Source organism: Lactuca saligna, chromosome 7 (genome assembly GCF_052625555.1).
Source record: "Lactuca saligna cultivar CGN05327 chromosome 7, ASM5262555v1, whole genome shotgun sequence".
NCBI classification, from domain to species: Eukaryota; Viridiplantae; Streptophyta; class Magnoliopsida; order Asterales; family Asteraceae; genus Lactuca; species Lactuca saligna.
The window spans coordinates 6,233,438-6,305,526 of record NC_136423.1 but is presented as its reverse complement, the minus strand read 5'-3'; the positions used below and the strand labels follow the sequence as shown (position 1 = coordinate 6,305,526).

The window sequence follows — 72,089 nt, the reverse complement described above, 5'->3', positions numbered from 1 at the left end:
CCATTTGTGGTGGAATTAGGACCGAATTCACAAAGGGGGCAAGGTGATTTCGGTCATACCTTGTCCGAAATCACCACCTTGATCCTTTTTAAATGTGATTTTGGTTTAGGGAATAAAAGATAAGGTTAGTTGACTTTAAGAGGTGATGTTTCACCCATTTCCCATGCAATTTTTACCCAACAAACCTCCAAGATTTTATCCAACAGTTAACTAGGCAAGTATCACCTCATCCTATCCTTTTCATACATGGCAGGACACATTCAAAGAATCCCACTTTCATTTCTCTTTACTATAACTCAAAAATTCTCTCAAGAACAAGTCTAAGATTCTCCAAGAAATTACTTCCTTCAAGTTTATTACTAGAATTTGGTAAGCTTTTCTTGTTGACCTAGTGTTCTATACATTTTATGTTAGTTTCATTATATTTACACACTTTATTATGTGTTAAAACTCTTAGGATAAGATCAATTCCAAGAAAATTTATCAACCACACTCAAGTGTTTAGGCTTGAAGATCTTCACACCACCGTCTCAAACAACCCAAAAATCTACTCAAGGTGAGTTCATACCCCCATAGTTTCAAGTTTTCATGTTTTAGGGGGTGGGGGTGGGGGGTGGGGATACAAGTAAAATTTGTTTATCATACAAATACTTACATATTTTCATCTTTATGTTAAATATAAGATATTATTTGCATAAGATATGGTTATCACGAGCTTTTGTATAATTATTTGTGATATATTAGTTTTGAAATGCAAAATTAACCAAACAAACATAATCTATGTTGGATTAGTGTCTAAGTCCATAACTATTTTGGTATGTACTTGACCCGATTGTGAGCATGGTCATTTTTGGTTGCCTTCACCAAAACAACTTGATAGGATGATTTGTGGAGAAAGAGATTAATTATGAGTTATTAATATATTATATGAATAATATATTAAAATAGAAATCATATAGTTTAATTAATATTAGTCAATAATTAATAAGATTTGTTTTTGCTAAAAGACATTAATTAAGTAAAAGGGGGCTAGAACTGTCCATTGTGTGATAGTTTCATATTGAGCTAATGGACTCGATAGAGGTTGGAGTGAACGAAATCTATGGGAAAACCCATGAGATTTCGTCCAATGCCTCTAAGGAGGGAGTCCATGGGATGCTTAGGGACTAAGCAGTCAGATTAGGGTTTCCTAGTTCAAAACCCTAATAGCCTCACTATATAAAGACCTCTAGGGCACCCAAAACGTCGCTAAGCATTCATTGGAGTTTCTTGGACGTTTTAGGTGCCTCCTCCTCTCCTAATTCATCCTCTTTCTCTTGGTGTTTGTGAGCAATTACAGGTGTGACAATTATGACACTAAGCTTTCAGAAGCCAATTACAAGAATGAATAGATTGTTATTGCTACATAACAATCACATGTAAGATCTAAACCCTATATTATGATAATATTAATTATTGTATGCTAGATCTAGGGTTTATGGTTTTGGATGATTATTGCATGTTCATTAGAAAAACTAGATCCAAAGCTCTAGGTTTGTATGTACACCATAGGAATAATGTAGTGCTCAAAAGCCATCAGTGGTATCAGAGACTAGGTCGTTTTCTAGTGAATCGATGTAATAATGAATTGTCAAAGACTAGGAAATTGATTTTTTTGCTGTATGGGGCATGAACTCGATGAGTTCTATATGAACTCAACGAGCTGGGTGAACTCGACGAGTTCAGAGCCCAACTTGACGAGTTGCCTGTTCTGTTGCCAGGATTTTCGATTTTCTGGCCTGTTTTTGATGAGGATAATTACCAAAACTCGTTTTTATTGTCTAAAATCGTTTTTTAAGTTTGGTATGATTATCCTTATCAAAATTGATGAATTTGGTTAGATTTGGATAACATATGATTATTTTGATTCAAATATTTAACCTAGTAATTTAGAAATCTTTAAATTACACCCTTAAGTTTTATAGTTTAAATTTGAACTTAATAGTTTTAGTTTTTGAAATTTAAATAGTTAAACCTAAATGTTTTGAAAAGTTTCAAAACTTTCCCTCTAGTTTTGGAATTTAAATTTTGATTAAAAATTTAATTTTAAAATGTTAAATTCGAAAACCCTAGTTTTTTTGAAAAGTTCAAACAACACCCTTATGGTTTTATTAAATTAATGAAGTGTATAATTAAAGGAGAATTAATAAATCCATAATGACATGGTTTATATTTAATTAAATTAAAAGGTATAATTTATTAAATTTGACCATATAGTATTTTAAAAGTGTAAAATACAACCTTATATTATATATAAAATTAAAAGTCTAATATTATATATGTATAACTAAAATGCCAATCTTACCGTTAGTAGGCCTCATTCACGAAGCTGATCTATAAGGGGTGTTTAAGGAAGCGGCCTGTAAAATGACCGCCATTGGGTGTCCACTCTTACCCACCGTACTCTTGACTAGTGGAGGGTCGTTAACCGAACAGGTAGGATAGGAGACAACCTTCCATTAAAAGTATAATGAATACGAAGTAACTAAATGCCTTTATAAATTCCCAAACCTTAGTTACTTTAGGAAAAATATGGAGTTGATGTTATTCCATGAAATTACACTTTGTACCCTTGCTAAGACGTTAGTGGGGCGTGTGTGGTTAACCGACACACTAATTAGGTTCTAAGCAAAGGTGGCAAAGGGTGACTTGATGTTTGTCACAGATCGATGGAGCGTGCATGGTTAACCGGCACGTCGATTAGGTGACTATAACATTGGGGGCAACATGTATATTTTCATGGTTATCCATAACTTGTTTGTGATCCTCGGCATCCCAATCACAAACAAAGGGCACACTCGAGATTTAAACATGCCATTAAAAAGTTCAATGAATATCAAAAGATCTAGGAGTTTCAATTCATTTAAAACTTAATTTTCAATTTTCGTTTTTCATGGTCGAAATTGGTAAATCGTCATTTACCTACCTTCAAATATTCTGCAATTTGGATTACGACATCCCTCTTCCATATTCTAGAATATTATGTTGGGTCCTAGCCTTAATATCTTATTTGGGTGTTGTATTAAGGACTCGATCAACTAATTTGAATTTTCTCCCGTTTTGTAGATGTCAAAGTCTGACAACTGTGGTCTTCCTGAATTCATTGGAAAAGGTTTTCCACTTGAAGAAGATGTTCCACGATTGGATTGTGGAAATGGAAATCATTCTTCACTTCCTCCACCTACTCCAATAATTCTCCCAGACCCACGAGTTCGAAGACTTGAAAAGTTCAATGTCGCTCAAGCCCTATTGGCGAAAATACACGAAGATGGAAAGTCGGTTTGCACTCATGTCTTGGATATAAAGTTGCATATTGATAGATTGGGAATGTTGGGCGTCAATGTCTCGGAGAAGTTGGGTGTTGACTTGGTTCTTCACTCACTTCCCGATTCATATGGTAAGTTTGTTAGAGAGTACTATATGATGGAACACGGCGTGACCCTCATTGATTTGACTTATTTGCTTATTGTTGCTGAATCAGAAATGATTTGGTGCACTGGTCAAGCAAATTTGTCTGGTAAATCAATATCCCAACCTTCTATAGGCAATGGCAACATTGGTAGTCCAGAAAAGTTTTCTTTACGCAAGAGAAAGGCTGAGTCTGAGATAGTTACGTGTACTATTCTAGAAGAATTCATATGTTTCTACTACCAAAAGAGGATGCATTGGTTATGAAGCTGCCCTGACTACCCGAGAGATCTAAGAGATGGGAGAGTCAAGATGTTTGACTTTGCCTCAGGTAAAATCCACTATCTAACTTCATTAAGTTCCTATTTGGAGATTCTTAATAGATGATGTGATAAGATTGCATTTTGATGTTTTGAAGGATCGAAGAAAAGAAAGGAAGCTTAAAGGAAGGAGTGAGTTGAATCTGATCGCGAAGAAATGGATTATGATCGCATGGATTCGATGATCGGATTTTTGAGCTGCTACTTATAGTTAGGATAAATTGCTTAGGAATATGTAATATCATAGTTTTCATTTGCATTGTAAGGATATATTTTCCGCAATAAAATAAATTTTGATTTTGTCTTGTTTATATTTCCTTGCAATGACAATTATGAAAATTGATGTTTGTGTGTTTCTATTATAAGCAATATTAAATGGATGTGATTCTTAGTTATGTTATTTATGTTAATGTTAAAATTTTCTAAGTAAGGAAAGATTTGTTGGATTAATGTCTAAGTCCATAACTATAATTGGTAAGACTTGACCCGACCCGGTATGGTCCATTTGGGTTGCATGGCATCATGCACTTTGATAGACTATAATGAGAGAAATAAGACACTTATGGTTATTAATATATTATAAGTTCTAATATATTAATAATAAGAATAATGAGATTATTTAATTAGTATTGATTAAGAATTAACCTAGGATTAATTAAGTGATCAAAAGAAGACTAATTAAATATATGGGTTGATTGTGTAAATTATCCATACTTGTATAGTGGGCTAATGCTCCATGGATAATCAAGTTGGGCTAAAACCCATAGGATGGTCCATGGATGCTCCATGGTGTATTTGAACCCATGGATCCAAGGAAATGGAAAGTCATGACAATTAGAGTTTACCCTAATTGTAACACTATATATAGATCTGATTCTTGACCAAAATCGGCCACTAGAGAGACTAAGAAAAAGGGCTAGCCGATTTTCATGAAGTGTAGAATTCTCTCAAGTTATTCCAAGTGTATTTGGTGTTGTGTGAACCATTTGAGGTGTCACACTTGGGGCACTAGGCACTCAAGCTTCATGAAGACATTCTACATCAAAGAGGTATGTATTCTATCTTGTTATATTGATAGTTTTGTATGCTAGATTAGGATAATACCTTGGATGTTCATATTTGCATGTATAATAGAGAAAACATAGATCCAAGGTATTTAGGGTTGCATGTACACTTAGGAGTGTTAGAATGCTCATAACCCAACAGTGGTATCAGAGCCTAGGCTTGTTTTCTTCTTATATTTGCAAAACTGCTTAAAAAATCGAAATTGTTGCTGTCTGATCATCAGACTCGGCGAGTCCATCAAGGGACTCGGCGATTCCATGCCTAAAAAGTGATCAAAACGATCCAACTCGCTGAGTCAGTTCATGCACTCGACGAGTTGGACCCCTAGACAGCATATTTTCGAGGTTTTTGGCTAGAAATGGACTAGGAACATTACCCTAAGTTGTTTTTGAACTTATAAACTTGTTTTTGATGTGGTAATGTTCATGCTAATCCAATTTCAAAGATAATTGTCAATAGATTCATGTTTTGTATTAGTTTAAGGTTTAGACTAATTACATGAAAAAGTTTGATTTGAATTATCTTGTTCTTATGAGTTGCTTAGATTAATAGAAAAGTTGAGTGAAAAAATTGTTTTCAATCAAAATTAATCTAAGAGTTGATTCTAAAATGTGTTTTTGTAACTTGTCCTCAAGTTATATGAAAAGTCACATTTAAGTTTCATAAAACTCATAAAAGTTGGCAAAGGTTACAAAATGAAGAGTCTAGTTCTAATTAATTGGAGTTATGACTCCATAATTTGTCCTCAAGTTATGGAGGACCAAGAGTCTCTTCATTAAATAAAAAAATAAAATAAAAAAAGTGTAACCTTAATTAATTCCATAAGTTATAAAATAAAGAAAAGTTAATTCTTTTATTAGTTTAAAGTCTTCCATAACTTGTCCTCAAGTTATGGAACTTGAAGAGTTTTTGGATTAAAACTACTTTAAACACATAAGTTATGGAATTAATTAGTTTTGAATAGTTTCAAAACTTGCCCTCAAGTTTTGGAATTTGTAAAGTTTTCTCTTATGAATACTTTAATTCCAAGTTAGCCCTTAGAATTTTAAAAGTTAAAATTCAACCCTTATACTTTATAATATTATAAGTTAATAATATATATATATATATATATATATATATATATATATATATATATATATGTATGTATAAGAGTAAAGTTGGTCTTACCGCTAGTACGCCTCATTCACGAAGCCGGTCTATAAGGTGGGTATAAGGTTGTTGCCTATAAAATAGCAACTTAATGGGTGTCCACTCTCACCCACCGCTTGCTTGACTGGTGGAGGGTCGTTAGCCGAACGGGTTTGACAGGACTATAATTCTCCCTTCATTAAAAGTATTAATGATAAATACTAAGTAACTAAACTCTTAATTATTCCCAATCTTAGTTACTTAGGAAAATGTGAATAAGGTGCTAATCCATGAAATTACACTTTACACTTTGTCTAAGTCGTTAGTGGAGCGTGTGTGGTTAACCGGCACACTAACTTGGACTTAACAAGGTAGGTAAAGGGTGACTTAATATTTATCATAGTATCGATGGAGCGTGTGTGGTTAACCGGCACATCGATTGAGGGGTAATTTATTAAGGGTACCAAGTAATTTGCATGGTTACTTCACACCTTGTTTTGTGATCCTCGGCACCCCAATCACAAAACCTGAAGGGCACACTCGAGATTGAAACATGCCATTGAACAGTTCAATGAATCTCAAAAGATCTAGGAGTTTCAAAAACTAATTAAAACCTAATAATACATTTCGTTTATTTTGGTGGAAATTGGTGAATCGTCATTCACCTACCTTTAAATATTTTATAGCTTGGATTACGGCATACCTCTTCTAAGTTATAAAATAGTTTGTTGGGTCCTAGCCTTAATATTTCATATTGGGTGTCATATTAAGGACCTTAAGATCAACTATCTTGAATATCTCCCAAAACATGTCTGGTTTAGACATTTATGATCTTCCCAAATCTCTTGAAACAAGCTTTCCTAATGAAGATGATGTCCCATGGATATCATACTTCTTTCTCCTCCTCCAATTATTCTCCCTAACCCACAAGTTCTTGAAAAATTTAAGGTCACTCAAGCCCTATTGGCAAGGCAAGGTCTAGGTGTGGTCACATCTTGGAGATGTAGTCACATATTGACAAGTCGGGAGAGTTGGGTGTCAAAGTCTTGAGAAAGTTGGTGGTTCAACTACTTTCTAAGTCACATAGTGAGTTCTTTTGGAACACCTATGAGACAGACTATGACAAGACCCTTAATGATCTTATCTATTTGCTAAGATCAACTTCCTAAAACTTTATGGACATTGACAATAGTGACACAGGAAATCCAGAAAAGCATTCTCTTCCCAATGGAAAGGGATTGGCCATAGTCAACTCGGTTGAACAAATGGTAAAGAGAAAAGCTAAGTCTGTGATAGTCCCGTGTACCATTATCAAAGGGTCCATATGTTTATATTGCCAAAGGAAGGGTCATTAGTTGCGAAGCTGCCAAATTTACCTAAGGATGTTAAAGTCAATAAGGTTGACTCTACTTCAGGTAAAGTCCACTAATCTAACTCTGCTAAGTTTCTATTCTGATATTCTTATTACATGATGTGACTGGGTCACATGGTGATGTTGTAAGAATCAAAGAAAAGTGAAGAAACTTAAAGAAAGAATATGCTGAATCTGATCGCATAGATGGATTTCTATCGCGTAGTTTGAAAATTGGATTCTTGAGCTACTTCTTAGGAGTTATGAGATATTGCTTAGGAACAGATAACAACAAGTTTTCATATGGACTGTAAGGATAAGTTTTTCCGCATAGTTTTAAAATAAAAGAAAAAATTTTGATTTTATTTATTTTAAAATATCCTTACAATGGCATTTGAGGAAAAATTGTTGCTTATATGATTCCATTAATAGCAAGAGTGGAAATATGAAATTGATTCCTTCATTTGTGGTAATGTCTAAATTTACCAAATAAGGAAAGATTCTCATCACCCAAGTCTCAATTGGACCGGAACTTGGAATCATGCAAGTTGTATAGCATGATGAATGAGAACTTTCAAGTATTGGAAAATTAAGACTAATTACTTATTCACATGGATGTGTGAGTCAAGTAATGGACTAAGGGATCGAGTACATAGTCATGTGCACTGATTAAGTCCACCACAAAAGATATAAGGCTATTCCTCATAGTTTACTAAAGCTCAGTAAATATGATTATACTTACAAGCTTAAGTGTAACTCTGAGACATTGGAAAAGGTTTCAATGCATGGCAGAGCGGATGAGAAGAATCAAATTAGGCAGAAGGATAAAAGTTTCTCAATTCTGAAAAGATGGGAGAGTACTTTAGTATCAGTTTTGTGATCATCTTAATGATTAAGAAACCATATCAAAATTAGTTCTCTAAGGAAGTCTTAGTGCATTCTTATGACTAAGAATAAGGGAACTTGAATTGTTGAAGTGGTTAAATCAAGAAGATGAGTCATACTTCGTTCCAATACAAGTATTAGAGTCATACTCCAAGATTGTAATTTGAGTGACATGTCTTAAAGAAGGTTTAAAAACACTTATCAAATGTAAGAGTAAAAGTTTCCTACTCTTGTACATTTGACATTGGTAAGTTGTGATGTTTTGGATAAAACAAAGACCAACTAAGGCCAATTGTGTGAAGTGTTTGTCTTGATTAGAATCCGCACTATCTCTTGGATGTTTGACAAGGGAGTCTTATAGGTCAAGAGGACAGTGGGAGTCTTAAAGGTCTTGAAAGTCTCAAGAACTAATCAAGAATGAAACCTGAAGTTCCTCACTAGCACACAACTTGAGGTTTATAACCTATCGTGTTGACATATTCTGTGCTCATTCTAGTTAAAGTTGGCTTTGCATATGAGTTCTTAGAGTTCTCAATGTGTTTCACAACAACTTGGAAGCAATGGCAGGCCCTTGAGCTGCCAGGTGGCAAGAAGTTAAGATTGAGTTCAGTCCATATGAGTTTGGATTTGTCATTATCCTTGTCTTGTGACTATGGTTTTGACAATTCACATGGATAAGAACACATACACCATTAAATCTAAGTTTCATAAGGTTTCTCTCTGATTCATGAAAATGATGGTGAGGAAACACTTTCACTAAGTAGATTTTAGCTAGATAGCAATTGTGATATTTGCATTCTCAAAGTCGTTAGTGGAGCGTGTGTGGTTTACCGGCACACTAACCTGGACTTGTGAGAAGTGGCAAAAAGGTCTAAGCATTATGATTACGGCATCCCTCTTCATAATTGTTTAGACACACAAGTGTGCTATCTAAGGGAAGGTGTATGTTTTTGATAAAGTTTTATCAAAACAATCTAGTATCAGAAATCTGAACTTTGGTAAGAAAGTCAGTTGATTTCTGAGTACATGTTAAAGCTAGTGGGAGCATAAGTGTTATGCTAATAATCATCATGTTAGTGGGAGCATGATAATTATGATAAATATTGCAAGTTAGCAATGTTAATTATAGAAAACAAAAGGTTTCAATTGGGAAAAAGTTGTTTTGCTATAATTAAGGGAGAGGAAATTATACTTCATCTCAAATCTATAAGCTTAGATCGTGAGGTTTTAATCATTTAGTCAAGGAAATATATATGAATTTCATGTTGGAATGGCTCAACATAAGGAAATTCTGTATATGGGTCCATTATTTGCATTCTTAAATTCGATTATGATTACGGCATCCCTTTTCATAATCTAATTATGAGAACTTGGCAAATAGAAATGGAAATGTTATAGCAAAAGACTGGTTTAGTCTTTATGTGAGACATCATGAATCGTGTCCCATATGCTTCGGATATAGGATCGATTACATGTGCTATATTCATCCTTTCTAAAAGTTTCCAAATGCTTGGGGCATTAAGAAGGGAAAAGGTTTAGAACTGGATATGACTAAAAGGATTAAACAATTGTCGAGGACAATATAAGGTTTACCAAAGATTGGTTGCTCAAGGATAATTGGAAGTATAGTGATAATTCTGGAATGACCATATTGACATAATATGTAAGGAGGCAACTCTTGTTCAGAAGTGATAGTCAAAATGAATCTGGAAATGTTTCAAAGTTAGAATTTCAATCTGTGTAAGATTAAGGAAACTTAATGCAAGAAGGATGTTTCCAAGGAGTTGATTTCCTTTGGAATACTCTGTAATGATTGTTACCAAGTCTTTGTGAATTTGTGCATAATCATTATAAGAGGATCAATGCATATAAATTTAGAATCTAACAGATTTCAGTAAATGACATGAATTTGGAATTCTTGCATTTGCAGTAAGGATTTGGGAGTGTGAAAAGAGAATCATTGAAGTTATGTTCAATTGATCTAGTTCACAAAGTAAAGATCATAGACAAACATAGTATGCATACTTGGTGCATGGCATGACTAGTGCTTAGAAAACATAGTGTACATGCTTGGAGCATGGGACAACTATTGTTTTAAATTCAAGAATAAAGTTGATAGCTAAAACAGTATACAATGAATAATGTGTAATCATATGGTGATAAATAAAAGGTGTTTTATTTATGTTCATAGGTTTTGATACCATATTGGATTAAATTATTATTGTGTTTCACTTTGCATGTTTTGACTTCCCGAATAAACTAGGTTATTCTTCCGGAATGACTAAGTTATTCAAACCATCCACAGTCGGTCATATGTTGGAAGTAGATATGAATTAAGACTATCATGGGTTGGCTTGTAGAGGTCTAAGGTGTTGGACAAAGGGCTACAACACTCATGAGTGCTCATAAGTTCTGAGTATTGGATTCAACCCACGCTCATTGGAATCACTTCATGGATTTTATCACGAGTGATCATGAGATGATAATATCTTATATTCTTCAAACCTAGAGATATGAGTTGTCACTATGAGTTGGTTGTACATTGATTGCACAAGAACGCATTTGGTAACTCGGTGCTATAAAACGTGTCTTTGTGTATGATTCAACAAGTAGTAGAACAATCCATATGCGTCGAAGTTTATCCATTCCTTTTACCTTCGGGATAAAAGCGATATCTGTGGGCCCCTCGATGATTTGATGATGACAAATGGAAGTGCTCGGCCGGGCCAGGACTGATTTGATTTGTTCAATTAGTCAGTCGTCATAAATCAGAAATCGGGAAACAACAAATGGACAGAGAGAATGATTATAATCCATGTCTCAGTCCATATGATATCTAGAATGGAGGAATATATGATCCCTTATCTAATGTACAAGTCATTGACAAAGGTCAGAGTTCATCTACAAGGTCAAGAGTTCGACAGAAGCTTTTGAGAGCTACGATTGCTAGTCGGTTCCTGAAGTCATACGAGATATTAGTTTTAGACTTATCCAAGTGGGAGACTGTTGGATTAATGTCTAAGTCCATAACTATAATTGGTAAGACTTGACCTGACCCGACATGGTCCATTTGGGTTGCATGGCATCATACACTTGGATAGACTATAATGAGAGAAATAAGACACTTATGGTTATTAATATATTATAAGTTCTAATATATTAATAATAAGAATAATGAGATTATTTAATTAGTATTGATTAAGAATTAATCTAGGATTAATTAAGTGATCAAAAGAAGACTAATTAAATATATGGGTTGATTGTGTAAATCATCCATACTTGTATAGTGGGCTAATGCTCCATGGATAATCAAGTTGGGCTAAAACCCATAGGATGGTTCATGAATGCTCCATGGTGTATTTGAACCCATGGATCCAAGGAAATGGAAAGTCATGACAATTAGAGTTTACCCTAATTGTAACACTATATATAGATCTTATTCTTGACCAAAATCGGCCACTAGAGAGACTAAGAAAAAGGGCTAGCCGATTTTCATGAAGTGTAGAATTCTCTCAAGTTATTCCAAGTGTATTTGGTGTTGTGTGAACCATTTGAGGTGTCACACTTGGGGCACTAGGCACTCAAGCTTCATGAAGACATTCTACATCAAAGAGGTATGTATTCTATCTTGTTATATTGATAGTTTTGTATGCTAGATTAGGATAATACCTTGGATGTTCATATTTGCATGTATAATAGAGAAAACATAGATCCAAGGTATTTAGGGTTGCATGTACACTTAGGAGTGTTAGAATGCTCATAACCCAACAAGATTACCATCTCCCAAGTTTCAATTGGATAGAAGCTTAGAATAATATGATTTGAATCATGTGATGTATGGAAATATTGGTACTTAGAAATTTTAAGGCTAATTTCTTGACAAAGAGTCAAGTGAAGGACTAGGAGATCTAGTTCACAATGTTGTGCATTGGTCAAGTCTACCACGAATAACAATAACATTATTCTTCATGATTTACTAAAAGTCTAGTAAATGTGGTTATAGTTATAAGATTAAGTGTAATTCTAAATCATTGAAAAGTTTCAATGAATGGCAGAACGAATAAGTAGAATCAATGAAGGCAGAAAGATAAAAATTTCTCCAATCTAAGAAGAAGGAAGAGTACTTTTGTATCGTGTTTTATGATCATCTTGGTAATCGTAGGAACCATATTACAATTCATCCTATAAGGACACCTTAGTGCACTAGTTTGGCTAAGAAGAGGAGTCAAGAATCGTTGTAGTGGTTAAGTCAATAAGATGTATCGTACTTCGTTCCAAAATCAAGTCTTAGAGTCATACTCCAAGACTGCAACTTGAGTGACATAATCTTAAGTAGGAATGTTCTTACACTTGCAAATTTTGGTAAGTTGTGATGTCTTGAATAATACAAAGACCAACTAGTATCAAATTGTGTGTAGGTTTTGTCTTGATATAGACACACACTAACTATTGAATATTTGTTTTGTCAAGAAATGTCTCTTGATAAGAGAATCTAATATGTCAAGAGGTCAGTGGGAGTCTAAAGATCTTGAAAATTTTCAAGAACTAATCGAGAGTAAACATGTTGTTAGTTACTAGCACACGACTTGAGATTTCTAACCTATCGTGATGACATATTCTTGTTTCTGTGTCATTCCAGTTTGGTCGACTATGCATGTGAGTTCTATGAGTTCTCAATAGGTTGCATAGGGCAAGGCACCTTAATCAATGGAAAGTACATTGAAAGGTAGGGGTGAGCTGCTCAATAACTTGGAAGCAATGGTAGGACCCTTGATAGCAAGAAACTAAGAATGGACAAGTTCAATCCATAAGAGTTTGGATTTGTCACAATTATTGTCTTATGATTATGGTTATGAAAAATTCACATGGATAGGAACACATACACCAAAAAATCTGAGTGTCATAAGGTTTCTCTCCTTCATGAAAATGATTGTGAGGAAACACTTTCACCAAGAGAGATTTTGAAGATAACATTATGTAATTTGCATTTCTCAAATTCAATTATGATTACGGCATCCCTCTTCATAGTTCGAATTGTGGGAAATGGAAAATGGGTATGAACATTTTAGACTTATTGTTATAAGTTCTAAAAATTTTTAAACACACATATAGGTTATCTAAAAGGTTTATGAGTTCGAGAAGCTTAGATAAAGGCTTATCGGAGAGTCTCGATTTCAGAAATCTAAACTTTTGTAAATAAAGTCAATAAGTATTGGTTTCTAGAAGTCCAACTAATTTTTGAATACGTGTCAAAGCTAGTGGGAGTAAAAGTGTTATGCTTGGAAAAGATATAATCATCATGTGAGTGGGAGCATGATAATTATGGTGAGTATTGCGAGATAGCAATATTAATTATAGAAAACAAAAGGTTCAATTCACAAAGTTGATTGAAAAGTTGTTTTGCCATAATTAAGGGAGATAATTTTATACTTCATTTCAGTTCTAAAAGCTTGGATTGATTTTTCTCTAATTTAGTCATACAAAATTAAGATGGTGTTCTCAAATTCGATTATGATTACGGCATCCCTCTTTATAATTCAAATTGTGAGAACATGGAAAATAGAGATATTGTAGCAAAAGACTGGTCAAGTATCACGTCTTTATGTAAGACATTATGAATCGTATCCTATATGCTTCGGGCATAGGATCGATTGCATATGCTATAATATTCATGTGTTCTAAAATTTTCTAAATACCTATGGCATTAAAAGGGAAAAAGTATTGGAACCAGATATGACTAAAGGTGGTTAGTCAACTGACAAGAGGACAATCTAAGGTTCGCTAATGATTAGTCGCTTATGAGCAGTTGGAAGTATAGTAATGGAAGGACCATACTGACATTATTATTATTAGATATGATTTTATTAATAATGAGTTTTCATACGGTAAATATAGAATTGTTTCCATATTGGGAGTTGGATTTTAAGAATCTCTATGTAGATTAGAAACTTTTATGCAAAAAGGATGTTTAAGGAAATGTACTTTGAATGTGCGACTTCATGTCTATGGAATTGTCTTGCTACAATCTCCAATATATGACTTTGTAATTTCATTGGCAAAGTCTTTGTGACTTTGGCGCTATGACATTACGAAAGAATAGTTGCATAAAATGTTAAAATCTAACATATTCTATAAGTGGCAAAAATTTTGTATTCTCACACTTGTGGTAAGGATTGAGAATTGTGAAATGAGTGTGATTAAAAATGTTATTAAATTATACTATTTCACAAAGTAAGGACCATAGGTAAACATAGTGTGCATGCTAAGAGCTTGGGATAATTGTTGTTATAATTCAAGTAAAAAGTTAATTACCCGAAACATTATACAATGAATAATGTGTAATCAATATGGTGATTAAATAAAAGGAGTTTTATTTATACTTAAAAGTTTGGGGCCATATTGGGTTCGATTATTCTTGTGTTTAACTTTGCATGTTTTGACTTCCTGAATAATAAGATTATTCGAACGTTCCACAGTCGCTTATACTTTGGGAGTAGGTATGAAAGAAGATTTTCATGAATTGGTTTGTAGATTGCCTAAAGTGTATTAGACATATCAAATGTTTGCTGCAACGTTCATGAGTGCTTATCAATATGATTTGAGCATTAGATTAAACCCACGCTCACTTGGATCGCTTCATGGATTCTATCACGAGTGACTGGTGAGACGATAATATCTTATATTCTTGAAACCGAGATGTGTGAGTTGTATCTTGCGAGTCGGTTACACATTGATAATATGTAAACGCGCTAGTAACTTGGTGTTATAAAATATATTGTTGTGTGTGATTCAATAAGTGAGTACAAGCGAGCATTGAGTCGAATTTTATTTGTTTCTTTTACCCAAAATGGAATAAAAACGATATCTGTGGGACCCACGATGATTTAGTGATGACACCTAAGTGCTTGGCCAAGCCGGGACTAAGTTGATGTGTTCAATTGTAGTCTGTTGTTAGTCGTCATAAATTGGAAATCGGGAAACAACACATGAACAGAGAGTATGATTTTAATCCACGTCTCAGTTCATACGATATCTAGAATGGAGGAATATATGATCCCTTATCTAAAGGACACGCTTATGATAAGATCAGAGTTGACAACAGCTTTTGAAAGCTACGATTGCTAATCTGTTTTGAAGTCATACGCATAATAGTTGTTAGACTTATCCAAGTGGGAGACTGTTGGATTAGTGTTTAAGTCCATAACTATTTTGGTATGTACTTGACTCGATTGTGAGCATAGTCCTTTTGGGTTGCATTCACCAAAGCAACTTGATAGGATGATTTGTGGAGAAAGAGATTAATTATGATTTTTTAATATATTATATGAATAGTATATTAAAATAAAAATCATATTGTTTAATTAATATTAGTCAAGAATTGATAACAATTAATTTTGTGGCTAAAAGACATTAATTAAATAAAGGGGGCTAGAACGATCAATTATGTGATAGTTAGATATTGGTTTAATGGACTCCATAGAGGTTGGAGTGGACGAAATCTATGGGGAAACCCATAAGAATTCGTCCAAGGCCTCTAAGGAGGGAGTCCATGGGCTGCTTAGGGCCTAAGCAGTCAGATTAGAGTTTCCTAGTTCAAAACCCTAATATCCTCACTATATAAAGACCCCTATGGCACCCAAAATCATGGGTAAGCATTCCTTGGAGTTTCTTGGATGTTTTTGGTGCCTCCTTCTCCTATCCTAAGTCATCCTCTTGCTCTTGGTGTCTATGAGCCATTAGAGGTGTGACACTTGTGACACCAAGCTTCCAGAAGCCAATTACAAGAAGGAATAGATTGTTATTGCTACATAACAATCAAAGGTAAGATCTAAACCCTATATTATGATAATACTGATTATTGTATGCTAGATCTAGGGTTTATGGCTTTGGATGATTCTTGCATGTTCATTAGACAAACCAGATCCAAATCTTTAGGGTGTGCATGTACACCATAGGAATGATGTAGTGATCAAAACCCATTAATATCATCATAAGAAAATTTATGATTCGTATAACTATATGGTTTATGATGCTTCTTACTAAAATATAGCTTTTCTAGCAAAAAGGAGCACATTCTAGTTATTTCACTATTTTGTGGGTTACCACCCAAAAATATGATGTTTGACCTTAGATTTTGAAACTAGACAAGATAACTACTATATATATATATATATATATATATATATATATATATATATATATATATATATATATATATATAATGTTATTGACAAACAAACATGATAAACTATAAATGGTATAGTTTGGGGAGTCACAAAACTACACTATCATTTCAGAAGAAACAAATAATTATTTAAAGGTATAATTATTTTCATGCTATGTATCCGTTATGGAAGAATAATACTTTTGTTTACAAGAAAATGAATTTTCAGTACAATAGACGTAAACTGGTTGATATAGACTTGTGAGACTTTTGGCTTCAACGTTCCTACCAGAGTACACAACTAAGACCTGCATTATAACCAAAGTCTTTTGGAGGGAGAGTGTGACACTTATGTATAGATCTATACGAGATTGACAACCCCACACCTAAACTATTAGCTAAAGTTAGACCAACAGGTCTGGGGTGACAAATGTCGTAAATAGTTCCGATGCCTGAAGAACGTTGTACAGAAACTAGTCGCATTAGTATCTCCCTTATTAATAAATAAATAGCTTGAATCTTCTACTGCCATGTGTCAAAGTCTTTAACTGCCGTGTGTCTTCATCTTAATCTTCCTAAATTCAACGTTTGACTACCACAACTACGATTTGATTTCATATCAACTCCTACAAATTAGCAAATCAGTTTTAATGCTCCTAATTTACCTGCATTTAAATATAGTTATTCATATTCTAATTTCCCTCTACATAGCAGCACACTATAATTGGTTTAAATGGAATGTTTATAATTCGTTTACTAACAAATCAAAAGAAATTTTATAAAATAACTAACCAACATTCTTCCTCATCTCTACCATGTATAAATTATAAATACCAACTTCATCTCACAACAAAAAATATCATTCTTTTCTAACTCATCATCCTCTGCAGTTATCGAAGAAACATTTGTTTGTTTGATTGACATAGCTTCCATTCATCGGGTTAGTGTATTACATTTTACCCATTTTTCTCTTATACTGACAATTTTTTACTAGAACTCTGCAATCTTTATTTGTTTTTTTTTTTTCAAATAAAACAGGTAATTTTCTATATCTAATTCCTTATCTTATGTTAAAATAATGAATAAGGAAGAACAATTGCAATAGATCAAGGTTAAATCTTACTGTTATCATATGGTGTACATCGGTTTGTTAAGTCGACTTCAAACACTCTGGTGAAAATCGTATCACTTTCAATTTCAAAGGTTGATCCTTCTGATGTGTAATCGACAATCATTGTGTGAAAAAGGGGTTTAATCGTGTGTATTTGACATGTAATCGATGGATGGTTTGATTGAAGTAGGCGGACATTCTGGTATGTGAAAAATAGAGACGGAAGAAGGATTGGCGGTGGTACCGGGAAATTAGAATGACGATAGTCTTAGGGAAAGAACATGGTTTTATTTTGAATGCATATTATTCAATTTCCCCTTGTATCAATGCAGTCTTTAGATGGGGGAGAGAAGGAAATGTAAATGAGGGTTTACAGGCTCGGTGGGAATTGAAGTGAGTAATATTTTATTTTGTTTTTTTTTTTGTTTGTTTTTTTTTTTGTTTTTTTTTTTTGTTTTTTTTGTTTTTTTTTTTTTTTTTAAGTTCATAGTTTAACAATACGAAACATGAATAAAGATTTTACTATACTTTAGATTGTTTTTTATATTCATTAGTAAACAAATTGTAAACATCTATATTTCCCAAATAGATACGAAATTTGTTTTGTAAATTAAAGAAATGTTGTAAAACATAAAAATGATATGTGATATTTATGTAACCACATAAACCGTATTGACATTTTATATATTTACCCTTACCATTTATTAATTAAGAATTTTTATTATATTCATTAAACTTATATATAAATTCTATTTATATGTTTAACTATGACTTATATTCAAAAATCTTATTGTACTTATTCATTATGCTTAAAATAAGTATGCAGTCTACCTAACTATACAGGAAAAATTAACATAATTAATTTAAACTTATTTATTATTTAATATAATTAAAATTTATTTATTACCGCTTATATACCATTCTCTTTCTTATGAATGTTTACATTTTGTTATTAACAACTATCTCAAATATATTCAATTTTCTTTTTTATGAATGTTTACTTTTTGTTATTAACTAAATTTGTAATTGTATATAGCATATGTCTTCAATCATCAACGACATAAACAGCATCTTAAATTTATCATGTCAGTCAAATCATATATTATTTTTAAAAATCGGCGTTCCATTTATGTTACATAGAAATACTGATTATAAAAATGTCTTATAAAATGGTAGTAGACTATAAATGATATCTTTACGCAAACATGTTATTGAACATGTTCTTGTATTCACAAGTAATATTTAAAATCAAGCATGTATTCCATATATAATTACTTATTTTTTTTTATAATATATGTATATTTTAAAACCTTAATTTTCTTACAATCAAAGTTAGGTTACTTTTTTTTTAAATTTATTTTATTTTTTTATCTATACAATAAATATAAAAATAATAACCGCGGTTTCCATGAGTTATAAACTAATTGTTATAATAATTCACATGGAGTATTAACAAAATATTTGGTTTATGGGTTAGCGTACACTCAAATAGTTATTCACAAAAGGATAAATCTTACTAAAACTATTTTGTAGCACCACATTACTTGTATTTTAGTATTGAGTTAAGACTTACAATGAGATTAACATAAATTCAAGTAGTTTTATGTAAAGATAAAACCTATTGATACACTTTCCAAAACAACATTACTTACATTTAGTCTTGGGTTAAGACTTACAACGAGGTTAACATACATTCCAGTAGTTTTATATAAAACTAAAACTTACTAATACTATTTTCAGTACACCTTTACTTACATTTTTAGTCTCTCGTATTAAAGAGCCACAATTCATTTTTATAGAAAATATTGGATTTTCTGGAAGTATACACCATCTTTTTACACGAAACAGTTACAAATTCTTTCGTATACAAAAACGCTTATGAACTCACCAACTTAATTGTTGACACTTTTCAAAATCACTTGTATTCTCAGCAAACCAGTAAACAGGTAACCACAAGAGTTTTTGGAGGATGAGACGTCGTCACATCACGTTACTTATATTTTCTCATATGCATTCGAAATTGTGTAAACAATGTTTTGAGTACAATGTAAACATATTATTTATCAATGTAATGGTTGTAATGCTTTGATCTCTATTATTCAATTGTTATGATACTGTACATGAAGTCATCCGACCCCATACGTTTTTGCTGTTCTGGTTTGGGGGTGTGACACCCACTAACAAGACTTCAAGCATTCGAGATAGTTGTAATTAAAGACTGTAAATACAATAGCTTCAAACACCAATATCACACAAAATGGACACACTGGAAAGAATTTTAGATTGTAATCAAGTACAAGTTTCAACACATTATTCACATCAATTATAGTTTTTTAATCCGTAAAAAGACTTGCATTAAAATCCCTACCAGTTGTAATTTAACATTGTAAATATAGTAGTTTGAAACATCAAGATAGTAGGGTTTCAACACATTCATGTGAACAAATTAAACAACATAAAAAACGAAATTAAAGAAAGGAAAAATAAGAATATGGTTGCCTTTTGTTTATCACGCATTCTCAAAAGTTATCAAGCTATTCATAAGTTATAATCATGAAATGAATGTTCAGTTTACAAAGAACGTTAGAAATTAACTTGTAGCCGATTGCAACAGGGAAGAGGCGAGAAGGCAACACCGGAGTTCAACGTTGTGTGATTGTTGATCGATGTTGTGTGATTGTTGATTGATGAAGACGCAAGGGATTACAATCGATGAAGCATGCAATTTAATTGTTCGCGTGAATGTTAAATTAGAATTTAGAAACAAGAGCAAATCTATCAATTTCAAATGTTTTTTTAGTGATTTTAAAATGGTGAAAAAGATCATAAATCAATTAAAATTGTTTAAAAAATAGTTTTAGGTATATATGATATTAAAAAACATTTAAAAGACATATACGATGTTTTAGTTTAGATCGGATAAATATAATATTATATAACGTACAAATGCGAAATTCTGTTTAAAAAATACGTTATTATGAGATTCTTTAAATTATACTGATTTAGTGAACAACTCTTTTAAATTATATAAATCACATTATATGAAAATTAATATTTTTTTTAAGTAAAAGGCAATTGGCATGCAGGCTACGATACTCGCTTACGATACAGATTTAGTCAACTAACGACATACCTACATGTATTTATCTCTGCTTAAATATTATTAATCCTTCACCTGTCAGCCTCACCGATCTGTCCCTTTAAAATTTCTCCTCTCACTCAACTAAAACTTCACTACTTCACCTCACCAGTCACCACCTGTGAAGAGGCGATATACCGGATAAGCTCTGTTCTAGAGAGAGAGAAAGAGATTTCTCAGTCTGATTACGAAAATGTCTACACTACCACCGACGTTACCGGATTTTCCGTCGGCTTTGCCACCGCCGGCACCACCTTATAACCACAGTCATCGCCATGGTTTGACTGTTTTGCATTCAGTGCTCGCTGGAGTGCTAGTGTTTGCAATCTTCATAGTTCTTGCAATTACATATAGGAAACTTTCACGGAAACGTACGGTTCCTGCGGATCTGAAGTCTCCCCCGCCGCAGCCGCAGCCGCAACAGTTGCAGCAGTTTTCGTATAATGTTCTCCGTCGTGCTACGTCTTCATTCGCTGCAACTAACCGGCTCGGACAAGGTGGATTTGGTTCGGTTTACAAAGGCGTGCTTCCGTCCGGTAAGGAGATCGCCGTGAAGCTTATGAACGGTTCCGGATCGTTGCAAGGAGAGAGAGAGTTTCACAACGAGCTTTCATTGTCCACACGGATCAGCAGCGCGTCTGGTGCGCATTCACGGCACGTTATATCGGTTTTGGGATTCTCCTCCGATCAGAACCGGCGGCGCCGGAGGAAAATGTTGATTGTTTATGAGTATATGCAGAACGGTAGCTTACAAGATGCGCTGTTGTATCGTAAGTGTCCTGAGCTCATGGATTGGAAAATTAGGTTTATGATTTTACTAGACGTAGCTAAAGGTGTCGATTTTCTTCACTTCTCATGCGATCCACCGATTGTTCATTGTGATATCAAACCTTCTAATGTGTTACTAGACTGTAATTTTAATGCGAAAATTGCTGATTTCGGTCTAGCGAGAGTTTTAGGTGTAGATGAGAATGAGATTATTGAAACTTTCTATGAATGCTGCGAAGAAGGGGATCAGGAAAACGAAACAGCCGATGATAACAATACCGATGTTGAGAAAAAGAGAGAGAATATTGGGGATCACAGAGAAGAAAACAGGTCAGCTGCAGAGGAAACTGAAAGTGTGGTAACAGGGGAGGTTGTAGTGAATGTGGATCCCGTATCACCGGAGAGTTGCCGTGTTACCATTGTGGATGCGGAGGCGTCACCGTCGGAGTATTTGGAAAGGGCAAGTGTGTCGGATCAGCTTAGTGTTGATAGCAGTAACCGGAGATTTTTGGGGAGAAAGAAGAGCGGTGGCGCTGGAGGTGGTTCAGGAAGGGATTGGTGGTGGAAACAGGAGAGTTGCGGCGGCGATTCAGGGAGAGTGAAAGATTATGTAATGGAATGGATTGGAAGCGAGATAAAGAAAGAAAGGCCCAAAAAGGATTGGCTCACCACTACAGATCCAATCTCGTCGGAGCTAGAAGCCAGTAGCGACAATGCACCGCAGAAAAAGCAGAAAAAGAAATCAGAAACAGATAATAAGAAGAATCGGAAGCCGAGAGAATGGTGGAAAGAGGAATTCTGCGATGAATTATCCAAGAAGAAAAAGAAGAGAAGAGGAAGCAACACCGGCGAGATGTGGTGGCAAAGGGATGAAGAATTTGTACCAAAGAAGAAAAAGAGTAAAACCAGTAGCAAAGGAAGCATCGATTGGTGGTTAGACGGGCTGAGCGGCGAATTCCGTCACCGGAGAAGAAACAGCCAAGAATGTCCGAGTGGTGAAATCCCTAAAAGTGGTGGTATCAGTAGCACTCCAAGCATGAGAGGAACTGTTTGCTATATCGCCCCGGAGAAATGCGACGGTGGTCAACTCTCCGAGAAGAGTGACGTGTACAGTTACGGCGTTTTACTCTTGGTTTTAGTCTCCGGTAGAAGACCCCTGCAAGTAACCGCGTCCCCCATGTCTGAATTCGAAAGAGCTAATTTAATTTCATGGGCGAGACAGCTTGCACGCAATGGGAAGCTTCTAGATCTTGTCGATCCTAATATTCATTCACTAGATCAAGAGCAAGCACTCCTCTGTATCACAACCGCCTTACTATGTCTCCAGCGTTCGCCGGTAAAACGTCCGACGATGAGAGAGATCGTCGGAATGTTGTCTGGCGAGGCTGAGCCGCCTCATTTGCCGTTCGAGTTTTCTCCATCACCGCCTACAAATATTCCGTTCAAGTCCCGGAGAAAACCTAGGTGAGTTAACTCATCAGAAATCATTTTTCATTTTTTATTTTGTTAATTATTGACCAAAAATGAAAAAGAAAAGAAAAAAGTATATAAGGTTGCTTCACTCGCAAAACTCATGTTTCCGTGAAAATCGCCTTTTCATTTCAACAACCTCTGAATTGAAAACGCCATTTTAGCGATGTTATCATTTAATCAGTTTTGTCACTTTACAGTTTACAATAGAGACTTAATACCAAAAATATATAGATAAAGAAAAAAACTTAATTGATTGCAATTGAACTTTTAGGAGAGTTATGAGTTATGATGATGATGACACTAGTTGTTGAAATTGAGGGAATCCCAGGCATAAAGTTTAAAGACTGATATATGTCCAATGAATAACCTGAGTGACCCTCTTTTTTCTTTTTTACTTTTCTAAATAAGATATGCTCGTTTAATTGATTAGATTTTAAGCTTTTTTGTACATTGGGAATTTATGGGGACCCATATGTGACATTTGCCTTTTCTTACTGGTTTGTTTTTTAGTTTAGAGTAGTAAAATACTGCTTTCTGATCCATGGTAAAAACAATAAAAACTGTGCCACAATGTTTGTCTAGACATAAATGGAGTATTTTTGTTTATTTATGAATAATCATTATAGTACTGAAGGCTGACTTATCGACTTAACATATCACATGTTTCTCGTCTTATCAAAGAGCGTACGAAAAGTTCATATTAATAATAAAGAATAAAGAAAAAAAGAATATTTATCTTCTCAATCTCAATGCATTTATTAAAACGATAAAACGATAACGTGATTAGGTAATTTAACGCCAAGATCAAAACTAAGTTGGTCAGAAACCAATATTTTGGGCTTCTCAACAATGATTTAAGTATTTGAAATGAGACTTGACATTTGGTCAATTTATTATTGAATGAGCAAGTTGGTGTGATTTGTTATGTTGGGAATAAAAACCTTTGGGGTTTTCAGAATTGTATTTAAACAAACTGTAATATTCATAGCTGCACAACGATGACAGAGGATGCAAATTAAGCTAACTACCGATGATTAACCCAGTGACACTGTGAGCATGTGTTATAATAACCAAAGTAAACAATCAACAAAATTAATTAAGCAAAAAACATAAGCAAATGTAATATATATTTAACGATAATACAATCACAAATCATTAACCAACTTGTTTTATATGACGAATCAAAAATTGACAGGCGCCAAATTACCGAAAATTAGGATTGTTGCAATTTAGAAGCTAAAAGGCTACACTAATCACATGACTGATATAAATAAAAGAAATCACGCGATTTTACAATGAAAAATGGAAAACTTATAGAAGAATGAAACGAGGCAAAACTGGGAGCCAAACCAGCGAAATTGCCTATGATAGTTTGGATTTCACCGGTTCGGGCTCATTAAAAGTAATCCACAATATAAAGTGGATATCAGTCCGGTGAAACCAGGTCCAAACCCTACATGAATGAACTAGGAATCGGAAACTGGAAAATGAGAATTAATAGAACAGGAAATCAGACTGATATATAGAAATCGGTTTTGAAAAAAATTGAGTATAGAACTTAAAAATCCAAAAATGTCACAGTGGGTAAGTGGAACTAGGTAAATGAAACTAGTACCGGAAAACCAGGTAATGTGTTATTTGTGGAACTTTTAAAAATTGTATAACTTAATTGTTTAATGTCGGTTTGACATGAAAACTTTTCCGATGTGGTTCTTTTTACCCGTTTTACCTAAACCCACTATACCCATATCTACTATACCCGATCCTGTTTGTGACATATATTAATACTCGATATCCAATGCACTTTAACTTATACCAGTTGCAACCAGGTTCAGTTCTGGATCGGGTTTCCGGGTTTGGAGCTCATCCTTACCTAACTTTTAATGGATACATTTTTTGTCTACATAAAGTTGTCCTTTATTTTTTTATCATTCCCCATACTTAACCATATAAATGACTCTCTTGGTGCTTCAATATGCTATGTATGAGTGAAATTTGTAGCTAAAGATGTTCACAATTAAAAGTGGAGATTGTGAGCATGGATCATATATGTGTAATGTTAAAACTATAAAGCATTAATTGTATATTCTTGAAAAAAAATGGAGAGTAATAAAGGAAAGGGAAACATTAAAAGTTGTGTTTTAGGTTTTTTAAGAAAAAAAAATGAGAACAAAAAAAGTTTATTAGTTCCTAAGATTTTCTTTTGATTTCAATGATAAAAAAAAAAGAAATGAAAAAAATATATAATAATAAAATTTTTCCTTTTATTTTAACATCTATATAATTATCATCCATATACGATAAGAGATAAGAGTATTTTAACATCTATATAATTATCATCCATATACGATAAGAGATAAGAGTTTAATGGTTGAAGTATATATAATACATGTTTTAATAAAAATAAAATATTAGATTAATAAATATGTGGGTTTTGGAATAGATTAACATGATTAGAACTCTTATGATAGTTTATCCAATTTTTCATATAATTATCAATATTAACAAAATAGGAACAAAATTATGTACTCATTTTTTTTCCCTTGACTGTCACTACACCTCAACCTCAAAAATAAATAACTATATGTTTGCCGTCTGTTTTTTCAAACTCGGTAATCTTAAATATTACTAAAAGAGAAACCTTATGACATCATCTTAAATAATCTGGATCATTGATTGTATTTCAATCTTATTTTTTTCACCTTTAGATCAAATTGCTAACATCATTTTCCCCATATGGAATGTATTTAATTCCAATAAATGCTTTCCAATCATCAATCAACAACTTACATTCGTTGAAATAGAATGTATTTAATTCCAATAAAAGCTTTCCATATTTTACATCTTGAATTTTCAGTTCTGAAAATTTTAATATGGTCAATTTTAAAAACATATTACTAATAAATCATTTCAATCAAGACCTTAATATCAACCATTAATATAAATCCGTTTATCTTAGTAAAACCATTAATATAAAATCTTTTTTTATTAGGAAATCATTAATACCGAAAAATCATATTCAAATTATCACATACATATACGATTCATCATTGAATCCGCGACTCACATTTATTTCGTTAATATTGCTTATAGCTTCCATCATCATTCTCTGCTATAAACATTCACTCTTGTGCGCTAGAAGGTCAGTACCTTCTTTCGCTTTTTATATTTTTTTCGATTATTTTTTGTTCCTATATCAAATGTATGTATTCATATATTTCGATTTTCTTTGTCACAAATTACATGAAATCAGTTAACTACTTTTCTGAAACTTTTCAAATAATCATGAAAAGATATTAGGTACCTTTAACAAAACAAAAATTAACTATTTTGGGAACTGACATTAATTACGAAAATGTTACTTTTATATATTAGAGATGATTATGATTTTTTTTAAAAAAATTATATCATAAAAATCCGGTTAATTTTGACATGATTTTAAAATATCATTGAAATTATTATGTTTTTGTATATCATATCAACATACTTTTTATCTTTGTATAGTAACAATAAAATTTATTAATTTACACAACAAATATAGATATTTCAAATTTTGTAATATTATTATACCTTACAACATACAACTCCCTCCAAAATAAATTTTCGCCAGTAATTTCATCCATAATTTCAACAAATTTAAATTTGTATTTTCTTTATATAATTTATTTTAATGATCCTGAATTTTTTTTTCCAAAAGTATATCAAACATTTACGTCTTAGATAATGCTGCCCTATTATAATTATTATTTTCCAAAAGTATGTCCGTTTAATGAGGAATTTGATATGATAATGGAAGTGAATGTTAATTAAAATGAGATATATATTCCATAATTATTACATGAGTTTATTAAAAAAATTAATATCAAGGTGTAAACATTAAACATTTTTAAAGTGAAATTTCAGAATACATACAAACGATGATGTTGTACAATGAAATATCAAATTGAATAGACTGAAAAAAAAAACACTATTAAAGCAGTCAATCTTGAAAATAACATAGTTATGAAAAATTATAAAGTAAGATAAAAATTATAAGATATTAGGAGATTTGTAAAAAATACATTTAGTAAAAGTATTACGGTTATTAGAAAAAATAAGACCGTTAAGATTAGTGAAAATACAATATATAAACTAAATTATCACAATAGTAATGAAATGTCATTATTTGATATTTCATATAATTGAAAGATATATCAAATTACATTGATGATATACAAAATTTATTCAAAGTTGCGTCAAACTAATGCAAAGTTCTTGCGAACACCAAATAAATAAGAACAAACATAAAAACTAGCATTTATATTTATAATCAATTTAAAATAAACCAATCATGATTTAGAAAAGAATCTCTATTGATGATATACTAAAATTAAATGTATATAACATTTAACATTTTATAAATTATATTGCATAACTTTATTTGAATAAATGAAATACTTGTCAATATTTAATGCAATAGAAAAAACGGTATATTTAATATATGTTTAAATCAGGTAACATTATTATGCAAGGAACGTCTAATTAAAATGCTTATAAATATATAAATATCATAACTATATGAGTCGAGTAAAGTCGTTTAACTAATAAAACAAAAAATGATGTCTACAAAGAGATCTTTTAATGATTATATATAATTATCGTTTTTATTGTATTTTCTACACATTTCAATAATAACAATAACCATATATATTTTTATAATCATTATACAATATCTATAAACGATTATATGTTTTTTTATACGTTTCCCGCGTTTAACGCAGACTATAATCTAGTATATAATATTTTCAAACTCAATTTATCTTTTATTTTTTGCGTCATTGTCTCTAAAAATGGTGAATGCTATTAAAGTTGAAAATGTTGATTATGTTTGACCCCAAAGTTAAATTGACGCCACGTCTAATAAAGTCTACACTTGGAAAAGAAGAAAAAAAACACTTGAGTTCTGATTTTGATCAATTTTATTTAGTCGCTTTCATATCGAGCCGAAATTAATTTTTGAAGACAATATTATACTTGAGAGTCAAATAAGAGAGCCAATTTTAGTTCAATAATACCAAGATTTTCATTGAAAATGAAGAATATAACTTTTTTTTTTTTTGGCAATTAAACAATTATTATATATCACCAATATCTACATCACCAAAATAACAAAATAGAATATAACCAGTAGCAGCGTGAGTGATAGTAGCACCTTTGATACTTTATGTGAGTTATGTGAGGGGACCTATAGTAGCATCCTTACGAAAACCATGTGTGAAAAAAATAAAAACAACTCTCTCTCTCTCTCTCTCTCTCTCTATATATATATATATATATATATATATATATATATATATATATATATATATATATATATATATATATATATATATATACCCTAATAAATGAAAATGATTTTGCCACATGTCATTCTCTCATCAAATTAGCCACATGTAATTTTGTTATAATTTTGAGATATATATTTATTTTCCACTTCTCATTGCTTCAATTTTCATTTTCAATCTATCATTAATTTAGTTTCTATAAATTAAACATACCATAATGATTATTAATTTTAAATTTTAAATTTTAAATTCAATTTCAAATAAATTTACAGTTTAAACCTTTATGTTTAACATTTTATTATAATTAACTCGGTTAGTACACTAAACACATAATTTTAATTAGTTTATTTTTTGCATTTTTTTCACATAATTTTCACTTATTTCAATGTCAAATTCAAATAAAATTTCTATTTAGTCGTTCGTATTTAACATTTTGTTTTAATTAACCCGTATAATATACGGGTTTCACAACTAGTATATATATATATATATATATATATATATATATATATATATATATATATATATATATATATATATATATATATATATATATATTCTATAGAAAACAAAAAACCCTAAAAATACATAAATATGCATAAAAAATACTTAGAGATCACAAATTTTTTTTTTTTGACTTTATATACACAAAATTCGCAACTTTTTTAACAAATTCGGTGAAATTTTTTTTTGGAAAAAAACCAAAAAAAGAAATCGATTTTTTTATTTTTTTTCAGCGAAATTGTTAAAAAAAACCTGCGATTTTTCAATGTGTAAAATCAATTTTTTTTTTTTTTTGTGTTTTCTAAGTATTTTTTATGCATTTTTATGATTTTTTGGGTTTTTTTGTTTTCAATATAACACACACACACACACTCTCTCTCTCTCTCTCTATATATATATATATATATATATATATATATATATATATATATATATATATATATATATATATATATATAACACATATATTAATACTACGATAAGTTGATGATAATTAATTATTAAATTAATCAATACAAAATGGTCACTGTGTCACTAATCTGTCACAATATTAATGTATTTAGAAAATTTCGGACCCCTAAATGACACAAATTGAATACAGTCACACACCCTACACCCCGCTTGATCATTAGTCTACATGAATGGCAGGAAAATTACGTATTTACGTATTTTAGTGATGTCGGCTGTAAACTCAGTAAGTTGGATCGCATCCTCATTTGCCCTAATTTTATGGCAGCCTTTCCTAATTCGTACGTTTTAGTGCTTCCATGGGAATACTCTGATCATTGCCCGGTTCTCCTATGTACATCGTTCATGAATTTTGGTCTGCCTCCCATTCGTTTTTATAATTCATGGCTTTACCGCAATGGTTTTGATATCTTAGTCATCCGTGCGTGGGGAGATTTTAATGGGCTTAGGACTCCTGATCGGTATCGCGCAGACAAATCGAGGCACATCAAAGGCATCATCAAATCCTGGAGAAGGTGGATGTAGAGAAGGATTCTAAGGTTCTTTTTGAACTCAAAAGAAAAGTAGATGATCTCGAATTACATGCTGATGAGTGTTCTTTATTTGACATTGAAATTGCTATCAGGAGAGAGTCGAAGCAAAAAACCTTTGAGTTGGCAAAAACTGCTAAAATGGATCTGGTTCAGAAATCTCGTATCAAATGGATTTGTGATGGAGATGAAAACACTCTTTTCTTTCACAATTCTGTAAAACTCAAAAATAGGAGATGTAACCTTATGGGGATTACTGTCAATGAGCAATGGGTGACCGACATAACTGTAATAAAATAGGAAACTTGGAATTTTTTTTTTCAAAAATGAATTCTGTGAACAACATCAATCTCGCCCCGGTTTCGTTAATTCGAATTTCTAAAGATTGGATTTAGTTGATAGAAATTTCTTAGATAAGCCTTTTGAGCTTAATGAGATTAAAGATGCTATTTGGAATTACGGTGGTGAGAAAGCCCCTGGGTCTGGAAGGTTTACTTTCAAATTCATTAAACATTTTTGGCCAACAATGCAAGACGATATTATGAGATTCATGAAACATTTTGAGCAATTTAGATATTTCTTTGGAGGGAGCAACTCCTCTTTTATTTCTCTTTTTCCAAAGGTGAAAGATCCTACCTCGTTAAATGATTTTCGTCCTATCAGTCTTATCGGAAGTATTTACAAATTTATCGCTAAAGTGCTTGCGTCTAGACTCAAGTGAGTTCTTGGATCGGTGATTGATGAAGTTCAAACGGGTTGCAGTGAGGATAGGAATATTCTTGATGGGCCTTTAATTATAAATGAAATATGTATGTGGGGTAGGAGATGCAAGCATAAGTTGTTTCTTTTCAAGATTAACTTGGATAACGCTTTTGATTCCATAAATTGGAAGTATTTGGAGTTAGTTATGAGTCAAATGGGATTTGGGGACAAATGGATTTTATAGATAAAAGGTTTCCTCTCTTCCACTCAGGCTTCGGTACTTATCAACGGGTCGGCTACAAAGGAATTTCCTCTCTTAAAGGGAGTCCACCAGTGAGATCCTCTATCTCAATTTCTTTTTATCATTTCCATGGAGGGTTTAAATGTTGCTATGAGAACCGCTAGTCAAAAATCTCTTTTCTGTGGTGTTAAAATTCCTAATGATGGCCCATCTGTTTTGTATTTGTTTAATGTTGATGATGCGCTTTTTGTTGGGGATTGGACGAGATAAAGTTTTGCAAAATTGGCAGGTATTCTTAAATGTTTTCATGTAGATTTTAGTCTAAAAGTGAATTTTCATAAATCGAAGGTGTTTGGTATTGGGGTTTCTAGCAATGAGGTGTCAAGTTGTGCTAGTATCCTCGGGTGTGAAGTAGCTTCATTCCCTTTCAAGTACCTTGGGGTCCCGGTTGGAGCTACTATGAATCTTAAACGAAGTTGGCTGCCCATTATTAAAAAGGTTAAATCCAAACTTTCCGTGTGGAAAGCTAAACATCTTTCTTGAGGTGGCCGTTTAACTCTTGTCAAATTGGTCCTTGGATCTTTAACTTTATTTTTCTTTTCATTGTTCATGGCTCCTAAGTCCGTTATTAAGCATCTTGAATAGATTCGCAGACGTTTTCTTTGGGGAGGGAATGAAAGAAAAAATAAAATCAATTGGGTGGCCTGGAAGGTGATTCTTGGGCCTAAGGATCAAGGTGGTCTCAAGGTAGTAACCCTCAATTCATTGAATTGGGCTTTGTTATACAAATGGCTTTGGTGATTTAAATGTGACTCGACCCCTTTATGGAAGTGAGTCATCTGTGGCATTCACAACAACATGAGAAAACCTATTGACGGTCTTGCCAAAATATCGATTCCTGGAATCTAGTTTAATGGCGTCACGGTGGCCCATGTGGTGTGTAACGTCATAAAATTTCCAACCAAAAATTTTCATTTTTACAACCATCAATACATGAGGAATTAGTTTAGATTCCCAAAATAACGTCGTAGTCTCAAACGATTACATAACAAAAGATAAAATAGTTTTCCCGAGTGTGTGTACGGTCACGCTGGCGCCTTCCCACGGTCCTCACTCGCACCTGAAACACATAAAGCAACAACTGTAAGCATAAAACTTAGTGAGTTCCCAAAATACAATATACGCACATACGCCTTTCCAGGCCTTGACCTTCCGGTCCATGTGTCTCAGGGGACTTCCGTCCCGACTGGGTAAACCTTCCGATCCTACCCACATCAACCTTTACAGTCCATATGACCACGCCTTCCGGCCCATATCAAACATATCATACATGACACATATAACAAATAACTTAACACACATAAAGCATATATTCCATATCATATTCGACCTTCCGGTCACATAGTCCAAACCCTTCCGGGTACAGTATAGTGAGAAGACTCACCTCGTATGCCTCGCTAAGTTGCTAATCGTAAATCCTGGAATCACTCGGGCTCGAACCCTCGAGCTGCAATCCTCCTACGATATTATACATCTATAAATATTACTTGCACTACTAAGGTGGACCATCCAAATCAAGTCAACACAGGTTGACCTGGTCAACAGTCTTTAGTCAATTTGGACTAGACTCGGCGAGTCTACGCGTTTTTACCAACTCTTAAGAATTTTCCCTTTGACTCGTCGAGTACTCCCCCGACTCGACGAGTTCCACCTGGGCCTGAATCACAGGGCCACCGCGACTCAACTCGCCGAGTCGAAGGCCAACTCGGCGAGTCCCATCCTGACTCGGTCCACCTGTCAAAACCTTTCCAACTCTCTGCGACTCACTGAGTCGCCCACAACTCGGTCCAGTCTACACACAAGATGGTCTCAAGGACAATCTTCAAGTGACTCGTCGAGTCTGTTCTTCAGACTCGGCGAGTCCATGCCATGCACCAGCTAAAACTGGCTTCTGCGGTCAGATCCGTTCCATAAATACATAGATCTGGCCTTCCCAAGCTTATTTGTCACGTAAAGTCTCAGTCTTGGTTGCCATGCAATGCATACAAGGCTTATTTTGAAGAAACAACCTTTAATATGGCAAGTCTAACTTCTAACTCAAAAGGATGGGCATAAAGCTTGTCATAAGGGGTTTCCTGGACCTGCTAAAGTCCAGATCTAGGTCCCATATCCCCATGGGACCTCTCATACTTCTTATTCAAGCCAAGAAATGCAAGAAGAAACCCTAGATTTGGCCCAACAACACAAAACACGAAGATTGGCTCAGAAAGTTACCTCAAGAAGACCCCCTTGATGAAATAGCCACAGATCTAAGCTCCCCAACACTTCAAGCTTGCTCCTCTCCCTCCTTTCTTTGCACTAACACACAAAATGAAGAACAAAAGGCCTTCAAACACGCACACAAGGGCTTACAGACGTATGGAGGCTCTTAGGGTTCAGGGTGGCCGCATATGAGGGCCATAAGGTCCTTTAAATAGAGCTTAGGATTGGGAAATTAGGGTTTCATTAAACAGTGCGGACTCATCGAGTCCACCCCTTGGACTCGCCGAGTCCGGACACGAACCCCTGCTAAAAACCGCGACCCGACTCGGCAAGTTAAACCACCGACTCGCCGAGTCCCCTCACAGAATGTCAAAATATAAAAGAAATGAAGATACCTGGGGATCCGGGCTGTTACAAATCTCCCCCACTAGAATAAGACTTCGCCCTCGAAGTCTCGCTTAGGCAAAGAGCTCCGGATGCTGCTCCCGCATCTCCCGTTCCGGCTCCCAGGTCATCTCTGATCCCTTCCGATGCTGCCACTGAACCAATACCAGGGGCACCTCCTTGTTTCTCAAAACCTTGATCTTCCGATCTTTGACGGCTACAGGTCTTTCAACATAATTCATACTTGCATCCACCTGAATATCCCCTAATGGAACCACCGCTGATTCGTCGGCTATACATTTCCGCAGTTGCGACACATGGAAAGTGTCGTGAATCTGTCCCAACTCTGCTGGCAAGTCTAAACGGTAGGCTACCCGACCCACCCTTGCGATCACACGAAAAGGACCAATATACCGGGGCCCCAACTTGCCCCTCTTCCTGAATCGAATCACTCCTTTCCAAGGAGAGACCTTCAGGAGCACGAGATCACCGACCTGGAACTCAAGCTCGGACCGTCGCCTGTCTGCATAACTCTTCTGCCGGCTCTGAGCGGTCAGCAACCTTTTCCTGACCATCTGAATTTGCTCGGTCGTCTGAAGCACGATCTCCGTGCTACCCATAACCTGCTGTCCCACCTCACCCCAACAGATGGGGGTGCGACACCTCCGCCCATACAACAGCTCAAAGGGCGGCATACCAATGCTCGAATGATGGCTGTTGTTATACGAGAACTCTGCTAAAGGTAGATAGGTATCCCAGCACCCTCCGAAATCCAACACACATGCTCGAAGCATGTCCTCGAGTGTCTGAATGGTCCGCTCACTCTGGCCGTCTGTCTGAGGATGATATGCCGTACTGAAATGTAACCTAGTACCCAAATCTTCATGGAATTTCTTCCAGAACCTGGAAGTGAAACGCACGTCGCGGTCCGAAATAATCGAGATTGGCACCCCGTGCCGAGATACTACTTCCCTCACATATAACTCAGCCAACTTCTCCGCAGAAGAGCTCTCACTAATAGCTAGAAAATGAGCGCTCTTTGTTAGTCGATCCACAATTACCCAAATCGCATCGACTCCTCTCTCCGTTCGCGGTAACTTGGTAATGAAATCCATAGAGATTTGTTCCCACTTCCATTCGGGAATCTCTAGCGGTTGCAGCTTACCGTGCGGTCGCTGGTGTTCGGCCTTGACCTGCCGACAAGTCAAGCACCTCTCGACGAACCAAGCGACATCCCTTTTCATACATGGCCACCAGTACTCCTTCTTGAGATCCAAATACATTTTCGTAGCACCAGGGTGAATCGAGAATTTCGATCGATGTGCTTCCTCCATCAAAATAGTGCGCGCACCGCCCACAAACGGCACCCAAATCCGCCCCTGAAAAGTCATAAGCCCCCGACCATCCGTAACAAATCCTGATACCTGACCTACCACCCGTTCCTTCTTCTGGTGTTCCGGCTTTGCAGCCTCTATCTGAGCCCCTCGAATAATGTCCAGAATCGGGGTCAAAACCGTCAACCTCATACAAATGTCTCGGATCGGGGCGCTATCCGCCCTACAGCTCAATGCGTCGGCTACCACATTAGCCTTGCCCGGGTGGTACAGGATCTCACAATCGTAATCCTTCACCACATCCAACCACCTCCTCTGACGCATATTCAGATTTGGCTGATCCATCAAGTATTTCAAGCTCTTATGGTCCGTGTAAATCGTACACCGAACCCCGTACAAATAGTGTCGCCAGATTTTGAGGGCAAACACCACCGCCCCCAATTCCAGGTTGTGCGTGGGATATCTTGACTCATGAGGCTTCAATTGCCTCGAAGCATACGCTATCACATGACCCCTCTGCATAAGTACCGCCCCGAAACCCGATATAGAGGCATCACAATATACCACAAAGTCCTCCATCCCTTCCGGGAGTGCAAGCACTGGAGCCTCGCACAATTTCTGACGAAGCGTCTCAAACGAAGACTGCTGCTCCGGTCCCCATGAAAACGCAACACCCTTTTGGGTCATCCTAGTAAGTGGCACAGCGATCTTTGAGAAATCCTTGATGAATCTGCGGTAATATCCAGCCAAACCCAGAAAACTCCTGATCTCGGTGGGCGATCTCGGCACCTCCCACCTCATCACCGCCTCAATCTTGGCCGGGTCGACCAATATCCCCTTCTGGTTCACAAGATGCCCGAGGAATTGGACCTCTCGCAACCAGAAATCACACTTGGAGAACTTGGCATACAGCCTCTTCGATCTCAAAACCCGAAGAATCTCCCGCAAATGCTCCTCATGCTGGTCCCTAGTCCTCGAATACACCAAAATATCATCGATGAATACGATCACCGACCGATCCAGCATCGGTCGGCACACCCTGTTCATGAGATCCATGAATGCAGCCGGGGCATTGGTGTGCCCAAAAGGCATCACTACAAACTCATAATGTCCATAACGATTCCTGAAGGCAGTCTTTTGGATATCCTCCTCGCGAACCCTCATCTGATGATATCCCGACCTCAAGTCAATCTTGGAAAACCAAGATGCCCCCTGCAACTGATCGAACAGATCGTCGATCCTAGGTAACGGGTATCGGTTCTTAATCGTCAACTTGTTTAACTCCCGATAATCGATACACATCCGATGTGAACCATCCTTCTTTTTGACGAACAAAATCGGCGCTCCCCAAGGCGAGCTACTTGGTCGAATGAATCCCTTCCCCAACAGCTCCTGAAGCTGCGAGGATAATTCCTGCATTTCCGGTGGAGCGAGACGGTAAGGCGCCTTGGCGATGGGCGCCGCCCCCGGAACCAAATCGATACGAAACTCCACTTGCCTCTCCGGAGGCACGCCTGGTAACTCCTCGGGGAACACATCCGCAAACTCGCATACAACCGGAACGTCATCAATCGAATTGGGCCTCTCCGTGGTCACACGAGTATCCATCACATAGGCTATGAATCCATCACAGCCCTGCTGCAGACTCTGCCTTGCCCTGGCCGCTGAACAAAACGCTGACCCACACCAGGTCCCTTCGCCATAAACCGTGAGCTCTCCCCCACTAGGGTCTCTAATCATCACCAGCTGTCTCTCACAGTCAATGACTGCTCCAAACTTACTCAACCAATCCATGCCCACGATAATGCAAACATCCCCCATAGCTATAGGGACCAAGTCTATAGGAAACTCGACCCCAAAAATCTCGAGCACGCATCCTCGAATCACCTCGGTGGCGTATACTACTCTCTCGTTTGCTATAGCAACTCGCAGGGGACGACTCATCGTCTCCCGATCGATATCAATGTACTGGCTAAAAGCCAGCGAAACAAAGGACCGACTCGCACCTGAGTCGAATAATACCAAAGCAGGCACATGATTCACAAGAAAAGTACCTACGCATATAGGAATATAAGCATAATGTCTCAGCATAAATGTAAATACGCGAAAGAATACATACCGGCCACTACATCAGGCGCCGCGCGGACCTCCTCCGCAGTCAACTGGAAAGCTCTCCCACGAGCCTTCGAGGCCTCGGTCTTCACTGGCCGAACCTCAGGAACCCTGGCAGCAGGCGATGATCCCTGGCGAAGCTGGGGGCACTCGGCCTTCCGATGGCCAGTCTGGTTGCAATGGAAACAGACCATAAATCCCTTGGGGCAATCCCTCGCAATGTGCCCCTCCTTGCCACACTTGTAGCAAGCACCCGATCGACACGCCCCCTCGTGACCCTTGCCGCATTTCCCACAAGTACGGCTCTTCTGTCCTCCGGATCTCAAATCAGCGGACTTGGTCCGCTTGGCTGCCGGCTGCGACTGAACCGACCGCCGATCCATCCGTTGAGACTCGACCTCCTCCCTGGCCTGGGTCTCCAACTCGATCTCCCGCTTCCTGGCGTTCGCCTGAAGCTCAGCAAAATTCTGATATGATGAGTTCGATACGAACTCCCGGATGTCTCTCCTCAGCACTCCCAAATACCGGCTCATCCGAGCCTGCTCCGTGGACACCTGCTCGGGGCAGAACATCGCCCTCTCATGAAACTTCCGCGTGATCACTGCAACCGAATCATTACCCTGCTTGAGGGTCAAGAACTCCTGAACCAACCGTTCCCTCTCTACCAGGGGAACATACTCATCTCTGAACATAGCCGTAAATCTCTCCCAAGTCAAGGCTGAAACCTCCGTGAGAGTGAAGTTCTCCGTCATGAACTTCCACCAATCCTTCGCTCCCAGGCGGAGCTGGTTCAGGGCGAACCGCACCCTCAGATGCTCCGGACATAAACAAGTATAGAAGCATCCCTCAATATCGGCAATCCACCTCATCGCAGCAATCGGATCCTGAGTCCCGTCAAACTCTGGTGGCTTCGTGTTGCTGAACTCCCGGAACAGCAACGAGTCACCCCCCTGTGGTCTGGCAGCAGCCACAGCTGCGGTAGCTGCAGCAGCGGCAGCCTCAGACAACGCGGCGTACCGCTCATCAAATGTCTCCATCAGCGTGGTCTTAATAGACCCAAACATCTCCGGGATCTCGGCCCGGATCGCTGCAGCTACCTCCTCATGAATCATCTGACGAAGCTCCTCGTCAGTCACCCCACTCGTGCCAGGTCTGTGTCGTGGTCCAACCATGATGTCTCTGAAATACAACAAAAGAATATCAGAGACCCTATCGGGCAAAAATCGTACTCGATAACGCAGTCCTGCTCAGTTTTCGGTACTCAGGGGTTCCCACTTGGCTGCCTACTGACCCGGTGTCCTTGGTAGTACGGGCCCAATACTGCCAGTTACACCGCGTCGGTATTCACCCAAGTCATCCTCCCCAACCTCGAACCCTGAGTACTCTATTCTTTTCATACTCTTGTTACTCACTCGCTCTCGAGCACCTCATAGAAGCAAGTTTTCCTAGACTAAGGCATCACAAAATCAGGCCACTCTAGCCCTAATATGTATACCTAGTCTACTAGCATGCGTATCATATCATATCATATATCGTAACACATATAATAAGAGTATTTTGGGGATTTTTACCGTTCGGGCGCTGGCTGACCATACACACTTTTTCTTCTTTGGTCGTCTCACCTTTCAAAAATTCAAATTTTAATTAATTGAATTAAATTTTTTTTTTTGTAAAAACAATTTTCTCCAATCCCCGGTTTGAGTCCAGTTACGCCCGAAGGTGTACCCGAATCCCTCAAACCAAGGCTCTGATACCAACTTGTAACGTCATAAAATTTCCAACCAAAAATTTTCATTTTTACAACCATCAATACATGAGTAATTAGTTTAGATTCCCAAAATAACGTCGTAGTCTCAAACGATTACATAACAAAAGATAAAATAGTTTTCCTGAGTGTGTGTACGGTCACGCTGGCGCCTTCCCACGGTCCTCACTCGCACCTGAAACACATAAAGCAACAACTGTAAGCATAAAGCTTAGTGAGTTCCCAAAATACAATATACGCACATACGCCTTTCCAGGCCTTGACCTTCCGGTCCATGTGTCTCAGGGGACTTCCGTCCCGACTGGGTAAACCTTCCGGTCCTACCCACATCAACCTTTACAGTCCATATGACCACGCCTTCCGGCCCATATCAAACATATCATACATGACACATATAACAAATAACTTAACACACATAAAGCATATATTCCATATCATATTCGACCTTCCGGTCACATAGTCCAAACCCTTCCGGGTACAGTATAGTGAGAAGACTCACCTCGTATGCCTCGCTAAGTTGCTAATCGTAAATCCTGGAATCACTCGGGCTCGAACCCTCGAGCTGCAATCCTCCTACGATATTATACATCTATAAATATTACTTGCACTACTAAGGTGGACCATCCAAATCAAGTCAACACAGGTTGACCTGGTCAACAGTCTTTAGTCAATTTGGACTAGACTCGGCGAGTCTACGCGTTTTTACCAACTCTTAAGAATTTTCCCTTTGACTCGTCGAGTACTCCCCCGACTCGACGAGTTCCACCTGGGCCTGAATCACAGGGCCACCGCGACTCAACTCGCCGAGTCGAAGGCCAACTCGGCGAGTCCCATCCTGACTCGGTCCACCTGTCAAAACCTTTCCAACTCTCTGCGACTCACTGATTCGCCCACAACTCGGTCCAGTCTACACACAAGATGGTCTCAAGGACAATCTTCAAGTGACTCGTCGAGTCTGTTCTTCAGACTCGGCGAGTCCATGCCATGCACCAGCTAAAACTGGCTTCTGCGGTCAGATCCGTTCCATAAATACATAGATCTGGCCTTCCCAAGCTTATTTGTCACGTAAAGTCTCAGTCTTGGTTGCCATGCAATGCATACAAGGCTTATTTTGAAGAAACAACCTTTAATATGGCAAGTCTAACTTCTAACTCAAAAGGATGGGCATAAATCTTGTCATAAGGGGTCTCCTGGACCTGCTAAAGTCCAGATCTAGGTCCCATATCCCCATGGGACCTCTCATACTTCTTATTCAAGCCAAGAAATGCAAGAAGAAACCCTAGATTTGGCCCAACAACACAAAACACGAAGATTGGCTCAGAAAGTTACCTCAAGAAGACCCCCTTGATGAAATAGCCACAGATCTAAGCTCCCCAACACTTCAAGCTTGCTCCTCTCCCTCCTTTCCTTGCACTAACACACAAAATGAAGAACAAAAGGCCTTCAAACACGCACACAAGGGCTTACAGACGTATGGAGGCTCTTAGGGTTCAGGGTGGCCGCATATGAGGGCCATAAGGTCCTTTAAATAGAGCTTAGGACCGGGAAATTAGGGTTTCATTAAACAGTGCGGACTCGTCGAGTCCACCCCTTGGACTTGCCGAGTCCGGACGCGAACCCCTGCTAAAAACCGCGACCCGACTCGGCGAGTTAAACCACCGACTCGCCGAGTCCCCTCACAGAATGTCAAAATATAAAAGAAATGAAGATACCTGGGGATCCGGGCTGTTACATGGTGTGTAACAACCCAATTTTCAAAGGAAAATTTTCATTTTTGATTAACTAAGATACTGTCCACAAAACATGAAATCCCAAATACAATTGTTTTCAAATTCATATTAAGTACAATTTTATTTCAATCATCATAGTGTCCCATAAGAAAACGCATGAGAGAGTGCACGCCGCGCCATCAAGCCTTGCCCTTGCTCTTAGGCTCATATGTACTTGAAACAAATCCACAAACTATAAGCTAATGCTTAGTGAGTTCCCCAGAGCATACCGCACATACAATCCTCATAGCACATAACATATTAGCTATAAAAGCTATGTATATCACATGATTCATGCATACCAACATATAAGGAAGCCCTGGAAACCCTCTAGGGTCTTACTCCTGGTGCCATGGGAACCCCCACATGGTATTAGCCAAATGCCTTGGGATAGGTCTTGACCTAGGATGCCAGGGAAACCCTCCATGGACTTACACCTAAGTGTCCCAAGTCTTTGCCTAGGATGTTGTGGAAACCCTCTACGGTCTTATACCTAAGTGCATCGAGAACCCCCTGAGGTCTTCCATACAAGTTTCATAGATACAACTAGTGCATCGCATATTACACAACCCAATAACACATACGTAACAAATAATGGGTCGACCTTGGTGTCTTCGACCCATTAGCATGGTGAGGAGACTCACCTCTTACGAATGTTGTGCTGACAAGATAAGATTCAATAAGTTCCAACCCGCAGCTCCAACTCAACTTCCTATAAACATCATAAGATTAATTTGTCATAATTCCATAATTACCCTCAAAGTCAACTCTAGTCAACCCTGATCGAAGTCAGGGTTAACAGTCAAGGTCAACAGTCCATGTTGACCCCAACTCGTCGAGTGCATCTAGCAACTCATAGAGTTCCTATAGAGTCCAGAAACATGAACAAATCCTAGCCAACTTGCCGATTTGTATCATCAACTCGACGACCTCACTTGATATCCAGTAGATGGGGAAACCCCTTCCGACTTGTCGAGTCCCCCTCCTTGTTTGCTCATTATGATGATTCACTGAATGCAGTGACTCCAAGGCATAGATCTAAAACCCTAAGGTGTTTAGAGGGATAAAGTTTCCAACTTTACCCTCTAGAATCACTCCGAATGCTCTAAGGCACTTATCAAAGGTTGAAAAGTTCCAAAATTCTTGCCATGATTTCCCAAACTTTAGGGATCTGGAATCCTTCCTTTCCAGAGGAGTTTGTAGTCCTCAAAACGTTCCAAAGATGGAGGCTTTATGGACATGCATGTCCAATGCATGTCTTTAGGTCAAAATAGCCAAAAAGGGGAAATATGTTCTAAAAACTCTTGCATGACATCCTTGCTTGATTAAAAGTTAGATCTAGCCCACCTTGGGACTATTTTGCCCTGGAGATCCATAAAGTTGCAAACTTTATGAATCCTATGCATGCAATTAATAGGAATGATAGAAAATGAAGAGTAAACTCAAGATCTAGCCATATTCTATGATAAAAATCGAGTCTTGAAGACTTACCACAGTCCACAAGATGGCCAAGTTCAAAAATGAGGGCTTGGTTTGCTGGATCTTCTTCTTCTTCTCCATATCTCCTTCCTTTTAAGCTTCACAAGTCACTCTAGCTCACACAATGAAAGAGAATGGGGATTAGGGTTTAGCATAGACGTTCTTAGGGTTTGGAGGCTGTTGGAAGATCAACCTCAAGGTCCTTAAGGAGATTATATAGGGTGCAAACCCTAAAATCAGGGTTTTTCTTTTACGACACCTACTCGTCGAGTGGGCCTTCCAACTCGTCGAGTAGGGTCTAGATCCCGCGTCCTCGAAATGTTCTCTACTCGATGAGTCGGGGCTCCCAACTCGTCGAGTCCCAACATCAAAACCCTAAAACTTAGAAAATTAAATAATACATGGGACATATGTTACATGGTGGAGGAAATTGGAATCGACTTTTCTTCAGTTTTTCAAATACATGTTGTTTTCGGTAATACTACTTTGTTTTGATTAGACGATTGGACAGATTGTGGTTCTTTGGCTGTATAATTCCCAGCTCTTTTTGCCATTGATAAGAAAAAAATCATGTTGTATTAAGGAGAGAATCTTGAATAATAGATTTGTCGGGGGGCTTGGAAGAGAATTCTTGGTAGCTATATCAAAATCAAGGAATTGAGAGGCTTAAAGGGCTGCACAAATGAGATGGTTTTGGGTAGCGAATCGAATATTTGGAAATCAAAGTTGTCTCCTAATGGGAACTTTTGCATTCATGATTTGCGTGTCATAATCGATTATAAGCTTACCGTTCCTATGCCTAATCCGACTGTTTAGTTAAGGCTGGTACCATTGAAAATCATTGTCTTTGTTTGGAGGGCTTGTATTGATAGGCTTCCTTCGGCCGCAACTCCCACTTGAAGGGGTATTTTTGTCTCGAACATCTCCTTCCAATTTTGCAATGGTGGTATCGACGATTCCGATCATTTTTTTATATGTTGTCCTCAGGTGGAAGCTTGTGGATCTTCAATTGGTGTAGTATCACGTGGCATAATTTTAATTCAGTTTGGGGGCTTGTGTAATTTCCTGCAACTTGGGGAAATTGTCCAAAAGAAAAGGAAGATTTTGTTGGCCATCCTTTATGGTTTCTTATGGTATATTTGGAAAGCGAGAAATGATAACATTTTTATTAATATGAGTGTTTATCTTTCTATGTTGGCAGATAGTGTGCTTGCTATGGTGTTTGATTGGATCAAACATAGAGGTAATTACGGGAATTATAAATGAACGGTTTGATTTTGCTCTCCCTTTGATATCATGTAATCGTTTTTGCTTGTACTCATTTTTTTGTTTTTGTTTGCCCGGCCTTGGCTGTGGCTTTTATTGAAATATCGCAATTTCCAAATAAATAAATAAATAAATAAATAATAAAAACTAGATCGGTGCCCCTTAGAGCATATGGTATGGACAACATAAAGTGGTGTTATGACAAGAAGCAACAAGAAGAATATGGTATGAACAACATGAAGTGGTGTTATGACAAGAAGCAACAAGAAAAGGGGGTGGTGTTCCAATGTCATAACTTGTTAAGAGGTAGAAAAAGGTAAAGAGAGAAAGAGAGAAGAAGGAAGAAAAATGATTTTCATTGGTTCTGATTCTCGTTTCAATATGTTGTGACGAGCACGAGAAGTGCCATGAGGAGAAGAGACGAGAAAGGGGGGGGGGGGGGGGGTGTTCCCCCGTCACAACGGCGTTTTCATGTGCCACATCATCCGGTTGCTTCTCGTTGTTGGCCCATGACGCATGGTCTTACACAAATCTAGTTTCCTATGAGTGCCTTATAAAAAAATGTAATGTATAAAATATACCTCAATTTAGTTTCTCTTATAATAATCAAGCACCAATGATAATGATTAGAATTGATATATATACTTTTCATCAAATACAAAAAAGCAAACAATTTAAGCTAACTAGCGATGTTTAACCCAGTGACACAGTACTATATATTTAAGTATAATAAAATTAAGCAAGAAACATAAACAAATATATACATATGAATAAAACGTCTTTTATATCATTTCTTTCTATTCACCTTTACCTTTTCCTTTTGCGTCTTTTTCTCTAGAAAAATGCTGAAAGCCATAAAAGGTGAAAACCAAAAGTTAAATTTACAGCACGCTAAAGTCTACACTTTGGAAAAGAAGAAAAAACCAACTGAGTTCTGATTTTGATATGTTCATAGTAACTTCCAAAGTCAAACCAAACAAGATAATGGCACTATTAAAATTTATTAAATTTCATGTAACATGAACACCATATGAGAAGGACACAAATTCAAATTTTCCCAATCTTGTTCAATATATCATCATGTATTTTTATAGATTAACATTCTATTTTAGATTAACATTCTATTTTAGACCGAATCAAAAGTCGATTTTAAAAGAAAAAACTAGATTTGAGAGAATATATTTTCACATACAAAGATATGTTCAGGAATATTCTGCTAAAACCTTCCAAATTTTAACGAAATAGTATGAAGTTTTGGCAATTACACAATTATTATCACCAATAACTACAATCTCCTTAACGACATTAAAATACAAATTATTCGTTTGTATGAAAGAATTTAATAACTAACATCAAGCTAGACTAGTGCACACATCTAGCTCACTATGAATGTCAAAATGGTGTTGTTAAATTGACACCTCTTAAACACCTATAAACATCTTAACAAAAATCAACAAATAATTAACTATTTATAATCCATTTTTTAAAAAACAATGAAATTTCAATCAATAGAAACAATTGAATAATTAAATAGAATGTCTATATAAAAATACGGGAAGTCTCAATCCCATGCCAAAACCAATCATATCCAAAATATACCTCAATGTACCAAAAACTGGGGTTCTAGATGTTATAATGAACTTCACAACTAAACAATCTAAACTATTATAACAATCAAGTAACAATAATTGAAATTTATCTATATTTTTTTCTAATCAAACATAATATAACATCACGAATTATAATTTGATAAAAGTACAAAATAATTTTTATAGAACATTGAAACCTTTATTTAAAACCAACTAGCTACGGAATAATGGAAAAAGAAACAAAATCATAACAATTACATAGGAAAGCAAAAAAACATGAGGAACACCAAAAAAACAATATAACCCAATTTTTTCCGCACTATGTTTAAACAATACAAAAAGACGCCTTTAGCTCCTCTACAACTCGACGTATGGGTATCAAACAATCACACCCAGTTTTGGTATAATCTAGCATTCCTTGATTTCAGATGAGCCAAAATGCTGAGAATATAGCATTCAAAAGCTTAAGATTGTTAGTGTATTACTTATCATTGTCTATCTTATGAAAAGCTCATTATGTATTATTTTGTAAAGACCATATGTAAACATTTATATATTCCTTTAATGCGATGAGATGTGCATGGGAAAATAGCTTGTGTGCATGGTATTAGAGCTAACCCTACTTCACCTTTAAGCTGTCGGCCTCCCTCTTTCTTGAATATCCGATTTTATCTTCTTCTCTCGTCTCATTTCATTCTTGATCTTAATCCCTTACTTCTGTGATGACCCGAAGTGAAGTTCCTAAAGCTACACCGATCACTGAAAAGCCTTATGGAATTGCCAATATTCGTGCTTCCATCCCCGTCATTCTTGATCTTGATCGAATGAATTATTACTCATGGAGAGAGCTGTTCGAAACTCGTTGCTATGGATTTGGTGTGGCTTATCATCTCAAAGAACAAACTGATCTTGAACCATCTGACATAGAGGAATGGAAACGGATTGACAACATTATCAAGATGTGGATCTATGGCACACTCTCCCCTTCTAATCTCCAATTTCTTCTAAACGAAAGACAATTGCTTTTGCATTATGGTCGTATCTTGAGACTTTGTTTCGTGCAAATAAAGACTCCAAGGCGATGCAATATGACATGAGCTTCGAAATATTTCAATGGGAACTTCCACTATCACTGAATATTGCACCAAGATTCAAACTCTGGCTGATCTCCTTGAAAACTTGGATGTCGAAGTTCTATAGAAACCCATTGTGATCTACACAATTAATGGTATTTCTTCTAAATTTGACCATGTTGGTAGTTTGATCCGTCATAAAAAACCACTACCCTCGTTTTCCGACACTTGAGCTATGTTACAAGTTGAAGAGCAAAGAATCCAGCTGAATGATCAACGAAATCAAGGTCATCTCCATTCTGACCAATCTTCCTCGCCATACACTCTTTTCATCGGCCCTAGCTCTCAATCGATGTACACTTGTGGCAACAATCAATGTGGACGCGTCAGACGTAGTGGAAGAGGGTTTTGTGGTGGCCGACATGGCGAAAGAGGCGGTCACAATGAGGGACACTCCACCAACAATCAAGTCGGTCAACAAACAGTTGCTTCCGGCGGGTTGGGGTTTCGGCTGGTACCCTCCCTCTGGATCATTGGGCTTATCGAGAATGCCTCAGCAGGATGGTCTGCTATTGCTGCCTTCCTCCCAGATATTTATGACCCAACAGACCCACTGGTCCAATGCTCCTCAACAGACTCTCCAAACTGGACATGCCCACCTTCCGCATCAGGCTTTTGCGACGTCGACACAAACAACCCACTCCCCCTTGGGCTTTGGTCCATCGAGCTCGTATTTGCAGCAATATCAACACACTGCTCTTTCAACATGATGCCTCTGAATGATCCCAGTAACCACAAATGGTATCTAGACAGTGGGGCCACTACTCGCCTTCATGCAGAAGCAGGTATCCTTAAAAACTTTAGCAAACATGCACCATGCTCTTTTTGTGCGTCGGTTTACTAATGAAAATGTAACATCCCAAAAATACGGGCCAAAATTTTCATTTTTAATTAAGCGATTTGAAAAAGTGTTTGTAACAAAATATCACACGATCATAATATTTGATAAAACATGTCTCGTGGCCATAAACCAAAACATAAAACATGAAAATGTCAGAGTACAAAATCCCAGAATGACTCTTGGTGCGGAAATCAAGAGAGCGTGTGTGATGCGTCGCTACCGCGCCAACTCCTTCCCATTAACAGAAGAGGCAACTGAAACAACAACTGAAAACCGTAAGCACGAAGCTTAGTGAGTTCCCCCACTGTACCACATACCATATAATCACATAGCATACATACAGCCAGACAATTCTGGGGTGCCCAACCTACCTGGTACGGCCATTCTGGGGTGCCGACCTACCCGTGTCAAGCCATTCTAGGGTGCTGACTACCCATGTCAAGCCACTTTGGGGTGCTGACTACCCTTCGGTCCTAACAACCGAACCTCAGGGACTATTTCACCCCCTACTACTACTATCACATATAACATAACATAAACATATTACCAGACATATCTGGGGTGCCTGAGCTACCCTTCGGTCCTAACAACCGAACTCGGGGACTGGTCCCCTCCTACTACCTCTATCGCATATAACATAACAAGCCAGCATGCAAACATATCATCACATACTGTTAGACGTATCTGGGGTGTCTGACTACCCTTCGGTCCTAACAACCGAACTCTACTACTATCACATACAACATATCATGCTAGCATATAACATATTAGGTAGTAGCAAACCTAGATGATATCACAAAGACAATCATCTATCATACGTTTCCTACTGGTGGGCCGACATTGTGGCCTTAGACCCATCGCTATTGGAAGGTAACTCACCTCGAAAGTAGCTGCTAAAGTCTGCTTGCTAAGCGCCTGACTGTTGAATCGCAAATCCTCTGGCTATGAATCATAAACATAGGTTAGCCTATCATACACACCCTTAGGTCAGATGACTGACCCACCCCTTGTCCAAGGTCAACTTCCAGTGACTGGACTTGCCGCGTCATGGCACCGACTCGCCAAGTCCTTCTCCCACTAACCCGGTCCTGCACGCCAAGTCCCTCTTCCCACTCACTGAGTCACCCTTAAGTCACTACTTGCGACTATAGAACCGACTCACGATCCGAATCTCCGAGTCCAAGAACAACTCGTCGAGTTCCAGGCAATATTCGTATGACTCACCGAGTTGTTCATCCAACTATCCGAGTCTAAGGCCACCTTCATAGAACTCGCCGAGTTCCTCCTTGGGACTCGCCGAGTCCCTATGACCCATTTCCCATACAGACCAAATCTGAGACATGCAACGCTTCCAAACCATAGGTCCATGTTCCTTGAGCATGCTTATCACGTAAAGTTGCAAACTTTACGTGCATGCATGGCCCTATAAGCTCAAAAAGGCAAAACCAAGCTCTTAATAAGGTCATACACTCAATGGGGACCTCAATCACTTCAACCACAAAAACTTTATACTTCTAATACACCCATAAGGTCCAAATCTAGAGTCCTTTCAGTACATAGAGCATTAACACATGGAGCTTGAGGTTTTAGGGCTTGAAAACCACTAATTTGGGACAAAAAGAGGATCTAATGAACTAGTGATCAAGGTAAGAACTTTTCTACCTGAATGGAAGCTCCTCACAGTGTAGATTCCGGATCTATCTCCCCTCCTTGAACACTTCAACCTCTTCCTTCTTCTCCTAAGCTCCAAGCCTTCTTCACAAATCCAAAAAAACACTCTCAAGAACAATATGGGGGCTAGGGTTTCGCTCTACAGCTCTCTGGAAGTGTTAGGGACAAAGGAGGCCAAGTTATAGCGTTTAAATAGGGTGCAAACACCCGGATTACGGTTTTTGCCCAAACAGGGTCTACTCGCCGAGTCCGGGGTCCGACTCGCTGAGTCCATAGTTCAGTCCCTGTGCCTTATCCCACTCCTACTCAGCGAGTTGGCCCATCAACTCGCCGAGTCCATGGCAAAAATGCATTATTTTAAAATGTAAATAGCAAGGAGTACGTACCGGGAACCATGTGCTACAGAAAACTCTTGTGGTAATGAATTTAATCCTTATGGTTTTTCTGTGAAGGATCTTCAAACCAAGCAAACCCTTTTTCGTTGTACCAACATTGATGATCCATATCTTGTTACTGCACCAACTCCTCAAGCTTTAGTCTCTCTTAGTCCAATCCTTTGGTATCAACATCTCGATCACCTAGGCCGTCAAGTTTTTTTCATATCTTGTCTCTAATCATTTACTTCCATGTAAAAACATTAAAAGTTCCATTGTGTGTCATGCTAGTCAACTTGGAAAGCATACTCAGCTACATTTTCGTTTATCTGATTCTATTTCTTATAAACTATTTGAGTTAATATATTATGATGTTTGGACCTCTTATATTACTAGTATAAGTGGCATTAAATACAATGTTATTTTTCTTGATAACTACTCTCATTTTGTTTGGGTATACCCGTTACGATATAAATTTGACGTGTTTAAGTTTGTCCATTTTCATTCATATGTCTAAACTCAGTTTCATACAAAAGCTTGTCTTTTCAATGTGATAATTTTTTTTTTTGGGGAGGGGGGGGGGATACAACACTAACAATTATCATCAACTTTGTAATGAAAATGACATTCGTACGTCTACGATATCAGAACTAGCATGTAAACGTTTTTGAGTGATAAGGATGATTTGAATATCTATCGTGAATGCAGATCTAATTTCACCTTATTCGGTGTAAACAAGAATCAACCACCAGTGATTGAGCAAATACCTTTTGTAGCAGCAACACCTGAGCCAATGACAATGGTTGTCGTACAAATGATGTATCAAACAATGTTGGATCATCAAATGGTGGAGACTAGGCGGTTGCTTCAACAGAATCGTGAAGAACTGTCAATTCAAGTGGAAGAGCCCAAATTAAATGAAGGGCACTCGGAAGGTGGAAACTTCAGTGGATCTATTGGTCAAGCCAACCCACCGATAGTTAGGCAGAACAACCCGGATAGAAGGAATGATGGAATGGGATGCAAGTATAAGGATTTTCTGACTTGCAAACCATCGACCTTCACTGGAAAGGAGGATCCGATCGGAGTTATGGATTGGATCTCAGAAATGGAGCTAGCCTTCATGACATGTGGTTGCAGAGGCAAGTTGCAAACTACGTTCGTTGTACGCCAGTTGATGGGTGGAGCTGTTCGTTGGTGGAACACTCTAGGGAAGACCCTAAGCCCTAAGGAACCACTGCAATTGACATGGGCAGAGTTCTTGGTGCAGTTCAAGCGCAAGTTCTGCTCGGCCCAAAATCTATTAGAGTTGGAGAACAAGTTTCTGACATTGACAAAGTGCAACATGTCCGTTGATGAATACACAAATGCTTTCACTGACAAGATGAAGTTTGCTTTGCGCATTGTTCTAGATGAGTTGACAAAGGTTGACCGATACACAAAGGGAATCCCATGGGAGTACGCGGTGCTAGTGCGTCAGACAACTCAAATGGACCTTCCGGACCTAACTCTGTGGACCCTCCGGTCCTCACTTTGTGGACCCCCCGGTCGTAACTCTATAAACTCTGAATAACACATAACATAAATCACACAGGCATAATGCAGTAATATCATAGTATTCAAATAAACAAATAAGACCCTTTGGTTACACATAGATACCACTCTAGGTAAAGTATAATGAGAAGACTCACCTTGTAAGCTAGCAAGTAAAAGTCTCGTACTCGGAAACCTCAATCTATCCTCTGACTAACACATAGGATAATTATCTCTAATTAATACTCTAATTATACTCAAATACACCAAAAGTTGTTCTCTCTTTCTCTCCAGCCATGGGAATGGGTAAAAGACAATTTTACCCCTCCCTGGTCTCCATTACTCATTTTGACCAAACCGTAAAGTCAACAGAAGTCAACTCGAGTCAACATTCCAAGTTGACCAAAATCGTTGAGTGTCCACTCGTTTTTCAGCAGTCTCATGAAGGTCCAGCTCATTGAGTTAACCCCTAACTCGTCAAAGTATCGCATGGTCCAGCTCATCGGGACAAACCCTAACCGACTCGTTGAGTTGGCTCATCAACTCGGCGAGTCCATTCAGACTCATCTTGCATTCAGACGATTTCAAGGTAGAAAACCCTCTCATACTCTAGATCTAAGCTCTCAAAGCTTGCTTATCACGTAAAGCCACGAGCTTTACGTTCATGCATGGCACTTAGGGCTTGAAATGCCCAGAACATGCTTATTTTGGGGTTTCTCGTTCAAGGATCTATTATGGCTGAATAAAGTAGGGAACTTTAGACTCTAGGGACCTCACAAGGTCCAGATCTGATGTCCAAATCTATAAAGGTGCTCAATATCTTCAAGGTCCTAAAATAAGATGGAAAAGAAGCCCTAAACTCTAATGACATGAGATCTACCCAAACTAAAGAGAGAGGTACGAACTTTATACCTTAAACAGAAGCTTCTTGATGATTAGCAATAGATCTATCAACTTCTTCTCGTTCCTTGCTTGAAATCATCCTCTTCTCTTCCAAAAATGCACTAAAGTTCTCAATATTAGCTCAACACTTTCTCTAAAGCTCAAGGGGGCGATTAGGGTTTCTCTCAGTGAAGGTAAGCAGATGGGGAGCTGCAAATGAGGCTATAAGTTTCCTTATATAGGCCCCAAATCCGAGGATTTAGGGTTTCATCTCACAACGCGTACTCGACGAGTCGACTCTCGGACTCGTCGAGTAGGTTATTAATCCCACGTGGCCGCACCTGAACCTACTCAACGAGTTATAGCACCAACTCATCGAGTTGCTCAATAATCCTCAAAAATCAATAAGTAAATAATATATCTGGAAATCCAGATGTTACATCGTGGAACTTTATGGCAGATCTTGGTTCGTACTTTATGTCATACGTTCTTAACTTCACAGACCATTTCGCCATTCTTCGTGACATTTATGGTTTTCTCGTAACATTCTTCATTGGATACTTATTTCTTACAACTATAAGGTGTGTTTCAAAAAAATGTCTTAACTTAGTGGAAGTTGTTACCAATGCAAGTATAAGTTTTTCAAGATGAGAGTACCTGATCTCAGGATCCAGGAAACTTTTACTTATGTAGTAAATGGGATGTTGGTTCCCATCGATATCATTAGCTAATGAAGCACTTACCGCGTTTAAGGATACTGAGAGGTAAAGAAGGAATGATTCCCCATCTAGTGGTTTTACCAATATAGGTGCTGAGCTTAAATATTTTTTAAGCTCTTGGAAAGCATCTTCATGTTCTTGGGTCCACAAATCGTTTGTTCTTCTTTAAGATGTTGTAGACAGGCTTGCATCCTTCTAAGGATCTTGAGATGAACCTATTTAGGGTTGCCACTCTTCCTCTTATTCTTTGAATATCCTTTGTCGCGACTAGTGATTTTAGATCAAGGATGACCTTGATTTGTTCCGGGGTTGCTTCGATTCCTCTTTTGATAACCATGTATCCAAGGAACTTACCCGATCTCATCCCAAAGTGACACTTGGAGGGATTCAACTTCATGTTATATTGGTCAAGGATTTCGAAGGCTTCTTCGAGATCCTTGAGGTGATCCTCAGCTTTTTTGGATTTGACTACCATGTTATCGATGCATACTTCCATCGTGTCCCCCAGTTTTTCCGTGAACATCTTATTCACCAACCTTTGGTATGTTGCTCCTACATTTTTAAGACCAAAAGGTATAGTAATGTAACAATAGATACTTATTGGGTTCCATTTGGATCAGTTGGAATCCTATTGATGCGTCTATGAACGTCAGTAGTTCGTTGTTGCGTCTATCATGGAGTCGATGTGTGCTAAAGGAAAATGATCCTTGTGATAGGCGTTTTTTAAGATCTGTATAGTCTACACACACTCTTCATTTATTGTTCTTCTTTTATCCCATGACCACATTAGCTAGCCATCTTGGGAACTTCACCTCCTTTATCATGCCAGTTTTAAGAAGTTTCTCTACTTCTTCTTGTATAACTTGGTTTCTTTCGGGTGCAAATTTTCTTATATTTTGATGTATTGGCCTGAAAGATGGGTCAATGTTAACTTAATGAGTTATTATGTTTTTTTCAATACATGTCATGTTCTCATGTTACCATGAAAATGTTTTGCTTCTGGCCTTGAGGAATTTTATGAGATCCTATTCGATTTTTTCAGGCATTGAGGATCCTATGAGAACTTTGGCTTTAGGGTCCTCATGGTTCAGGGTCACTTCTTTTATGTCATGCTCTTTTTCTTCCAGTACACCTCGTACCCCCTGCCTTAATTCTCATGCTTGTCGTGATATTGTTGAGGGCTTCATATAGGTCTTGTAGCATTCCTTGGATTCATGTGTGTAATGCCCGTATATCCGGGCTAGTCAACTTAGAGGCAATAGGGGTCGAAAACGACTTTTTGAAAAAATATTATTTAGAATAAATAATCTTAACCAAGTTGTAGAATATGTCTCAAGTTGTTCGTACATATAAAGAACGCCGAAATCCGAGTTATAACGAGGAAGTTATGGCTCGTCAAAGTTTTACAGCAAAACCGGCACGACACCGGGAAGCGTAAACAGTAAATTTACAATGGAGCAACTTTTAGCCTTATCAATCTAAACTAAAGTTGTAGTATATGTTAAAACGAGAACATACAAAAAAAAAGAACGCCCAAAGCTGACTTCGTATGAGGAAGTTATGATTTTTCTAAGATTCGACTTAGCAGTGCACGACCCGAAACTCGAATTTTAGTTCGAGTGGTTTTTGGCTTACGTGACCTAAATGAGAGTTGAAGATCTCATTAATAGGAACTCAACGGTAAAAAGACAGACGAAAACGTAGTCCGTATGAAGGAGTTACGAATTCTCCGCGGTCATTTAACAGCCTATACGCCTCTTACTGTTAAATTTGAGATCGGTCGAGAATTAGCTGATGGAGTCTAAATGAAAGTTGTAGATCTTGATTTTACCTACGCGTTGAAAAAAAGAACATTGAAAACGGATCTCGTATGCGAGAGTTATGATATTTCTAAGTTTGAAGGCTGATACGCGATAAGGGGTGACGTGACACCACCAAAATTGGACACGTGGCACCACCAGAAGGCTGCCACATGCCCCAACTCGGCGAGTAGGCACTCCTACTCGGCGATTCCATCAGAAATTCAGCCTATAAATAGAGGTGTCGGGTTCCTCCATTTCCTACACCTTTCCCCACTTCTTTCTCTCTCTAAACTCTCTCTCTCTCTAAGCCTCCCTAACCCCCCAAAACCTAGGGTAACTCCCTAGAACGAGGCGGAAGCCCCGGAGCACCCGATGTCTGCAAGAAAAGAGCCTTTCGGCTCGGGAACGCTGCTCCAGCGAAGCCCGGTTTTGCGAAAAACCCGCTGTAAGTGAGCTACGCCTATGCAATTTTTAATATAGCTTCTAATTAATTAGAGTAACATTATTAGGACCTTAAAATAATTATTTGGGCTATTATTATGAGTTATACTGAGTGTTATTTAATGCTTATATAATAATAATAATAATAATAATAATAATAATAATAATAATAATAATAATAATATCTAGACTATTAATTAGTCGCGGTTAACGTCAGACTAAACCGTAGTCATATTGATACTAGGTTTTGTCGAGGAAAATTGTGTTAAGAGTAACGAAGTGTTGTCCAAGCGCCGAGTCACCATCTTCTTAGGTGAGTGCATAGTTACTTTCATCTTACACATAGATATGAAGCATTTAATATAAATTACGTGCTATATGTGCATATTGTCTGAATACTTGCTGTCTATGTTGGGTGAGAGATTTTTATACATCTTTTAAATGTTTTAAACTGTATACGTATTTTTATATCTATAGAATATGTTGGGTAAAACATGGGTTAATGAAGGATGAGGGGTGAAAGCTGAAATAGAGGAATATTAGTGGTATGGACCTAGTGCCCTATAAGTGAACACTGGCAGCAATGGACCTAATATCCTATAGATGAGCACTGGCAGCTGCGCCACAACCTATAGATGTTGTTGATCTACGATAAACATCCTAGTAGCTGCGCTCTAAGGATAATATCAGCAGTTGCGCCTAATAGAGAACATTATAACCTTGACAGTAGCGTCTAAAGGATAATACCTGCAGAAGCGCCTCATATAGAATGTCACAACTATGCCAATTGCGCCTAAGTGATAGAACTAGCAGCTATGTTTGACAGCTGTGTCATTAACAACGATGGACTTCGTACCTATTCCTTAGGAAAATCCTTAGGAATGAATGAACAAGAAATAACTGATTCTTAGGGTAGATCCTTAAGATTAAAGAAGATAGCGGGGATGGGTAATTGGGTTAACTCTTTGATGATTAAACATAATAATTATATTATTGCGGGTTGAAAACCCTAGGTACTCACCAGGTTTCCCAACCTGACCCACTTAGTTTATTTATATCACAGGTGTTGATATGAAGTCACATTACACTGAGAGATTTAAAAGAGATGTAGATCACTAGTGTAAATAAATGTAAGTTCTGTTTATGCTTATGTTTCTGTATTGACGATGACATCCCAAATGTTTTAAAAGTGAATAAAAATATATTTCTTTAGAGATGATTTGATAACGCGATTATCATGTTTTTTCTGGGAACAAGTTCCGCAACGTTTTTATTAAAAGAGATATTCTGATTTTTATAAATCATAAACAAAATCGGTCTTTTTTGGCCATGAAAAATGGGAATGTCACAATGTGGGTCTCCTATGATCTTCACTGTCCCTTATGGGATGCACTACTAGAAAAATAGCCTTTTACGATGCTAATTGCGCGTTGTAAAAGGCTCAGACGACGCGCAAATGCGCGTCAAGGAAGGCCCTATCATAAAGAGAGACGACGTGCTTTTGCGCGTCGTCTATAGACGACACGCATTTACGACGCACAATGCGTATCAAGGAAGGCCCTGTCATAAAGGAAGACGACACGCATTCGCGTGTTGTAACTTTACGAGACGCGTGTTAATGACACGCAATTCGTATCAAGAAAGCCCCCGTGAAGAAAGGCCATGTCATAAATGAAGACGACACACATTTTTGCATATCATAATTTTAAATGTTTAAAAAAAATATTATTTATAGATTTACTTATTTTCAAATTAAATTTGTATACAAAAAATACAATCCATTGCATAAAATTGAATGTCATACAAACAATCGTTCCATGGAAAGATAAGACAAATCAATAGAAGTTGTAACAAAAATTTACAAACTAATTAGATACAAGAAATATGAAAAACTTGAAATCCTTGAGGTCAATAGTTCTAACAAAAGCTTCACATGAGATACATACAGTTGGACCAGTACGCAAGCAAGGATGTTCCGGAATCGACAATAGCAACACAAGAACACGTACACGATATCTTCTGCTAGAACTCACAACTATAGTTTCAGCCTTGCTCCTCCTTCTTCTTCTTCTGAACTCAACTCGTGCAGCCATTGCTCTACACCTAGTCTGAATAGATACAACAGCTCCTTGTAAATTTTTGTATGATGTTCTTCCTGTACCTCCTTAAATACTTTTAAAGGACATGAAAAAGTTAACTGCCAAGGGAAAAGCCAAGGGCAAGATATTATATGTTCTGGTGGACATAATAACGTAAATAGTAAATAGTAAATACCATTTCAAGATCATTGTCCATATCTTCCTTCTCAAGGATCAATGCTTTATTCATGCTCCAATGCTTCATTCAAGTGCTCAGATCTAAGAATTTTGAGAGCAACTTCCTGACCAACATAAACACCATGATCCCTTGCCAAGAATAAAAAAAGACAGAGAATATTCAGAGTTAAATTAAACAATAATAATAATGGGCATGTATAATAATAATAATAATAATAATAATAATAATAATAATAATAATAATAATAATAATAATAATAATAATATAATGGACTTACAGATCACAACAAGATCCAGAAGCAATTTTTTCTCCTGTTTTGAGTAATCTTATAAACTAGACATGAATCAAAGTCATCTAGAGTCAATAAATACTCCTCATTTTTAGCACCGAAATCACCACTGGACTACTATTCCATCATCTCCTTAACACACTGAAAAAAGCAACAAGTATTAATTAAGCCTTCTGTTGACAAGTCAAATTACATAGCAATTGTATGAATATGGCTTACCTAGAAATGCTTTTGTTGGGGTCCCACCACACCATGCAACCTCTAGGTGGCACATAATTATGTTTCCCTCCACTAGTTCTCTACGCACATCAAGCTTCAAAACTTTTGGGCATTTGGATCCTATGCAAAAAGGTTAAAATTGATATCTAAATGACACAATTAGGAAAGACTATTTAGGGTTAAGGGTTTTTTTTGTTATTTACCTGGGGAGTCTGGTGAAGATAGAGCAATTATAGGGGGATATCTGGCCAGTACACCTAAACTAGAAGAATAAAACAATTGCATAGAGTGAGATTTCATTAAAAGCAATAATTCAGAAAAGAACCACAAATTAGTAATTACCTCAGCTGTAGCATTTGGAATTGGGGTAAAGTTTGAAAGAGGTGTGGATCTAACAAACCATTGATGATGCAAAACTACTATGTAAAATTCATGTTAGGAGACAGTTGATGGAAACTTCGTATATAAAATATAAAAAAACTTGATATTCTTAGATATAATTGTATTTGATTTATTCTACAAACATATATATCAAGTACAATAGAAGCTGATTAGTGTTCTTAGTTTACCATGTGGCATTTCAAGCACATGGTAAACATATATATATATATATATATATATATATATATATATATATATATATATATATAATATCAAGTACAATGATTAATCATGAAAAATAATCACATCCTGATTAATACCTCATTTTCATTTTGTTTTCAGGGACAGGGACACGAACAATATCCAGGTTTTGAGCACTAGCAACCATGTCTTCCTTAATAATGACATCAACAGTATCTGTTTCGCCACCATTTCCTCTCTGTTCTTGTGTTACCTTCATATCTGCATTATTTATATATGAATAAGTCTACATATTTAGATATATAATTATCACTTTTTATTGCTATGTATTAAATAAAATCATATTGTATTAAGCACATAACACAAGGCCAATGAAAGGATATACTAGTCTTAAACCGATATCTGAAAATCCAACATATTATTTTGAACTTTTTTTGATATTAAAGATCAAATTGTTACATTAATTTATTATTATTATGAACTGGTCAATTGGCTACCAAACTTTAGAAACTATGATTTAATTGGTTTTTGAAGGGGATGTTTGGATATGAATTATGGTTTTTTTTTAATTATTATTAGAGAGAAAATAATTAGATTAGGATCTGCTATAATAAATTAATTATTGAAATAACTATAAAATTTATAAAACTGGTAATAACCTTAACAACTGATTATATGATTAGTTAATTATGACCATTCAAGTCAGCAGTAATTAATTACCTTTGAGAGTTGCACAAATATTGTTTTGATGAGATGTATGGTTTTTTTTAATCCTTTTCCAAGCTGAAAGTAATTCAGGTGCTTATATGGCAAACACGGTGATTCAGCACTCAACCTGATATAAGGCCAGACACTGAAGGAAAAAATTATCCATTGAATCTAGCTCTAGATCCAGAGCAACATCATAATCCTTTACCTGTTAGATCACTCATATTGTCAAACTCCTGTTAGATCACTACTAGAAGCAGTATCCCGTAGATAGAGACACTATATGTTTGAGCTCTCAATGGTAATCCCAATTGATAAGTCTTTGATAGCATTTCTATAATAGTAGCTACAAATGATTAGCAAGTTAATATGTAGTTTTTTTTATTTTATTTTTTGTTTACTATGCTATTTGTTGTATACACATCTTCATGTAAATACTTTATATATATATATATATATATATATATATATATATATATATATATATATATATATATATATATATATGTAATTTTAAAATAAGATGTATGTAACATCATGAGTATTATAAAGTTTGAGATTGGAAAGTAAGTAGTCAAGTACCTGAGTCAACTGTGTTGTTTTTCCAGATCCAGTTTCACCTATAACCACCACCACTTGATTCTCCTGTTTTACCTAAAACAAGGGTCACAACAATGTCAACAGATTGTTTTTTTGGCTATAAGTGTTGAAGAAAAAAACATAGCTGTAATAACTCATCTTGAATAGAAAATATGGGGAGATACCGACGTTGTTGTGAAAGTGATTTTGACTTTGCAAAATCACTTACTGCTTCACCCTTTTTCATGTGTTTGCCAAACTTTTCTTCTTCCTTGAAATCGACTTTACCAACAACTATTGTATCAGTATCAATCTGTTCTGTTGTCTTCTCAACTCCAAGAATATCACCAAGCTTTGAGCCAACAAGTTCCCAAAACCGCTGACATGGCTTATTCATACTTTGTTTTTCATGAACTTCTCTAACAAGGTTCGAACCTTTTCTTGAAATAATAGCCATATCAGAAGTTGGATCCTTTAGTGGCATTATCGGTTCTGCTTGCTTGGTAAACACGACTCTCCCATCTGAAAATTGAGGCTTTGTATCTGAAATAAATACATAAATTTTCAACAACATGAAAAAAGTAGACACAAATCCTTAAATGAATAAAAAAAAAGTTGAGAAAATCATACCATGAACAATAAGAACAACTTTGCGTTCATCTTCTTCATCAAACTCTGTTTGCACCTCTGTATCTCTAATAGCTCTAGATCAGAGTTGTACTCCATCTCTAACAACATACTCTCAGTATTCCCCTAATTGGAACAGGAGAAGGGGCAAAATTGTCCCATGGAGAATCAAAGCGACCCATAGGAGTATTGCCACCATAACAAGGAGCATCAGCAGACCAGTGTTCATGCATATCCCGATTGGGCAGCTATGCAGATTTTGTTGATTATTTATTATATATTCACACAAAAATAAAAAGTGTTTTGTTTCTCAAAACTTAGAGTGATTGACCAAAGTTTGACTTTTTTATCTAGGCTTATTATGGGCATAGCATGGACATGAACATGAACATGAATAGAAAACAATTTGATTAACGATAGTAAGATACATAGATTTTGAAGAAAAAAAAAGTTTTATGTTAATTACTAACCTGTCCCGAATCAAAAGAAGGATCGAAATGTTAGTTACTGACTCAAAGTTGTCTACGTGTCCATGTTTCAAGTTTAAGACTTAGTATTCCTCGTTTTATGGTCAAGACTTAGTCTAATCTTAATAACTACCCTTAATGGGTGGATTCCTGTTTTCTAGTAACTGTTTTAGCTTTGTTATTTCTTTCAAGTAAGCTAGGATTTCCCTTTGTACATATCCAGTTTATAATACAGAAAAGAGAGTTCTTATCAAGTATATGTGTTCTAAATTCTAACATTGTGGTATCAGAGCCAACGATTCCTTGTGGTTCTGAAAATGGCAACCAACAGGAATACACTAAGCACTACACAACCTTTGATTCCATTGACCAAAGGAGAAGGCTATGAATACTAAGATCACAAGATCTGTGGGAACTAGTTGAGCATGGACTTCCCGCAGAGAATGAAGAAGAAAACTTACGAGAAAATAAAGGAAAAGATGGTTATTATCCAACAGGTAAACGAAATGCCTTTTCTCAACTTGATGATTCAATGAAAATGACTCTGTAACTTAGAAATGGAAAAACATTACATGGAGAAGGAAAAGGTACAGTAAGAATCCAGTTTGAGAATGATAAGGCTAGATGCCTTCATGATGTTCAATACATTCCTACGTTGGATCATAGTCGCTTGAGAGTTGGTATGCCAAAGCAACTCAAGTCAAACCCTGTGGCTTTTCGGATAGTGATTGGGTAGGTTATAATGATGATAGAAGAAGCGTCTCAGCAAGTGTGTTCACTTTGGGAACAGGAGCTGTTACATGGAGCTCAAAGAAACAAGAGTGCACTGCACTTTCAAGTACCAAAGCTGAATATGTTTCCTTGACTGTAGCTGCATGTCAAGCAATGTGAATGAGAAGGGTTTTAAGGAACTTCAACAAGAACAAGCTGAAGAAACTGTTATTTATGGAGATAACAAATCTACAATTCTTTTAACAAAAAATCCCACTCTGCATAGTCGCACAAAGCATGTGGACACCAGGTTTCATTTCATTCGCAAACTAGTTAGCTAGTTAGCAATGGAGTGATCCCTTTGTACGTATGCAGTTCATAATACAGAAAATAGAGTTCTTCTCAAGTATATGTGTTGTAAATTCTAACACGAAATATAGATATCTTTCAAAAGGATCAAATCCAACAAAATGCAATTCATGTTAAGGTCAAAAATCATTTAGAAAAAAGAAGAATTGGATTTAAGAAATAGGAAGTAATTACACTGTACATGACTTCGACCCCATAATCTAGACGTGTTTGATCATTGAACATTAATGCATCAAGTTGGTAATGAACAAATTCTTCTCACAAAACTACATTGTGAATAAGAAGAGGGTACAAATGCCTCTCTTTTCGTTCCTATAAGTGACAATAGAATGAGTATTTGGAAGAAACAGAAAATAGGATGAATGATATAAACTTGTGAAAAATAAGTACAGAAAGTCAAAGGAAAAGTCAATAAAGTTTCAGTCAAAGGTACTTACGTGCAAATCGCTAATGAAGATTAGTTAGTCGCAAATCGCAAATAAACGATGGTATACATGTCGAACCCTATAATGGTCTGAGTAATTGATCATGTCGAACCCTCAATCAAACAAATTAACGTATCATTAAGAAAGACATGGTAATTGAAGATGGAGGAAAAACATCAAATTTCCCAAAATTCCATAGTTGAACAACAAATCGGTTTAGAAAAAAATAAGGGAATGACAAAATAACTGTTACCTAAAGTCGAATTTGTAACACCCAAAGTTTCAAAGGCCCAGAAAGGAAAGAAAATCCCTAATTTAAGGGCCGACTCGGCGAGTCCAAGGAGGGACTCGGCGAGTCCGAGCGGGATCCGGGTCGAGGCGTAACCGACCGACTCGGCGAGTCGGTCAAGGTGACTCGACGAGTCTGGTCTGTGCGTGGAAAACCCTAAATTCGGGACTTGGGGGCCTATATAAATGTCTTAATCTTCTTCCTAGGGTTCCTTACTGCCTCTTTAGCCCTGGATATCAAACCCTAGCCGTCATATCACCTAGTTAAGCCTTGGAAGGTGCATTAAAGCTTGGAAAAGGAAGAAGGAACTTGGAGGAGCAAGAAGGAGCTATAGATCTGGGATTGTGAGTTCATTCTGAGCACTTGGAGGTAATAAACTAGTTCCTGGACCCTTTTTGCACCTAGATCTATGTGTGGTTGTTGGGGCTCTTTTGCCATAATGATATTATTTTGGGTTAGAAGCCGGATCTGGAGTTGCTACTTCAGATCCAAGTGTTTTAGGGCCTCGTGAAGCATAAAGTATCAGCCATTAAGTCGATTTTGAAGCCCCTTGGCCTTACACCGTAGTTTATGGCGTATTTTGCCTAGATCTCCTTCTCTACACGTAAAGTTTGCAACTTTACGTGTGGAATAGGCTTGGGAAGGGTGGATCTATAGTTTGGAGTCCATGCATGACTCAAAAATCCTCTGCATGTAAGGAGATCTGAAGGGACTCGACGAGTCCTTTGAGTAGACTCGGCGAGTAGCATGAAGTTGTTGAGAAACTTGACGAGTGGGATGAACGACTCGTCGAGTCGTATGAAGATTGCCTTGGACTCGGCGAGTCTTTTCTTGGACTCGGCGAGTCAGGTCGCGAAACCCCCCCAAACCCTTTGAGTTGTAACTCAAATCAGTGAGTCGGGTGGAGACTCAGTGAGTTGGTCGGGTCTGGACTCAGAAATCGGTAGACTCGGCGAGTCATGGACTGACTCGGCGAGTCAGTAGGGTGACTCAGCGAGTAGGGTTGACCTGGAAGGTCGACCTTGACCAGGACTTTGACTTTGGACCAGGGAGGACTTGGTTGTCTTTCGTGGGTCAGTTAGACTCAGTGTTGCATTGATATTGGTAGTTCGGGGAGCAAGAGGAGCAGGAGTTCTGTGTGTTGTCAGGCAGCAACTAGTGAGAGCATCAGCAAGTTCAGCCAGTGCAGGTGAGTTTCCCTTTGTGTGAATGGGTCTAAGGCCACAATGCCGGCCCATGTAGTTATGAGTAGAAGACCCGGGGGTTAGCCCTAGGCACAGTATGCTAGTATTGTTTGCAGGATGAGGTCCAGTAATAGCTGGCGGGTGCCCAAGGAATTGTTTATATATGATAGTTTATACTTGTTGTCTGTGTGATACGTGTATGTGCCTGGTAGGGAGGTGAGTGTGGGCGAGGTCCCGTATCTCACCAATAGCAGATTGTGGATGGGGTTCCATATCTCACTAGTAGCAGATTAGGGGCGAGGCCCGAACTAGAACATGAGTGAGAGTGGGCTAGGCCCGTACCTCACTACCATTAGGTGCATGGACGGGGTTCCATGACTCATCAGTAGCAGGACATGGGCGAGGCCTTAGGACAGAACTAGTTGCATGTGTCAGTTATGTGTTGTGAAATGTGTATGTGTTATTATTTGTTGACGGGCGAGGCCCTGTGATAGGCGAGGCCTAAGTGAAACAGATCTGTATCCGAGCGGGGCTCGAAGCCAGGCGGGGCTTGGAGCGGCGGGGCCGTTGTAGCGGGCGAGGCCCGAGGTAGGGGGCGTGGCCCAGTATGTGCAGTATATGGTTATGCATGGTATGTGGTAGGGTGGGGAACTCACTAAGCTTCGTGCTTACGGTTTTCAGTTTTGGTTTCAGGTACTTCCGGTAGCGGAGGAAAGAGCTCGGGGTGATCGCATGGCACACACCATAGATTAGACAGCCTGGGAATGTTTACTCTGATAACGAACATGTGTTTTGAAAACTTATACTCATATTATGTTTTGGAATGATGACTTTACTTTAAGTAATGATTTATTAAAGAAATTTTTGGTCTTAAATTTTGGGTCGTTACAAGTTGGTATCAGAGCCTTGGTTTGAGGGATAAGGTGGGTTGCACCTGATCCTACATCGGCTTGGAAGGAGAACAAAACATCTCCTTATAAGGGGTGTGGATACCTTCCTTGTCACAACGCGTTTTAAAGCCGTGAGGGCAGCAGATCCCATAAGAACTCTGCAGTTAAGCGTGCTCGGGCGGGAGTAGTACCGGGATGGGTGACCCCCCGGGAAGTCCTCGTGCCGAGTGGCCCAAAGCGGACAATATTGTGATACGTGCCAGAGGGGGGTGTTACAAATGGTATCAGAGCTAGGGCACGAGTCGATGTGTTCGATAGGGACGTCGAACCCTATAATGGGGGGTGAAGGTGGGTTGCACCTGATCCTACATCGGCTTGGAAGGAGAACAAAACATCTCCTTATAAGGGGTGTGGATACCTTCCTTGTCACAACGCGTTTTAAAGCCGTGAGGGCAGCAGATCCCATAAGAACTCTGCAGTTAAGCATGCTCGGGCGGGAGTAGTACCAGGATGGGTGACCCCCTGGGAAGTCCTCGTGCCGAGTGGCCCAAAGCGGACAATATTGTGATACGTGCCAGAGGGGGGGTGTTACAGAATTTCAAATTTCTCTTTCTTTTTCTCCCACTCTATTGTTCGTGTTTTTCTTGCTGTCAGCTATCTGCATCTGCTGATTCTTGGTGACCGGCAAAGGATGTGACATCGAGGGTGGATGGCCGGTTGGTTTTGATCGGAGTTGACAGAGAACAGCGGGTACATACCTGAAACTGAAACCAATTGAGTAGCATCAAGGCGAGTATGAAACCGAGAAGGAGAAATTAGGTAAGAAATCTTCACATAGACAAGAACAGAAAAACCTTACACTGGGTAATCGATGTAGAATTAGGGTTTTATCAACATCCGAGAAGATTACAATAACTACATTCTATAAATCAAGCAGAAATTGGGGGCTTATAAGGAAAAAGAAACTCCTCAATTGAGTTGTAACACTCGAGTAGCTGTGAAACCTTTTAATCCGAACAAAATTACGTTAATTACACAATTGTCTCTCAGGTGGGTGTTTAAAACCATTAGGCAAGATATCGTCGGCCCCCTTTCGGCGACTGTACAGCCCATTAATAGCAGAACTAAATAAAATCAACAAAAATTATAGGATTGGTGATGATATTAGGGTTTTTTTGGGTATTAGAGTGATATATATATATATATATATAGAGAGAGAGAGCGAGGGAGAGAGAGATAGAGATAGATAGAGAGAGAGATAGAAAAGAAAGATGGAAATAAGGAAGAGGATAACAATGGAGGCCTTTCAAACTTTTGGCATTTTCGTTTCCCCCAACTGCAAAAGAAGATAGTGTGCCTTTCAATAAAAAAAATATAAAGCGACATTCCTAGACGACACCTATTTTTAAATTAGTGCCCTCCGTGTTTTTAATTTTTTTGTTGGACAATAATGTTAGGGCACACACAAAAGCGTATCATCTATCCTTCAAATTTTAGAAGAGATGACATTATTTTTAGGGCACATGATTTTGGGTATCGTAAATGTCACACCCCCGAACCAGACGGCGGAAACGTCCGAGGGCTGTCGTGACTTAATTGAATACCATAACACTGAATATATATGGAACATAACAACATTCGTCACCATGCATTAATATAATACAACCGATAAAGTTTACATGAAGTACATTGTTTAAACATTACATTCTTAAAAATAAATTGTTCGACTAGTTAATAAGTAAACTGCAAGCCATCACTGAGTACATTTTTCCTTTGAATCACTGGTTACCTGAGAATACAAGTATTTTGAAAAACGTCCACATGTGAAATGTTGGTGAGTTCATAAGCGGTATTTGAAAAGCAATGTTTTGTATCATTTTGAAAACCACCAGAAAATCCGATATTTTCTGAAAAGAGCTTTTGAAAACGTTTGTGAAGATCCATAGGTATGCTTGTTTGTTTCTATAGTTGTAAGAAAAATGTTCATCAAAATTGTGTACATTTTGAAAAACGTGTGTATTGAAAAACCCTAGGAAAACCCGATGTTTTCCTAATTCTTTGAATTCCATGAAGTTAAAGATAAAACCGTTGCAACGCGTGAAGTCATTAATCCCAGGCGATATCGGATTATTTTTGCGCATGATTAATTGCTATAAACAAGCGTTACACAAACGACCCATTTATAACTATACTAACGATCCCGTAATCCCACATCCGAAGAGAAAGAGGACACGAAGACCCCGATGACTCCATTAACCGGTTGGGGATAAAAAAAAGGTACGAGGGGCCCTTGACATGCCTCGCATAAAATACCGACTTTACTAGCAATACCATAGGACCCTTGGGGACCAATAGTATAAATGTCATTGAAAGTCCTTTTACACTGTGTTAGATCATGTAAGACCCAACAACTCGTAAGGTAGAAGTCTTCGGGCCTTAAGATCAGGTCATTGGGCTAGCCAGGCCCAACAAACAAGATTTTACACTTTGGGGCCCAAAGATGGTGCGTAAACGTCTGTGCACTCTCACGTGTGTATTGAATTACCAAATGTTTTCGTGTATGAGTCGAGTTATTGTTGTGTTAGTAGTTTCGAATTATTATTGATTCGAGACCAAATCAATTCGTTTAACAACGATTTTTGGTATTGTTGTGTATTGTGTCGGTAGTCGCGGTGCCAATATTTGATCAAGTTGCGTGTATTGAATTAGCCTTGAAAGTTTTCTGTTTTCAGCCCCTCATTGTTTGTAAAATTTACTTTTTCGACCCTCTAATTAAATAACTTTCCGGTTTGGTCCTTAAATCATTTTTCTTGACATTTTAACACCAAAAATTATTGAAATTAATATTTTTCAGCATATTTTTCATTGAAAACAGTTTAAGTTCCTGAAATTGCAGGTTTCTCGGTTATAACCCCTCTTTTTCATAGTTTTTACAATTTTGGCCCCAATTGGAAAATTTTTGCAACTTTGGTCCTTTTTAAATTTGAAAAGCATTTTAAACCTTTGAAAAGTACTTGTAACACTAGTAGTCCACTGTTTTACAAAAAAAAACACAGTTTTGGCCCTCCAAAACAGAAAATTTCGCATAATGGGCCCTATTGGGCCGAAATTGTCATTTTTAGCCCATTAAGCTTGAAATTTATATTTTTAATCCTCCAAATGAGTATATTTCCAGAAAATATTTTATTGAAACTATTTTGACACTCCTCATCCATCAGAATTCGTGATATGTCATTTTGGGCCCTTTAACCTTATATTTTTAACATTTTATGTCCAAAAATTGAGTTTTTAGCCCAAAGAAGATGTTATTAAGCCATTTAGCTATTTTTCTTGGAACACTTTGTATGTAGAATTATATTTGATGCTAGTATCATTTAACATAAAGTATATCTCGATTTTTAGAGGTTTATGGCTAGATCCAACATCATAAACACACAAAATCACACATATAAGCATAGAAATCATACAAGGCATACAAAACACATATAGATCTACACTTTCACTTGTATTCCCCCCCCCCCCCCCCAAAACTCATAAAAAAAGAAAATAGGGGGGGTATGAAGCTCACCTTAGGGTGTGATTTTGGTTTTTGAAGAAAAGATGGGAGAAAACTTGGTGCTTTTTGGCCTTAGCACCCTTTTCTTGAAGATCTCGAGTTTGATGTGCTTCTAGGATGTAAGATCACGGGTTTTGCATGGATTAGGAAAAGATTTTGATAACAAAAAGAATCTAAGTCATAGATCTAAGCATAATCTTACCTTAGATGAAGAATTTGTGGAAATATCCTCTTAAAAGCTTCCTAAATTTCGAGATTTTGGAGTGGAGAGGGAGGAAGTGTTCTTGAGCGTTCTTGAGAGAGTTGGAGAGATATTTGTGTATGTGTGTATGTGTTTCGGCCAAGAGTGAGGGAGGGAAAAGAAGAGAAGTGATCCTTGATGAGATAGGTGCTTGGAAGTATGAGTTCCATGCATGGATATCCAATGAATAAAAATGAGGTGGCAATCCAAAGTCAACTCCTCCTTTATCCTTGGGCTTGGGCCGAAAATAGAGAGGGAAGGAAAGATTTTTGGGCTTTTTTCCTCTAGGCCCAATATTAGAGTTAGTTTGGGTGATCATTGGCCCTTTAAAATAAAATTGTGATTTTTATTTTTTCATCAAGCTAGATTAGGTTAATTATGGATCAAGGCTTTTAATTCATTTCATTCTAGGCCCACAATGGCCCAAAATGTTAAAATAACTGATTGTGGGTCCAATTAGAGCCCAATTAGGGTTCTAAGCCCATGATAGTCAAATTGGAAGCTTATTGGTCCATTTGGGCCCAATAAGGAAGTCCTAGTCCAAAGTGGACCTAAACAAGAACTTCTAGGGTTTCCAATTGTTTGATGACTATTTGTAGTACTTGTATGATGTATTTGAATGAGGTTTTTGATTCACATTAACTTGCGTGTATAGATTACATGACACAAAATTTCCAGTGGTGACATCATCCCCCCGTTAGAGGGAATTTCGTCCCGAAATTCTGTTTGAAAGCTAGATTTGAGAATGCTAGAATAGGTGAGGGTACTTTCGCTTCATTTGGTCTTCGCGTTCCCACGTGAATTCTGGCCCACGCTTTGCGTTCCACCGTACTTTCACGATCGGGATGCGACTTTGCTTAGTACGCTTCACCTCTCTGTCCATGATTTCGATTGGTTCCTCAACGAACAGGAGATTCTCATTGATTTCGATTTCGTCAAGAGGAATGACAAGGGTTTCATCTGATAGGCACTTCTTCAGATTAGAGACATGAAACATGGGATGTACACCGTTTAGCTCTGCGGGTAGTTGCAGTCTGTAGGCTACCGGACCTATTCGGGCGACGATTTCGAAAGGTCCAATGTATCGTGGGTTCAGTTTTCCCCGTTTTCCAAAACGGATAACTCCTTTCCAGGGTGAGACTTTCAACAATACTCGATCGCCGACCTGAAATTCTAAGGGCTTTCGCCGTTTGTCGGCGTAGCTCTTTTGTCGGTCACGCGATGCTTGCAATCGAGCTCTGATTTGAACGATCTTTTCTGTGGTTTCGTGAATGATCTCCGGTCCCGTTAGTGCCCTGTCCGACGTATGTGCTCTTGCTAGTTGGGTGTCACCTACTTCCGCCCAACATAACGGTGATCTACATTTACACCCGTACAGTGCTTCGAAAGGAGCCACCTTGATGCTCGAATGATAACTATTGTTATATGAAAACTCGATCAAAGGTAGGTGGGTATCCCAGGACTTCCCAAAGTCTACCACACATGCACGAAGCATGTCTTCAAGCGTTTGAATGGTTCGCTCACTTTGACCGTCCGTTTGTGGGTGATACGCGGTGCTCATGTCGAGATGAGTTCCCATTGCCTTGTGGAGAGATTGCCAAAAGCGCGAAGTGAATCTACTGTCCCTATCTGAGATAATAGACACTGGTACTCTGTGGAGTCTCACGATCTCCCGAATGTACAAACGTGTCAGTCTTTCCATCTTGTAGGTTTCTTTTATAGGCGGGAAATGGGCAGACTTTGTCAGTCGGTCGACTATTACCCATATGGTGTCCAGTCCGTCCGACGTCTTGGGTAGCTTGGTCACGAAATCCATAGAAATCCCCTCCCATTTCCACTCAGGGATTGCCGGTTGCTGTAACAATCCTGAGGGTTTCTGGTATTCCACCTTTACTTTGGCGCACGTAAGGCACTTACTAACGTAGGTCGCGATTTCCGCCTTCATGTTAGGCCACCAATAGTGTTGTTTAATATCCAAATACATCTTTTCGGAACCGGGATGAATGGAGTATCGTGTCTTGTGGGATTCCTTCATAATGGCCTCCCTAAATCCTCCGATTTTTGGGACCCAAATACGGTTCATGAAGTAGTATACCCCATTCTCCCTTGTTTCTAGGTTCTTCTCCATCCCGCGCAATGCCTCGCTAGCTCTATTTTCCGTTTTTATAGCCTCTGACTGGACTGATGCAATTTGAGTGGCCAGATGAGATTGAATGGTTATCGAGAGAGTTTTCGTACGGCGATTAAAGTACTCCTTCTGACTTAATGTATCAGCTACCACGTTGGCCTTGCCTGGGTGGTACTTGATCTCACATTCGTAGTCGTTTAGCAATTCAACCCATCTTCGTTGTCTCATGTTCAGCTTCTTCTGGTTCAAGATGTGCTGGAGACTCTTGTGGTCCGTGAAGATGGTGCACTTCGTACCGTACAGGTAGTGCCTCCAAATTTTCAGAGCGAAGACCACGACTCCCAATTCTAGGTCATGGGTCGTGTAATTTACTTCGTGCGTCTTTAGTTGGCGGGACGCGTATGCTATCACTCTTCCACGTTGCATGAGAACGCAACCTAAGCCCTGATTCGACACGTCACAGTAGACTACAAAATCTTCCGTTCCTTCAGGTAGAGATAGTACGGGAGCGCTACAGAGAGCTTGCTTCAAGGTTCGAAACGCAATCTCTTGTTTTTCTGTCCATTTGAATGGTACGCCCTTTTGCGTAAGCGAGGTAAGTGGCTTGGCGATCCTAGAGAAGTTTTGAATAAATCTCCTATAGTAGCCTGCTAGACCCAAGAATTGACGAATTTCAGTGGGCGTGGTCGGAGTTGTCCATCCTTCCACGGCTTTGAACTTAGAGGGATCCACATGAATTCCGTCTTGGCTAACTACGTGGCCTAGGAAGTTCACATTCCAGAGCCAGAAATCACACTTAGAGAGTTTGGCGTAAAGCTTTTCCGATCGCAGAGTTGCTAGGACTTGTCGGAGATGTTGGCCATGCTCTTCTTTGCTTCGAGAATAGACGAGGATGTCATTGATAAACACAATGACGAAGTTGTCAAGGAACGGTCGGCAGATTCGATTCATTAGGTCCATAAATGCGGCAGGTGCATTTGTTAGACCGAAGGGCATTACGACGAATTCATAATGTCCGTAGCGGGTTCGGAAAGCGGTTTTAGGTATATCTTCTTCCCGGACTTTGAGTTGGTGGTATTCGGACCGTAGATCTATTTTAGAAAAATAACTAGCTCCTTGGAGCTGGTCGAATAGATCATCGATTCGTGGAAGTGGGTAGCGGTTTTTAACAGTGAGTTTATTTAACTCTCTGTAATCGATGCACATTCTAAAAGATCCGTCCTTCTTTTTGACAAAGAGCACTGGAGCTCCCCATGAAAAGTAGCTAGGTCGGATAAATCCCTTGTCCAGAAGCTCACTCAGTTGGCTGGACAATTCCTGCATTTCAGCAGGAGCCAACCGATAGGGTGATTTAGCGAGAGGAGTTGCTCCTGGAACGAGGTCGATTCTGAACTCAACCTGTCTCTCTGGAGGTACTCCCGGAAGATCTTCAGGAAATACGTCTGGAAATTCACACGCTACCGGAATATCTTGGATGTTAGTCTCTTCCTTGGTCTTATCCATTATATGAGCCAAGAACGCCAAGTTGTTCTTTCGTAGATGTTTTTGTGCCTTGATGCACGAGATGAGGCGAAGATTCATGCTAGGTTTGTCTCCGTAAATTACCAGGGTTTCGTGATTTGGGAGACGAAGGCGAACGGCCTTCTCGTGGCACATAATCTCAGCATGGTGGGGGCTTAACCAATCCATGCCGATAATCACATCAAAACTCCTAATTGACACTGGCATTAGGTCTATTCGAAAGACGTGTTGGTTAAGGGTTAGGGTACATCCGATGTAGATTTCCCCAGTGGATTCGGTTTTCCCATTGGCCATTTCCACCGTATAGGTTTCATTTAGCTTCTGGGGTTGTTGTTTTATTAAATGTTTAAACTTCTCGCTTACGAAACTTCGCTCTGCTCCGGTGTCAAAATAAGATGCATGCATAAGTGTGGTTTAGGAGGAACGTACCGATCACAACTGCGGGGTCCTGAACTGTCTCACCCTAAATGGTCAAGGTTAAAACTTTTTACCAAACAAGCTGGAAATGTGACAAAACCTATGGATCTACTTGCTTTCTCATGATCTCCCAAGCCTCCTCCTTCTTCTCAAGCTTCAACCACACACATAAATGGCACAAAAGCTCAAGAACACTTAGTAATTAGTTAGGGTTTCGTGAATAGAGTCTGAGGGTGATGGAGGTTGGAGTGGATGCCCTATAAGTTGTTTAAATAGGGTGTAAACCCTCAACTTAGGGTTTCATACAGACACAAGTAGATTTTCCTCCCGCGTCCAAACTTTGCCTTGACTCAACGAGTTGGGGCCTCTAACTCGTCGAGTCCATGAGTAAAAGTGCAAGAATTCATATTTAAATTACATACTAGGAACCGGGCGCTACATATCCTCCTGTTGTTTGGCAACCTGTTGCTCCAGTCTCTTCATCATAGCATAGATTTCTCTATTTGAAATCAACACAGGAGAATCCTGGAGCCCCACAGTAACCTGAGAGGTGTTCTTCTTCATAGTTTCAGATACTTTTTGGGAGCTCCGGTCGGTGGTGGCTAAAGGTTTTTAGAGGAAATGGTAGGAA

General features: G+C 37.6%; 1 protein-coding gene and 1 pseudogene across 4 annotated transcripts; both read left to right on the top strand.

The window, feature by feature from the left end:
- Positions 1-20,660: 20,660 nt before the first annotated feature.
- LOC145004236 (receptor-like serine/threonine-protein kinase At2g45590) lies at positions 20,661-57,641 on the top strand. Of its 4 annotated transcripts, XM_078963127.1 has the most exons (3): positions 20,661-22,845; positions 25,948-25,996; positions 57,488-57,568. In XM_078963127.1, exons 1-2 carry the CDS (start codon positions 20,807-20,809, stop codon positions 25,970-25,972), a joined length of 2,064 nt encoding a protein of 687 aa, XP_078819253.1. In that variant the 5' UTR covers positions 20,661-20,806; the 3' UTR covers positions 25,973-25,996; positions 57,488-57,568. The 4 variants fall into 4 exon arrangements, with proteins under 4 accessions (XP_078819253.1, XP_078819250.1, XP_078819252.1 ...); XM_078963124.1 differs by lacking the exon at positions 25,948-25,996 and having other exon boundaries at positions 57,488-57,641; XM_078963126.1 differs by lacking the exons at positions 25,948-25,996; positions 57,488-57,568 and adding an exon at positions 42,716-42,932.
- A 6,383-nt stretch (positions 57,642-64,024) lies between these two features.
- LOC145007636 (5S ribosomal RNA) lies at positions 64,025-64,142 on the top strand (annotated as a pseudogene).
- The last annotated feature ends 7,947 nt before the right edge of the window (positions 64,143-72,089 follow it).

What these genes read in the sequence shown, in the direction of transcription:
- LOC145004236 (XM_078963124.1), top strand. Translation starts at nt 20,807, where the DNA reads ATGTCTACACTACCACCGACGTTACCGGATTTTCCGTCGGCTTTGCCA. An exon ending in AAGTCCCGGAGAAAACCTAG is followed by an intron (nt 22,846 to 57,487) that starts GTGAGTTAACTC and finishes TTTTGTTTTCAG; the next exon opens with GGACAGGGACACGAACAATA.